The sequence below is a fragment of the Nomascus leucogenys genome, chromosome 17, assembly GCF_006542625.1.
Source record: "Nomascus leucogenys isolate Asia chromosome 17, Asia_NLE_v1, whole genome shotgun sequence".
NCBI classification, from domain to species: Eukaryota; Metazoa; Chordata; class Mammalia; order Primates; family Hylobatidae; genus Nomascus; species Nomascus leucogenys.
Window position 1 is genome coordinate 81536296 of NC_044397.1, and position 72089 is coordinate 81608384.

Below are 72089 nucleotides of genomic sequence, written 5' to 3' on the forward strand. Positions count from 1 at the left end.
CAGCCTGGCTAACATGGTGAAACACTGCATCTACTAAAATACAAAAATATTAGCCAGACATGGTGGCACATGCCTGTAATCCCAGCTACTTAGGAGACTGAGGAGGGAGGGTTGCTTGAACCCAGGAGATGGATGTTGCAGTGAGTCTAAATCGCACCACGGCACTCCAGCCTGGATGAAAGGGTGAGACCCCATCTCGAAAAAAAAAAAAAAAAAAGCATCAATGGTGACAAGTATTATAAAGAAAAAGGGCCGGGCGCGGTGGCTCATGCAGCACTTTGGGAGGCTGAGGCGGGCGGATCACGAGGTCAGGAGATTGAGACCATCCTGGCCAACATGGTGAAACCCCGTCTCTACCAAAAATACAAGAATTAGCTGGGTGTGGTGGTGCGTGCCTGTAATCCCAGCTACTCGGGAGGCTGAGGCAATGAGAATCACTTGAACCCAGGAGACGGAGGTTGCAGTGAGCTGAGATCACACCACTGCACTCCAGCCTGGCGACAGAGCAAGACTCGGTCTCAAAAAAAAAAAAAGGAAAGAAAAAGAAAAAGAATGCAGATTAAGGAGAGTAGAGAGTGAAGGTGATGGGATGTTCTAGAGATCAGGTAAGTATCTCTCAAAAGGTAGGTAACTTGAGCAGAATCCTGAAGGAAGTGAGGGAGTGAGTCACACAGACACCAAGAAAGAGAGCTCCAGGCAGACACATTAGCAAGTGCAAAGGACATGAGGCAGAAATGTATTTTGCCTGTTCTAAGCAATGAAATTAGTGTGGTTGAAATGGTGTGAATAAAGATGAGAAAAATGGTAGGAGATGTGGTCAGAGAGGAAGCAGGGCCCAGAACACATAGGGCCTGATAGATCCAATGGAAAGGTGACATGAGCCACATAGGTAATTTTAAATTTTCTAGTAGCCGTATTTAAAAAGTGAAAAGAAGCAAGTGAAATTAATTTTAATAACACATTTTAATTTGACCTTATATAACCAAAATATTATCATCTCCACATGTAATCAATATAACAAAATATTAATGAGATATTTTACTTTTTTCTTTCTTACTAAGTCTTTAAAGTCCAGCATGTATCTTATATTCACAGCACATCTCAATACAGACTAGCCACGTTTAAAGTACTCAATAGCTACGTATGGTAGCTACCATATTGGACTATGCAGGCATAGAAAATTGTAAAGCATTGAAAATTGTAAAGGAAAAATACACAAAAATAAAGAGAACAGCATAATGAACTCAGTGTTGCTCTCACCAGATTTCAGTAATTAGCGATACATAGCCAATCTTTTTCTCTTTCTTTCTCTCTTTCTTTTTTTTTTTTTTTTTTCTGAGACAGAGTCTTGTTCTGTTGCCTTGGCTAGAGTGCAGTGGCACGATCTCAGCTCACTGCAACCTCCATCTCCCGGGTTCAAGAGATTCTCCTGCCCCAGTCTCCTGAGTAGCTGGGATTACAGGCACATGCCACCACACCTGGCTGTTTTTTGTATTTTTAGTAGAGACAGGGTTTCGCCATGTTGGCCAGGCTGATCTCGAAAACGTAACCCCAAGTGATCTGCCTGCCCCTCAGCCTCCCAAAGTGCTAGGATTACAGGCATGAACCACTGCACCCAGCCAATACATGGCCAATCTTAATTCACCTGTACCTCCACCCACTCTCCCCAAACCCTGAATATTTTGAAGGAGAAGCATGGATGGAAAACCGAAGACCTGTTACAAGGCTATCACAATAATCCAGGCAAACCAGGCAACTTAGCCTGGGGCAATGTCAGTGGAGATGGTGAGAAATGGAAGGTTGATTGGATCCTTGGCATATTTCAAAGGTAGAAGCCGAAAAGATATACTGATGAATATATGCGATGTGAGAGAGAAGAATCAGGAATAACTTCAAGATATTATGCCTGAACAAAATAATGCAGTTGCCTTTTACTGAAACAGGGGACGCTGCCAAAGGAACAGTTGGGTGGTAATCAAGAGTTCATTTTTGGACATGTTAAATTTAAACTACCTATTAGACACCCAAGTGGAGATGATAAATAAAGAGCTGGCTATCTAGATCTGCAATTCAGGAAAGAAGTCCAGGCAGGAGACATAAATTGAAAGTCAGAAAGTCAGAAAATCATTGGTATTTAAAACCATGAAACAAGATGAGTTTAGTAGGAGGTGAATGCAAATAGGTAGAACAGAGGTCCTCGGATGCTTCCCAGTTTAGAGCAGGAAAAGGAGGAACCAGGAAAAGAGACTGAGTAGAAGCACCCGGTAAGATAAAAAAGAAAAGGAAACACAAGAAAAAGTAATGCCACAGAAGACAAGGTGTCTCAAGGAGGTGTTTCAAGACTGTCCTCACAGGAGTTTCAGGTTTAATTCATCAAAACTACCTAATCTTGTAACCACCAAAATAAAAAGATAAAAATTAATCCTAGAGGGATAGCAACACTCCCAGGATACCTGGTAGAAAGCAAATGCAAAATGACTATCAGGATACAAACTTCAGCCCAGGCCTGGCAGGATTCCCACTACAAAAGACATTGAACATGAGATCACAATCCAAAATTACAAAGAAATAAGAAACTGTCATGAATTAATATCCATAGTTACAACAAACAGCAGGTTTAAACCACCAAGAACTTTAAATAATGAAACCACTTTTGCAAAAATTACAACAATGAGAAAATTATGACAGTAAAAGAGATCTGATCTATCCAACTCCATCTTGCTTCTAACCTCCTAAACTGCCCTGGTTCATTCTTGGGTGTAGGCCAAGCTAACTTTGGAAGAAATTTAGTTTATATTTTAAACGATAATAGCCCTTCCCAAAAACTAAACTGCCTTTGTAAAACTAACGAAAGGCCAAGAGGTTAGGAAGATGAGAGGGGCCTGAATTCTGCTAAGATGTAAGCATAGTTAAATGATTACCAGCCATTATTCCAGAGGTCACAAGATGTGCAACTTCCCCAGTTCACTATTGTAGAACCTAAGATTGGCCTTCTGAGATCTCCTTTCAGGCTTTTGCATTTCTGATGACTGGATGGCCCCACCAAGACCCATGACTCTTGGCTCAACTGGTCCTGTGGCCCTCACCGAGAAGCAGACTCAGTATACTAGGACCGTTTTCCACACCTCTATGATTGTATCCCCAGCCAATCAGCATCACTCATTCCCTTGACTGCCAAACTATCCGTGGAAAACCCTTGCCTCCAAATTTTCAGGGAAACTGATTTGAGTAATAACTCTGTGTCCTGTGTGGTGGCTGGCCATGTGGAAAACTCTTTCTTTATTGCAATATGATGGTCTCAGTGAATTAATTTTGCCTGTGCAGTGGGCAGGAAGAATCCATCAGGCAATTATAATAATAGAATTTTATAGATAGAGACTATGAAACAGAGATAGGAATAGCACTGGGTATAAAACAGGAAGTAGGCAATGAAACCATAGGTAACAGAAAACCTAAAATGAGGGAGAGAAAACAGTCAAAACCCTGGTCAGGGTGACATGTCTGTGACTCTCCAGGCAACCCCAAATAAGGGATAAAAGGGGGTGGTAATGAGGATGGAGGGGGTCCCTGAAATCCCCTCCTTTTCCAGAGTAACTAGTGATTATTCCACCACCTAATTTTTAAAAACCCATAAAATTAGAAACCCAAACTCCATTGTGCACAACTCATTCTCACAGGCATGCCCACACTTCTCTCTTAAGTGTGTACTTTTACTTGGCAATAAAAGCTTATTGCCTTTTGCTTCATTCCAACTCATCCCTGAATTCTTTCTCGAGATAGTGTCAAGAACCTGGAAACTGGCTGGGGCTGGGGTCTCACTAGCTTCTGGAAACCCACCTAAGCCCTCCAGCAACAAAATAAGTACATTGTCAACAAAAATAGTCAAACTCGAAAATATTTGAAGAGATTTATTCTGAGCCAAATAAGAGTGACCAATGGCCCAAGGCACAGCCCTCAGGAGATCCTGAAAACACGTGCCCAAGATGGTTGGGGAAGAGCTTGGTTTTATACATTTTAGAGAGACAAGAGACATTAATCAAATACATGTAAGATGTACATTGGTTCAGTCTGGAAATGTGGGACAACTGGAAGCAGGGGATGCTTCCAGGTAATAGGTAGATTCAAAGATTTTCTGATTGGCCATTGGTTGAAAAAGTTATTGTCTAAAGACTTAGGAATATCTGGGTTAAGATAAGGGTGTGGAGACCAAGATTTTATCATGCAGGTGAAGCCTCCAGGTAGCAGGCCTCAGAGAGAATAGATTGTTAATGTTTCTTATCAGACTTAATGAGTCTGTTCTATCATTAATTCTAAAAGGGAGAAGAATATAATGAGGCATGTCCGACCACCCCCTTCCCATCATGGCCTGAAACAGTTTTTCAGGTTACCTTTGGAGCTCTTTGTGAGAGGAGGGGTCCTTTCAGGTGGTCATGAGGCTTAGAATTTTATTTTTGGTTTAGAACATTTATTATTATTTTTGAAAAAATCCAAAGAATGAGGGAAAAAAGTACATTAAAAAAAAAAACAGGCATATTCAAAAAAAGAACTTCCACTTCCAGCTGTGAGGGAGAAATAGAAACTGGATTCACCCTCTGTGGTAGGCTGAATAATGACCCCCCAAAATATCCAAGTCCAAATCCCTAGAACCTGTAAATGTTACCTTATATGGCAAAAGAGGCTTTGAAGATTAAACTAAGGATTTTGCAATGAGGAGATTATCTAATGGACACTAAATGTAGTCACAAGTGTCCTTGTAAGAGGGAGGCAGAGAGAGATTTGACAACAGAAACAGAGGCAATGTGATGACTGAAGCCAGACGCCACATTGCTGGCTTTGGAAATGGGAAAAGGGGCCTAAAGCCAAGGAATGCAAGGAATGAAGCTCTAGAAGCTGAAAAGTCAGGAAAATATTCTCCCCTAGAGCTTCCAGGGGAGCTCAGCCCTGCCAACACCTTGATTTCAGTCCGTGTAAGTGATTTCAGATTTCTGACTTCCGGAACTCTAAGAAAATAAATGTATTGTTTTTGAGAAAGAAAGGAAATTTTTTATGTGAGAAATTGAGCCTCTTCTAAATTACCAGGCCAGAGAGGCATGGGAAATGTGACAGCAGTCACATCATGTCACCCTTCCCCCCTTTGAGCTAAGTAATCATCTCTAGAAGCTGCTTGCTATGTGGACTCTAGACCAGTGGTCCCCAACCTTTTTGGCACCACGGACCAGTTTCATGGAAGACAAATTTTCCACGGACTGGGGAGGTGGGGTAGGATGGTTTGGGGATGAAACTGTTCCACCTCAGATCATCAGGCATTAGTTAGATTCTCATAAGGAGCATGCAACCTAGATCCCTCACATGTCCAATAGTGTCTGCACTCCTATGAGAATCTAATGCTGCTGCTGATCTGACAGGAGGCAGAGCTCAGGCGATAATGCTGGCTCGCCGCTGCTCACCTCCTGCTGTGCTCCCAGTTTCTAATAGGCCACAGACCGGTGCAGGTTCATGGCCTGAGAGTTGGGGAGCCCCGCTCTAGACTGTCACCATGGACACCACAGCCCACACCCTGGAGTTCAACAATGTATAGCCAATTACTAATCAGTGTTATTTTCTGGAAAGCAATGAGAATTCCTGACAAATAGCTTTGTAGCAGCCCACTCCTCTCCGTTTTTGCCTTTAAAAACCTGCTTGTAACAAAGGTCTAATGGAGTTCAACATATCCAAGATTACTTGGGTCTGTCTTCCAGGCAACTGTCCTCATTCTGGCTCAAGTCAACTCTTTAAAATTATATTTTGTGCCTCAGTTTCTTCCTTTAGGCCAACATTTTAATCCACCGAATTTGTGGTGATTTTGTTAATACACCCTTCCTCCACTTTAAACAAACAAAAATCCAGGAAAAAAAAAAACAGTTTTAGATGTTGAACAACAGGAACCACAGAACAGTGATCCCTGAGAGAAGGAAAACAAATGAAGTAAGCCCTATAATTGCCGCCAGCATCCTGCACGAGAGTTTCCAGGCCACACACAGCACAGGGAAAGGGAACCCAACCAGGGCCATTCTCTCCAAATTGAAAAGGAAAGGTTGAGAATTCAGCAAAGCCAGTGCAGCTAGAATTTGCAAGGCAAGGAAGTCTTCCACTGAGTACTGATCAGAATGCTTTATGACAGTGATTTAGTCATAGTGATTAGAATTGCTAAAATTTTTCAAACTGACCATATCAAATGTCGATGAAGAAGCAGAACTAGAACCCTTCCTACACTGCTGTTGGGAATACAAAATTGTACAGCCACTCTGGAAAACAGTTTCATGGTTTCTTATAAAGTTAAACACGCACTTATCATATGACCCAAAAATGCCAACACTCCTGGGTATTTACTCAAGAGAAATAAAAATATATATAAACACGTAAAGGCCCACACATAAATGTTTATATTAATTTTACTCATAATCACAAGAAACTATAATAAAATAGCCCAAATGTCCATCAACTGGTGAATGGATAAACAAATTATGGTACATTTATACAATGGAATACTGTAACCACCCAAAGTGTTCATTTTGCCCACTGCCCAGATAGAGCCAATTTATCAAGACAGGAGAAGTGCAAAAGATTAAAAGTTTGATGCACCTACATCCAGCTAAATGGGATACTGGAGCTTTATAATTACTCAAATCAGCCTCCTTGAAAATTTGGAGGCTAGGGTTTTTCAAAGATAGTTTGGGGAGAGGGGAGTGGCTAGGAAATACATGCTGCTGATTGGTTGGGGGTGCAATCATAGTGGTGTGGGAAAGGTCCTCTTCTGAGAAGCACTGAATCTGCTTCTGGTCGGGTCCCAGGACCAGTTGGCGGGGTGTGGGTGAGGCCATCAGTAGTCAGAAATGCAAAAGCCTGGAAATACATCTCAAAAGGCTAATCTTAGGTTCTACAATAATGATGTTATCTGCAGGAGGAATTGGGGAAGTTGCAAATCTTGTAACCCCTGGAATAATGGCTGGTAACTGTTAATGTCTACACTTTAGCAGAATTCAGACTCCTCTCATCCTTCTAATCTGGCGGTCTTTCATTAGCTTTACAAAGGCAGTATAGTTTTGGGGAATGGCTATTATCATTTAAATTACAAACTAAATTTCTCCCAAAATTAACTTGGCCCATGCCTAGGAAGATTAAGGATAATTTGAGAGTTAAAGGCAAGATGGGGGTTGGTTAGATCAGATCTCCTTCACTGTCAAAACTTTCTCACTATTCTAAGTTTTGCAAAGGCAGTTTCAATACTGCTCGGCAATACAATGAATGAACTATTGACTCATGCTACAACATCCTATAAACTTTTTTCTTTTCTTTTTTTTTTTTTTTAGATGGAGTTTTGCTCTTGTTGCCCAGGCTGGAGTGCAATGGCATGATCTCGGCTCACTGCAACCTCCACCTCCTGGGATCAAGTGATTCTCCTGCCTCAGCCTCCCAAGTAGCTGGGATTACAGGAATACACCACCACACCCAGCTAATTTTGTATTTTTATTAGAGACAGGGTTTCTCCATGTTGGTCAGGCTGGTCTCAAACTCCTGACCTCAAGAGATCTACCCGCCGCGGCCTCCCAAAGTGCTGGGATTACAGGTGTGAGCCACCACGCCCAGCAACATCCTCCAATCTTAAAAACATTATGCTAAGTAAAAAAGACAGACACAGGCTGGGCACAGTGGCTCACGCCTGTAATCCCAGCACTTTGGGAGGCTGAGGCAGGCAGATCACAAGGTCAGGAGATCGAGATCATCTTGGCTAACACAGTGAAACCCCATCTCTACTAAAAATAAAAATAAAAATTAGCCAGGCACAGTGGCGGGCGCCTGTAGTCCCAGCTACTCGGGATGCTGGCGCAGGAGAATGGCATGAACCCGGGAGGCAGAGCTTGTGGTGAGCCAGGATCACGCCACTGCACTCCAGCCTGGGCAACAGAGCAAGACTCTGTCTCAAAAAAAAAAAAAAACACACACACACATAATGTACAATTTCACTTATAGGACATTCTGGAAAGGGCAAAACTTCAGAAAAAGAAATTGGATAAATGAATGCATCAGGGTTTGGGGAAAGGGACAAAATACAAAGGAACAAAGATAACATTCTGGAATGGTGGGAATATTCTATATATCTTGATTATGGTAGTGGTTACATGTATGTATATATTGGTCAACACTTTAAAAAAAGTTAATTAACCTGAAGTGTACAAATTTATACCTCAGTAAAACCGGCTTCAAAACTTTTAAGCAAAAGGCAGGAGGGAAATAGTTAGCATTAACACATTCTCAGATTCTATTGTTCTAGGAGAAGGTTAAGGTTTTTATTAACTTTAAAGTCAAGTAAGCATAAAACATTTAAAGAAAAGTAGTATATTATTAGAAATATAATGTATCATTTCCAAAACCATAGAGGGGAAAGGAGATGTTGGATATAAAAATGCTGTAGGAATAAATGCTTGGTGCCGCAAAGTGAAACCAGCACTCAGGCAAAAGTTGTCTCAGCAAGGCAATTTACTTCTGCAGAAGGGTGCCACTCACGTCAATCAAGATTGCTAGAGCACACCAAACAAAGGAAAGCAGCAGGTTTTTATTCCTGATGCATAGTCCCTACTTCTGGGTCACTCCCCCATGGGCTGGGGCCGGACCGCACAAACTGAGCTGACCCGATTGGCTACTTGCAAATATTTTTCTAAATATGGAAGAGAAGGGGGACATGAGGTACAGTGGTGAAGTGTGTGAGACTTGCAGTTTCACGGGAACAGTGGGCGCAGGTAACCAAGGGAACAGATGTGATTTATTGATTAGAGCTGAGGGGAAGGGGGTAGGCTGCTTACAGTAACTAGGGGTGAGGAGGAACAAGAAAGTTGAGTTGGAAAACAAAGGACAAGTAAGTTAGCAAGCTAAATCTTTGAAGAGAAACTCAGAGAAATTCATTGTATCTTACAATACCTCCCTTTTAATTTTCTTACGATTCTTTCTCTTTAAATTTTTTTTTAACATGTCTTGGCTTTGCCTTCGATTTGATCTTATAAAAGGAAAAGCTTACTTGAATAAGGTGGAGAAGAACTAAGGGAGGCTTTAGTAAGTACTGTTTGTACAATCCTTTGTATTAGCCTACTGATGCATGGTATGACACAACATCCAACAAGAATGAGTACACCTATTACAATTGCAAGAGAAATAAGAATTGAGGCTATGATTTTTTTTTCCATTTACCAAACTACTTTCTTAGCCATCCTGAAATAGGGTCATTGACTACAGAATTTTTAGCTAATTTATTGGATAAAGCAGTAAGTCCTTGTAAGGCCTTTGTTATGCTCCCCTTGAGGGCAGTGTTGTTTGGGATGAAGGTACAATATTGGGTTTTAATCATAACACAAAACCCATCTTTTTTGGCTAATAGCATGTCTAGAGCTATTCTGTTTTCCCAAGCCATTTGGCTAGTAGGCCCTAATTGGTTGGCTATTCCTTTGATAGCATCCCTGGTCTAATTAATAAACTGCTGCTGATTATAATAGATGTAATTTATCCAAGCTACATTTTTATTAATAGCTACCTGTGGAAATATGGATTCAAATCCTGCAGCTATTTGGTCACAGGCTTTGAACCTGTCAGGCACTCCCCATGGGACTCCAGTGGCATCTATGTAAACTTGAGAGTCAAAAGACCCATAAGGGGCTTCTCTTATTTTTCAGTGTTGTGGTTTTTCTTTCACTGGTTGATGAAATGCCAGGGTGAAAGGGATAGTCAATTGGAAAAGAGCACAAGTGCTGCTCAGTTACTTGGCAGAGTGTCCAGTAAGGATCTACTGTAATACCACCATACATCCACTCAAGGATGACTAAGGGCAGACTGATGGGTAAGCTATTGGAAGGGCTTGAGCTCACTACATCCTGTTAAGGAACGCCAAGTTCTCCCCCTGTCGTGTGAGACATGAGGTGAAATTGACGTTGAGAGACGGAAGCTGGTTGGCCCTTGGGGGCTGACCCACAGGGTGTTGAACTTCCTGATATAACAGAAAGAGAGCTTGACACAACTTGTTGCCCCAGGCTGTGGAATTCTGGAAAAGAGCTACCATACAGTCCATACCTGGTCGACTGAAGGACCATCCTAGTGGAAAGGGGACAATCTGGGCCTCTGGTCTGCCATGTGCACAAGCATAACAATTGCTTTTGTTCTTTATATCCTGTTTTAGTTGCTAGAGTTTGTCTTAGATCCTTCACTTCTACAATATTTATCTTGGCATTGTTGTTGGGCAGGGTAGGTTTAGAAGGAGAAGGAGAAGGGGGTCAATAAAGCGTATTTTAAAGAAGCCTATAGGGTAGGGTCATACCCATTGGCCTCTGCTCCTAAGCCATAAAAGTGTTCTAAAGGGGGTGCAGGGTTGGCGAAGGTAGGGGCATTAATAGATAGTCACGGAGTTACAATGGTAAAGTTCACAATTAGAGGGTGTGGTTCATTTGGTAAGGCGGAGGTAAGATTTTAGGTCCGTACAGCCCTCTGGGGAGGTCCCGCCATGTTCACTGGTAGTCAGGATGACATCTGCCCATTGAGAACATATCTCCCAACTTGGGGTGACTTCATACCCCTGCCACGAGCAAGGCGTAGGGTCAGTGGCTTCTCTGAAGGGCAGAGGTATTTTTCTAAAGTAGAGACATACCTTTGCCATTGTTTGTCCTCTTTACAAGGTATAACAAGGCAAGCATCGAAGATAATGATTTGGGGTGAGTCTGACTTAGTTACATTGATAACAAGGTCAGCAATAGAATGAGGAAAGAAGAAAGGGCAATAGAAGAGATAAAAGAGAGTTAAACTTTTCTTAACCTTAGTTTGAGGGGGTTTTCCCTTGGATAATGGCCCGTGACTTCGGGGATGGCAGTGCTTTCTTGACTTGGGTGGGATGGGTCCATCTTTTCTTGCTGTTTGGACTGCAGTTTTAGTGGTTAGAAGCACTAGGCCGGCTCCTTAGGCTGGTGTTGATGTAGTGGGAACTCTAGGGGTGGTGCCTGTACTGGAAAATTTTGAGTTTTGAGGGAAGAGAAAGTGGAAGATAAACCAAGTAGGTAGGAATGTTGGCAGTGGATTGTTTTGAAAGGTAGTTTGGATTTTTACTAGGGTAATAGGAAGACAGAAGACATTTGATCTATGGCAACCAAGTTTCTAGATTTGTTTGGCTAAGGGTATAAATTCCTATACACGAATAAACTTTGACTGTGCTATACATAGCTTGGGGTCTTTAATGGGTAACATTTTTTTGAGTTCCCTTTAGCACCTACAGGAGAAACGGCAGCCTATTTGGCTTATCTGATTTGCTAGGTTATTTTAAGAGACAGGTTTTCTGGTGCTTGGAGACATGGACAATAGACACTTGGGTGATTAACTCCTCATGAACAAGGCTTTGACTTTTACTATTAATTTAGTCTGAAATTTTCTAAATGTATGAGTCACTGTAAAGGTGTGTTTAGAATTAGTATAGGTGGTTCTTTCCTGGTCCTGCAGGTACTTTAAAGCTTGATTAAGTGCATACAGCTTATAAATTTGAATAGACTTTTATTAAACACTTAGACTTTTTCTAGTAACTTCTTTATTAATTACTGAACATCTGTTGAATTCTTTTTCCCTTAATCATTCCTGAAGAGGGTTTCTCCCAAGTTTGGCCGGACGTTTATAATTCGTTAAATCTAAACATGTGTGCTTCCTTTTTAGCTTTGGATCTCTTGTTAAGAAACTTGCTAGGTTAGGTGAATTATCAGTAGTTAATGTTAAACCATCCTTTTTAACAGAATAGCCTTATACACGTGTAATACTTTTCTGGTGGTACATTTTAATATAAGTGACCTTAAGGAATTAAAGTTCTTTTCTGGTGGATATTTTCACTTTAACATTGGCCTGACCACAATAAATGCTAGTGGATATATCAGCTGAAAGATTATCTACTACTTACTTAGGAAACTTAGCTGCAGGGATGCCTAGCTGCTTGGAGCCGCGGCTGAGGCATGGTATTACTTGGCCCCAGCAAAAGTAAGGCAGATGTTCCGTAATGTAGTCTACTCGGGGCATAGGTTGCAGCCTGGCCCGCGTGTCCCGCAGAGCCGCCGTCAATATGGTGCTGAGACCCTGGACCAGCCACGGGGCAGGAGCATGAGCTTTGCCTGCCGCGGGGGGGCATTATAGGCTGGACGACGCCGACAATACGTTGCGGCACCTCCTTGATGTTGCTAGCCTGGCAAAAACTACCTGGTGAATTAGGAACTTGGAGTCCTTTCAGAGAGGGGGACTTAGGCTGGGCCTGATGGGAAGGGTTGGGGGTATTAGGTGGGGGACTAGGGGTATTAGGTGGTGGATGATCTGGGGGATCCTGTGTGCTGTTCTTTTTGCCAGATCCCCTGAGCCCCTTCCTTCACTGTCTTTACAGTAGAGGCAGGTGCATAAAGGAAAAGGAAGGACAGGTCTTTGCTTCCAACAAAGAGCATAGTCCAGTTCTTGAGAAACTGGGCTTTTATTATTTACGTGTTGAATTAAAAGTTGACATAGTATCCCCTCAGTCGACCCAAACTTTGGCCAGAAGATTGAGGGACTGAGGATAGGTCTTTGAGTCCAAATAGAACGCAATATTTTATCATTTGTTGCCTTTTCTTATGGTCTTTCATTATCTTCCCAACATTTTAGCATGAGACCTAGGGGCTATCAGGTGGTATATTTTTGTTACTATTCTTTTTTCATGGGATCTAGGGGAATATCAGGTGGTGTATCTTTGTCACTATCCTTATCCTTTTTGCTTGTAATATTTCCCATACTGGGTCTTGGCTAGCCACAATCCCTCATATTAGGAATTTCTTGCCTAGTGGGGGCTTGCTGTGGCTCAACCCCTCATATGAGGGATTTCTTGCCTATTTGGGGGGGTTCCTTGTGGCTCAACCCCTCATATTAGGGGATCTCTTGCCTATCCTTCACTGGAAGCTTTACTAAGGCTCAATTCTAACATATTAGAGATGTCTTGCCTATCCTTTAGCCCCACCTGCTGGAGGCTCCTTGCATCCTTCTTTCACTTCATCCTCTCTGGCCAGGAACTTCCCTCAAGGGAATATTTCAGGTCCCTCTTAGCATTAATGGAGGGTCAGTATAAACCCCTGACGGGACTCCCGGAGGGCCTCCCTAAGCTGTATGAGGTGACCATGGAACCAGAGATTGGACTCACTCCACACAGTAGTGCTTGTTACCATTCACACACTTTCATCCTCCAGAATGCCCCGACACCCACCCCGACCACCAAGGAAGTACTTTGTTGCCCCTGCAACGTTTCCTACCTTGGTCTGTGCACAGAGTTTACCTGCTCACTGTGGAATTGCAAGCCGCTCCTCCCCACGTTGCTGAGAGTCCAGGCTTATTCATCACAATGGGTGGCTCTCGATCTCCCATCCCTGAGGCCACCGCAACAGGGCAGTGGAATGCATCTCCCCTGGGTAGGGTGACCGAAGACCCATTCCCAAAGGTGAATGGGGGTCCTGGACGAGCCCCCAGAATTGCTCTATATAAAAATGCTCTAGGAATAAATGCTCGGTGCCGCAAAGTGAAACCAGCACTCAGGCAAAAGTTGTCTCAGCAAGGCAATTTACTTCTGCAGAAGGGTGCTACTCACGTCAATCAAGATCACAAGAGCACACCAAACAAAGAAGAGCAGCAGGTTTTATTCCTGACACATAGTCCCTACTTCTGGGTCACTACCCCATGGGGCAGGATCGGACCACACAATCTGAGTGACCCAATTGGCTGCTTGCAAATATTTTTCTAAATATGGAAGAGAACGGGGACATGAGGTACAGTGGTGGAGTGTGTGAGACGTGAAGTTTGGGGGCAACAATGGGTACAGGTAACAAAGGGAACAGATGTGAGTTATTGATTAGAGCTGGTGGGAAAGGGGTAGGCTGCTTATAGAAACTAGGGGCAAGGAGGAACAAGAAAGCTGAGTTTGAAAACAAAGGACAAGGAATTTGGCAGGCTAAATCTCTGAAGAGAAACTCAGAAATTCATTGTATCTTACAGAGAAATACAGAAAACAGAATTTAATAGAAAGCAAGAAAGGGAAAAAATAAAAGCATAAACAAGGATTGTGATATTGTGATTTATAATAGGAAATACATATTTGGTTTTCACCCCATCCTGTTTCTTGACACACAGCTCCAAAAACCCTTGGAATCTCTGAAGTACTGTCTTTTTCTATGGTAAAATTAATGGATGGGGGGTTTGGTTGCCAGGCAAGGCAACTATGTGATTAGAGGGTTGGGACTTTCAGCCTCACCTTCCCCACCTCCAGGGAGATGAGAGGGGATGAGGGTTGAGTTGATTACCAATGGCCAATGACATAATTAATCATGCCTACTTAATGAGGCCCTCACAAAAACCCAAAAGGACAGGGTTTGGAGAGCTTCAAAATTGCTGAACAAGTGGAGGTTCCTGGAGTGTGGTGCACCTGGAGAGGGCATGGAAGCTCTCTACCCCTTCCCACATACCATTGCCCTGTGTATCTCTTCCATCTGGCTGTTCATTTGTATATTTTAAAATATCCTTTTAGGAAATGGGTAAGTGTAAGTGAAGTGTTACCCTCTGTTCTGGGGGCAACACTAGCAAATTAAACCCAAAAAGAGGGTCATGGGAACCCCCAGTTTATAGCCAGTTGGTCACTGAATGGCACCTGAAATGGCACTATATGGGATGAAGACTTTAACCTGTGGGACCTGACATTATCTCCTGGTAGATCATGTCAGAACTGAACTGAATTACAGACACCCAGCTGGTGTCTGCTGAAGAACTGCTCGGTGTGGGGAGAAATCACCCTCCCACATTTTGGTCACAGAATTGTTCTGTGTTGTATATGTGTAGTAGCAGAAAAAGCTGTTTGTTTTCCAACATCAAACAAGGATAGGCCAGGCTCAGTGACTCATGCCTGTAATCCTAGCACTTTGGGAGGCCAAGGTGGGTGGATCACCTGAGGTCAGGAGTTCAAGACCAGCCGGCCAACATGGCGACACCCTGTTTCTACTAAAAATACAAAAATTAGCCAGGCGTGGTGGCGGGCATCTATAATCCCAGCTACTTGGGAGGCTGAGGCAGGAGAATCACTTGAACTTGAGGGGTGGAGACTGCAGTAAGCCAAGATCGGGCCACTTCACTCCAGCCTGGGCAAAAGAGCAAAACACCATCTCAAAAAAAAAACAAGAATAAAGAGCACAAAATAAGACAAGTAAATGAAAACGTATCAGTAATCACAACAAAGGTAAATAGATTAAGCTCACCAATTAAAAGAAAAAGAATCTCAGACTGGAGAAATTAAAACATCTGAACATAGGCTATTGACACATCTAAATCACACAGGGGAAAAAAACTTCAAAGGAAAAGGATGGGAAAAAAAAACAAGCAAATATTAACCAAAAGAAATTACACTTGTATTTTGAGATAATGGTATTCTGAGATAATTATTTTAGTATCAGACAAAATATACTTTTAAGAAAAAAATCCTTATTATGGACAAAAAAAGTTACAACATGAGGATAAAAATCATTCATTAGAAAGATAAAACAACCTTGATATAATTTTTTTCCTTTTTATATTTTATAAAACTTATGAACATGTAAAAGGAAAAAAAAGTACAATGAACACCTAAAAATCAACAACTTAGGTAGGAGAATGCACCTTTTTCCAGATGTGTGAAGTATTTTGGAGTGAAATGTTATGTGTGAAACTTACTTTGAAACAGTTCAACCACAATTATAAAAAACAAAATATAGGTAAATCAGGAAGCTATTATGACAAACTGTTAACAATGGATGACTCACATTATCACTTCAACACATAAAAATAGCTCTATAATTTCATCTCATGCTCATTCTATAAATTTCCCCATTGTCACAAAAAATATAATTTATATCACCTATTTTTTCATAGCAATATCCAAGGATCATCTGTTGCATTCCATTGTTATATCTTTTATAAGGAAGAAAAATCACAGATCATTTTCTTCTCATTACATGTAGACTTTTAAACTTCCTATGACAAAATAATAGCAAATTAACTCTAGTAAAATATAAAAAGAATAATACAAACCTTTTGTACCAAGTTGGGTTTTTTCCAGGAATGTAAAATTGGCTTAACATCAATCAATGCAATTCACTGTATTAACAGAGTAAAGAAGAAAACAATGCAAACTGACAATAACATGGAATAGGAATCAAAAGCCCATTATAACCAGATGCCTCAGAGCACAACAAGTCTACAACACAAGCAAAAACAAAAACAAGACAAAAGCCAGATAATTATTTACAGAGAAATAGGTAGCAATTTGGTTTTGAATTTTGCCAAAGGATGAGTCATCTCTAGGCTAGACCTTACTTTTTTTTTTTTTCTTTTTTTTGAGATGGAGTTTCACTTTTGTTGCCCAGGCTGGAGTGCAATGGTGTGATCTCAGCTCACTGCAACTTCCACCTCCCAGGTTCAAGCGATTCTCCTGCCTCAGCCTCCTGAATAGCTGGGATTACAGGTACCCGCCACCACACCCGGCCAATTTTTTGTATTTTTAAGTAGAGACAGGGTTTCACCATGTTGGTCAGGCTGGTCTTGAACTCCTGACCTCAGGTGATCCTCCCACCTCGGCCTCCCAAAGTGCTAGGATTACAGGCATGAGCCACTGCACCCAGCCACTTTCTTTATATTACAATTAACAAACAAGTTTGGGGACACCAAAAGACAGTGACTGATCAAAAAGTCATTCTACTAGTACCTTTATTCTCTGCTTTAAAGACAATATTTTGCATTTCCCTGATGGAAGGAAGTATTATGACGCTTCTATTACCTTTTACCTACCCTGGGAATGAGGGAATATGGAGACATCCAATCACTGGAAATATAAAATGGCACAAACACTTTGGGGAAAGATCATTTGGAAAAAGGTGCATTTCTTAGGGCAATTATCCTATGATCCAGTAACTTCACCCCTAGATATTTATCCAAAAGACATGAAAGCTTAACAGCTTTATTCATGATAGCCAAACATTAGAAATAGCCCAGGTGTTCATCAATAGGAGAATGGATATACAAACTATGTCAGATTCATACGACGAAACACAACTCAGCAATAAATTACTGACACATGAAACAACGTGAATGAATACCAAAAACTGACGAGTGAAAGCTGCCAGACATGAGAATACATGTTTTATGATAGCATTTACATGAAATTCTAAAATAGGCAAAACAAATCTATAGTGGAAAATTTTGCCTTGTGTGAAGAGAGGTGAGAATTGACTAGGAAGAGTATGAGGGGCCTTTTCGGTGTAACGGTAATGGTCTATATCTATAGGAGTCTGAGTAGCAGGTCAACGCATTTGTCAAAACTCAGCTAGTGCATACTTAAAATTTGTGCATTTTACTTTTACATCGAAAGAAGAAAACCTTAAACAAATACCAAATTTGCTAATGATTTACATGCTAAATTACTTATGGGGAAGTGTACTGATGTCTGTAATTTGTTTTGAAAAGCATAAAAAAATAAAATGGATTAGTAGCTGTGGTGGAGTATAATTTAAAAACTAGCACTTCGGCAGGATAAGGCGGGCAGATCACATAAAGGTCAGGAGTTTGAGACCAGCCTGGCCAACATGGTGAAACCCCATCTCTACCAAAAACACAAAAATTAGCCAGGCATGGTGGCATGCACATGTAATCTCAGCTACTCAGGAGATTATATATATATTATACATAATCTGATGTGTGTTCACTGACATCTTTTTCAATTTGGCTGCATGCTTGAAATATTTCATAAAATGTTTGAAAAAATGAAAAAAATTTGAGCGCTATTGCCTCATTTGAAGCAAGTTAGTAAGGAAGCTTTCTCTAAGTTGATATATTAAGTAGCAAGTAAGCATAATTTGAAGAGGAACTTGTCACAGGGATTTTTTAAAACATTACAAATTTTCATTCCTTTTAAGCAACACATATAATTTGTCTTCAGGGTAGGGTGTTCACAATTCTTAGTGTGACTTTTAGAATGTTAGTTGAGGCTGGGCGTGGTGGCTCACGCCTGTAATCCCAGCACTTTGGGAGGCCGAGGCGGGCAGATCACCTGAGGTCAGGAGTTGGAGACCAGCCTGACCAACATGGAGAAACCCCGTCCCTACTAAAAATACAAAACTAGCTGGGCGTGGTGGCACATGCCTGTAATCCCAGCTACTTGGGAGGCTGACGCAGGAGAACCCCTTGAATCTGGGAGGTGGAGGTTGCAGTGAGCCGAGATTGCACCATTGCACTCCAGCCTGGGCAACAAGAGTGAAACTCTATCTCAAAAAATAAATAAATAAATAAATAAACAAACACATGTCAGTTGACAGTTAAAAATTTGACAATTCTATTTTTTTCTCATAAGAAATGAGAGAAATCATTAATTGCATAGTATGAGGGAAGGGGGAAGGAAAGTCTTCAAAAATATTTGACCAAGAGTCTCCCAGAACATGACCTGAGCTTATTAGTAAAACAGGTGTATTTTCGTTTCTTCTAATTACCTCCTCCGCTTGAAAAATAGACCTTCTACATCCATTATTTTGTTTTCTTAAATCAAGCAAAATGAGAACAGCACTGTGTAAATTATAATCTGTATAACTATACTGGGTCAATGGCTTATAAAACTTTAACTTATCTAAGGAATACATTTTATATCATGACCCAGTACACACACACACACACACACACACACACACACACACACACACAGTTGAACTGAAACTTCAGGAAACATTTACCCTTTTTACTTATAATTGAATTTTTCTGTTTTTCTTACTGGCCCCAACTTAAAGCTCATGATATTTCACATTCCATTGCTTTAAAATGCTAACCATAACCCACTAAATTGATAACATCTAATGGATTGTAACATACCATTTGAAACACAGTACTATGCAGTCCTTAAGATTTTTTAGAAATACTGGATTTGGACTGTATTGTGATACAGTCTAAGAACTGTAGGACCATGAAATATCTTTATATTGCTTTATATTTGCTATTCCAAAGATACCTTTTCTCATATAACAAATATATATTGAACACCTATTTGTGCAAGGCCTCATACTAGAAACTTGAGGTGAACAATCTGATACTTCTTCTATGTATTTTCTTCTTAAGAATTCAAAGGGTTTTAAACACATATGCTTATGTTACCAAAACTCCATGTAGTCACATAGGATAGACATTATCAATGATTTGGAGCTGGAGACACCAAATCAGAAAGTACACACATGGCCAGGTGTGGTGGTTCATACCTGTAATCCCAACACTTTGGGAAGCAGAGGTGAGAGGAGGGAGGATTGCTTGACCCCAGGAGTTCAAAACCAACCTGAGCAAAATAGCGAGACCCCATCTCTACAAAACATAAATCGGCTGGCACGATGGCTCACGCCTGTAATCCCAGCACTTTCGGAGGCCGAGGCGGGCGGATCACAAGGTCAGGAGATTGAGACCATCCTGGCTGATGCGGTGAAACCCCGTCTCTACTAAAAACACAAAAAATTAGCCAGGCGTGGTGGCGGGCGCCTGTAGTCCCAGCTACTCGGGAGGCTGAGGCAGGAGAATGGTGTGAACCCAGGTGGTGGGGCTTGCAGACCCAGGTGTCGCCCTCCAGCCTGGGCGACAGAGTGAGACTCCGTCTCAAAAAAAAAGGCCGGGCGCAGTGGCTCACGCCTGTGATCCCAGCACTTTGGGAGGCTGAGGTGGGTGGATCACGAGGTCAGGAGATTGAGACCATCCTGGCTAACATAGCGAAATCCTGTCTCTACTAAAAATACAAAAAATTAGCCAGGTGTGGTGGCATGTGCCTGTAATCCCAGCTACTCAGGAGGCTGAGGCAGGAGAATTGTTTGAACCTGGGAGGCAGAGCTTGCAGTGAGCCGAGATTGCGCCACTGCACTCTAGCCTGGGCAACAGAGCAAGACTCCGTCTCAAAAAAAAAAAAAAAACATAAAAAATTATTAAATATCTGGCCATGGTGATGCATGCCTGTAGTCCCAACTACTCTGGGGGCTGAGGTGGGAGGACTGCTTGAGCCCAGGAGGTCCAGGCTGCAGTGAGCCAATTGCGCCACTCTACTCTAGCCTGGGCAATTGAGAAAGAACCTATCTCACAAAAAACAAAGAAAAGAAAGCACATACATACTTGCCCACAGTCATACCATTAAATTGATGGAAGAACCAAATTTTCCCAACCTCCATTCTAAAAATCTAAGGTATTTTAAAACAACTTCAAAATAATATTTTCTATATTAAAATAATGCCCTTTTTGCATAGAAACGATCACAAAAATGTTTCCTCTCCCCAAGCCTTGATATCACATCAACTGTATCACCCTCTCCCCTCCATAGATTCCTCAGAAAGTTTATTTCTTTGCCTGAATAATTAGTAAAGAAAGGGTGGGAGGGTGGGTGGATGAATTAAGCACCAAAGAAGGTTAAGTTAAAAACAGTGATTTATTCAAATAGATTATGCTGCTAACCAACACTTAAAAGCAGTGTGAAGTGACACTTGCCCTACGAAGGACTCAATGGAGGTCCGAAACCCATCTGAAAAGATATGCGAAATGTACTGATACTGATAACATCTGAAGAACAATAATTTTTTTTCAAATCTTCATGTCCTAACTTCCTTACTTAAATGCACACTAATATTATTGATTCATTTAAGCCAAAAGCGACAAACTCAATCTGATTCAAGCAAAAGTCTGACCACCACTCAATCTCCTCCCCACTCTCAAACAAAATTATGAATTAGCCATTGTACATTTTATTCCCAGTCTTCTCCCTATGCTGCAAAATGCTTCTAGCCTGCTGCTCTTGATATAAAAAAAAGTCTGAGGATGAACACCTATTTTGGATTTTCTATGTCTTTATATATTGATACAAGTGGAGATATTTCTCCACTTTGTCTCCCCCATATGGGTATTAATCATATTTTGTTATGTTACCTCCAACATCTAAAATAACAGTAAGAGCATGAAGCAATAAAAAGAGTGTGAATGTGAGTCTAATTTCCCCTCCCCACACTCTATTGACTTCCCACTTCTCTTTAGACCTGTCTCACACCTCAGGCTAAATCTTTTCTCTGCAACCAACATGCTTAATAATTAAGTGTAAGATATACCAATGTGATATAGCCACACAATGGAATAACTATGAAAGTTATTTACTTGCTGACTTAGAAATTCATCCTACATTGTACAAAAAGAGTGTATTATTTTTAAAACATATGTATATATGCACAAAGCAAAAAAAGTATAGAATGGGTTTAGTAACTCATTGTTTTAACAAATATTAATTGGGTACCTATTATGAGCTAGACACAGTTGTAAATGCCCAGGTTACACAAATGAACAAAATGAAGTCCTTGCCTCCATGGAGTTTATATTCTAAGAAACATGAGAGAAAACAAAATAAGTTAATATACCATTTAAAGTCGAGTACATCAGAACTACAAAGAAAAGTAAAATGGCTAAGCGTGCTGAGGCCTAGTATTTTAGGAAGGTGGTCAAAGATGACTTCCCTTAAGAAGTAACATTTGAATGAACACCTGAATGCTGTTTGGGAGGGAAGCATGAAGTTATCTGGGGGTGAGAGTGGTGGCAGGTAGAGGAATATCACGTTTGAAGTTACCGAGGCAAAAGCATGCTTGGTATGTCTTAGGAAGGACAAGTCAGTATGACTGAACAGGAATTGGGAAGGAGGAGGGTGGTAAGAAATGAGGTCAGGAGGCATCCAGGGGCACATTAGGGCTTTGAAGGCCACAGTGGGAACTTTGGATTTTAAGTAGAAATGGGAAGTCAATAGAGAGTGTGGGGAGGGTAGATCAGATTCACATTTATCTACTAAAATATCAACAGTAGTTATCCCTGGGTAGAAACATTTCACTTTTTCCCATTGTGCTTCTCTATATTCTCATTGTTTCTCCTGGTTTGTTGTTGTTGTTACTGTTTGAGACAGGATCTTGCTCTGTCGCCCAGGCTGGAGTGCAGTAGTGCAATCATGGCTCACTGCAGCCTCCACTTCCCAGGCTCAAGCAGTCCTCCTGCCTCAGCCCCTGAGTAGCTGAGACTACATGAGCAATACCAGTCCCCTAAACAAAAAGTTCTTAAGAATCATTTCAGCGCTTTCAATTATGGGAGAAAAATGGTTTCAATTAACTATATTTTTTTTGGTCTGTTTCATTACATCACGCTCCCTTTTCAGGTAGATACTTCTATAAGAGAAAGGGGAAAAAATGGTAACTATATTAATAGCTACTCAGCTCAAAGTGTTTGGTTAAAAACAGAACATTGTTTGCAATGGCAACAAAAGCCAAAATTGACAAATGGGATCTAATTAAACTAAAGAGCTTCTGCACAGCAAAAGAAACTACCATCAGAGTGAACAGGCAACCTACAGAATGGGAGAAAATTTTTGCAATCTACTCATCTGACAAAGGGCTAATATCCAGAATCTACAATGAACTCAAACAAATTTACAAGAAAAAAACAAACAACCCCATCAAAAAGTGGGCAAAGGACATGAACAGACACTTCTCAAAAGAAGACATTTATGCAGCCAAAAAACACATGAAAAAATGCTCATCATCACTGGCCATCAGAGAAATGCAAATCAAAACCACAATGAGATACCATCTCACACCAGTTAGAATGGCCATCATTAAAAAGTCAGGAAACAACAGGTGCTGGAGAGGATGTGGAGAAATAGGAACACTTTTACACTGTTGGTGGGACTGTAAACTAGTTCAACCATTGTGGAAGTCAGTGTGGCGATTCCTCAGGGATCTAGAACTAGAAATACCATTTGACCCAGCCATCCCATTACTGGGTATATACCCAAAGGACTATAAATCATGCTGCTATAAAGACACATGCACACGTATGTTTATTGCGGCACTATTCACAATAGCAAAGACTTGGAACCAACCCAAATGTCCAACAACGATAGACGGGATTAAGAAAATGTGGCACATATACACCATGGAATACTATGCAGCCATAAAAAATGATGAGTTCATGTCCTTTGTAGGGACATGGATGAAACTGGAAAACATCATTCTCAGTAAACTATCGCAAGGACAAAAAACCAAACACCGCATGTTCTCACTCATAGGTGGGAATTGAACAATGAGAACTCTTGGACACAGGAAGGGGAACATCACACTCTGGGGACTGTTGTGGAGTGGGGGAAGGGGGGAGGGACAGCATTAGGAGATATACCTAATGCTAATGACGAGTTAATGGGTGCAGCAAAACAACACGGCACATGGATACATATGTAACAAACCTGCACATTGTGCACATGTACCCTAAAACCTAAAGTATAATAAAAAAAAAAACAAAAAAACCAGAACATTGTTTACATTTAAACCAAAACTGTGAGTGAGGTTCCTATGTAAGTTGCTAACACTTTAGGTTTCCAAGGCATAACTAAATGAGATGAGACAAATTTCTATAAATTCAAAAAAGTAATATGGTCATTAAAAAGCAGACTTGAGTCTCTACAGTCTATGTAACTCCAGGGTCAAAATCGTGTTTCTTGAAAACTGAGACCTAAGTTATCATTAACTACCTGAAATAATGTTTAAATTACTTTTTAATTCATATATTTGCTTAAAGTAAACCCAAAGACACCCTGATACAAGTGTGCAAGTTTTTAGTACCTTTAGTGATGCCCTCCATGCTAATGTCCAAATTAAGATTAACTGAAGATATAAATACTAAGACTTGACTTCTTAAAAATCAACAGTCTACTGTTGATTTTTAAATGTGGCTGCTACCCATTTCAGATTATCAGTTTACTGTTGATTTTTAACAAGTCAAGCCTTAGTTCTCCAATCTATCTCTGCACTCAGACTCTCCTACCCTAGGTATCAAATGAGAGGCACTATTGGGTAACCTTCAATTTTTCTCTTTTGAAAAAGTTATCTGGAATTGAAACAAAACCAAAATTTTATTAAGATTCCTTTTAACCATTTATCATTTATTAAATGCACAACCAACATTAAAGAAAAAAGCCTGTAATACTTTGTAGGTAGAAATAATATATTTTATTTCATCCCTGAAAAAAAAAACAAAAACAAAAATGTCCACATCTAATAGAAGAGACTAAACAATTATTCCGAACTTCTACCTGGCAATGGTATATAATTAATTTCTTCACATAAAGGCAGAGAGTACAGAGAAGAGAACAGAGATTTGGAAATCTGTCTTTCATGAAACAATATTTCACATATTTATTTTAATAAAATATTATAATTATTGCTACTACATGTGGTAGCATATTGTAATGATGAACAATACAATATCTAAACTAAATTCTATATAGTCTAAATCTAGAAGCTAGCTGCACTTAAGCAGTTATCATAGAGAATAAATACTATGAAATATAGGGCACCATGTGGCAATTAGATTTGCTACAAGAGAAATTTAAATAAAAGTATAATTTGTTTTATACTAGAATTACCCAAGATTAGGGTTCCCTGTGCTATATACAGCCTTTTTCCTGAAAAGATAGTCAATCTTCATAGTTTATATTTTAAATGTTCTTAATCATTTTAAGTGGCCATTATATAAAATGAGTATCTAATGTATCTGTTATACAAATTCAAAATTTCATAAAGGATACTCTTATATAATATAATGTTAACATTTTCCAAGCAATTTAATGCAGCACAAAAGTACCTTTACTATATACATCTGGTTAAGTCAAGAGTTCCAGTCTCCCAAGTCCCTTCCTCTTGGACCAATATAATAAAAGCAAAATTAACCCAAATATGGAAATAATGTACTTTCCTGATAGCAAAGACACTCAAAGGGTTAAACTTTTAAATGAACATTCATGTATGTGAAAAATCATGAATACTTTAGTTATTATTACTCTCATCATAAAAATATCTTTTATTCTTCAGAATATGAGAAAAATTTAAGTATGAGATTAGTTTACAACCATTTTAATGCTGTTATTAAATTGCCCCAATGTTTACGATAGGTAATGGACAGTGGCTGCTACCCATTTCAAGATTATACTCTTATAAGTGTAATTTTTAAAAATATACAATAATTAACCTTCAGTTATTCTGAAGGATAGTGCAAATCAATACATTCTTTGGGTCATGATTTCAAAACATTATTTTCAACATTATATTTCCTTTCTCTGCTCATAATTGGAATAACAAAATATAGTACTAGAAATAAGCACATTTTTTCAAATAGCCTTAGTCTAACAGTTACATCTATTGAGAACAAATGACAGAATGATTAAACATTCTTCACTTGTCCAAAAAACATGTTATATACTTAAATAAATATGTTATAGAAATGAATCCATGTTTCTCAGTGTTTTCATTTCAGCTTGATCTCAAACACAAAAGATTTATACGAAACTCACCTACCTGCTTACCACATCAACCAAATTACTGAATTCCCGTTAAGGACATAGTACAGCATTGAACAGACTTGCCTGAAAGCAAACAAATAACTTTAAAATTTTTATGTACAGAATTAGAGTTCCATGAATCCAGCATACTCCTTGAAAATGTGTAGAGCTTTCATTGTAAAGTATTGCTCTGTCCTAAGCCAGCGATTATAAAGCTTTTCTGCCATAGGATATAATCCACAGTGGATGGAGCAGCACAAGGTGATTTTCAACTGCTATCTGATACTGCCTGAGACATTCGTTCTTTTATTTGTGGTTACTGGCACCAAATTCCCACTAGTACCATTGGTGGTGTTGGTTGCTGAGCCATTCACAACAATATAGTCAACTTTGTTCTCCAGCTTCACCAATCGTTGCAAAATGTCATCCAGAAGGACAGCAATTGTTCTTTTCAGATCCGCTAGGGGAATAAATCAGAATAAAATAAACATTAATAGAGCTCTTTTGTGTTTTTACAGTTTGAAGGAAAAAGGTGAACAACTACTGGGTCATCTGAGGGAAAATGTACTAGAGAGAATGCACTCATACTACAAATAGGAAAAGCCTAATTTTTTTTTTTTTTTTTTTTTTTTTTTTTTTTTTTTGAGATGGAGTTTCCCTCTGTCACCCAGGCTGGAGTGCAGTGGCATGATCTCGGCTGTGTTCCAGCGATTCTCCTGCCTCAGCCTCCTGCGTAGCTGGGATTACAGGCGCCCACCACCACGCCCAGCTAATTTTTGTATTTTTAGTGGAGACAGGATTTTACCATGTTGGCCGGGCTGCTCTTGAACTCCTGACCTCAGGTGATCCGCACTGCTCGGCCTCCCAAAGTGCTAGGATTACAGGTGTGAGCCACTGCTCCTGGCTCTAATTTTTAAATCAACAGCATCCTTTACAAAGTTTCCAAAAGGAATTTCAGAGTTGTAAATGTGGGGGAAACTCACTTTTCTAGTGCAATACAATGGATTTTAAAGTCTGGTTCAAAATGTTAGTCCCGCTGTGAGTAACTCATTTACCTTGAGTTTCTTAAGCATTTTGTAAAAACTACCACAGACCTGTAATCCCAACATTTTGGGAGGCCGAGGCAGGCGGATCACGAGGTCAGGAGATTGAGACCATCCTGGCTAACACGGTGAAACCCTGTCTCTACTAAAAATATAAAAAATTAGCTGGGCGTGGTGGCATGCGCCTGTGGTCCCAGCCACTTGGGAGGCTGAGGCAGGAGAATCCCTTGAACCCGGGAGGCAGAGCTTGCAGTGAGTGGAGATCGCGCCACTGCACTCCAGCCTGGGCGACAGAGCGAGACTCCGTCTCAAAAAAAAAACAAAAAACACAGAAAAACAAAAAAACACAGACTAAGCCGGTAAACTAAAAAGCTAGCTAAGTAAGAGAGTCCATGAAATACAGAAATCGAGAACCTCCACAGGGGCGGAGTTGTGGGGGAGCCTAGGGTCCAGCGCAAATGCCAGTGACCTGTTCAGTGCAGTAGGACACTAGCAGTAGTTCTGACTTAAATTTCCTGCAGAAAAATGGTGGGGAAGACTATATCTTCTAACCTCTTTGTAATATTATGGAGTTTTAGTAAACTTTACTTGACAAGAATAAAATTATGAGGCTTTTCTTCTGCCTTAGAATTCTCTTTCTCAGGTTTCCCAGAATCATCTAGCATATATTAGGTACTCAGTTAGTGACAACGAATACTGTTATTTTTGTTGATCCTGGACCAAAAAATTAGCCCAAGCCCTAATCCGGGATCACCAGGAGATAAATTATCTAGCAACTGATAAACGCGCTGATGGTTCTATCAGAAAAGCACAAGCAACAAAAGAGAAAATAGATAAACTGGACTTCATCGACATTTAAAACTTTTGTGCGTAAAAGGACATTAATCAAGAAAATGAAAAGACAACCTACAGAATGGGAGAAAACATTTGCAAACCATATGTGTGATAAAGATCTACTATCCAGAATATAAAAAGATCTCTTACAATTCATGAATAAAAAGATAAATCAATTTTTAAAATGGGCAAAGGACTTGAATAGATACTCTCTAAAGAAGATATGCAAATGGCCAGTAAGTACATGAAAAGATGTTCAATATCACTGGCCACTACGGAAATACAAACCAAAACTCAACGAGATACCCTTTCACACTTACTAGGACAGCTATCATCAAAGACATGGAAAATAAGTGTTGGCAAGGATGCAGAGAAACTGAAACCCTCATACATTAGTGGCAGGAATATAAAATGGTGCAGCTGCTGTGGAAAAGAGTTTGTCAGCTCCTCAAAAACTTAAACATAAAATTGCCATATGACCCAGGAATTCCACTCCTAGGTACATACCAAAAAAAAAAAAAGGATTCAGAGCTCAGAGGGATACTTACACCAATGTTCATTTCAGGTTTATTCACAACAGTCAAAAGATAGAAACAACTCAAGTGTCCATCAACAGATAAACAAAATGTGGTATATATGTAAATACAATGGAATATTATTCAGCCAGAAAAAGGAATGACATTCTGATACATGCTACAACACAGATGAACCTTGAAAACTTTATGCTAAGTGAAATAAGCCAGACATCAATCAAATAAAATATTGTACAATTCCACTTATATAGAATATGTAGAATAGGCATATCTATACAGACAGAAAGTAGACTACAGATTATCAAGGATCAGGGGAAGGAAGGAATAAAGATTTACTGCTCAAATTTTATAGATTTCTTGTTTGGAGTGGTACAAGTTTTGGAAAGATACACTAGTGATGGCTGCACAACACTGTGAATATAATGAATACTGATGAACTGCAAATTTAAAAAAAATTTTTTTTTTTGAGACAGAGTTTCACTCTTGTTGCCCAGGCTGGATTGCAAATGGTGCGATCGTGGCTCATTGCAACCTCCACCTCCCAGGTACAAGTGATTCTCCTGCCTCAGCCTCCCGAGTAGCTGGGATTACAGGCATGCGCCACCATGCCTGGCTAATTTTGTATTTTCAGTAGACGTGGGCTTTCTCCATGTTGGTCAGGCTGGTCTTGAACTCCCGACCTCAGGTGATCCACCCGCCTTGGCCTCCCAAAGTGCTGGGATGTGAGCCACTGTGCCTGGCCCCCAAATTTTATTTTATTTTATTTTTTTGAGACAGAGTCTCACTCTATCACCCAGGCTGGAGTGCACTGGAGCAATTTCGGATCACTGCAACCTCCACCTCCCAGGTTCAAGCGATTCTCCTGCCTCAGCCTCCCGAGTAGCTGGGATTACAGGCGTGCACCACCACACCCAGCTACTTTTTGTATTTTTAGTAGAGACGGGGTTTCACCATGTTGACCAGGCTGGTCTCTGGTCTCGAACTCCTGACTTCAGGTGATCCGCCCACCTTGGCCTCCCAGAGTGCTGGGATTACAGGCGTGAGCCACCGCAGCCAGCCTTAAAAATTATTTTAATGCTGTAATCCCAGCACTTTGGGAGGCTGAGGCAGGCAGATCACGAGGTCAGGAGATCGAGACCATCCTGGCTAACATGGTGAAACTCTGTCTCTACTAAAAATGCAAAAAATTAGCCGGGTGTGGTGGCGGGCACCTGCAGTCCCAGCTACTTGGGAGGCTGAGGCAGGAGAATGGCATGAACCCAGGAGGCGGAGCTTGCAGTGAGCCGAGATCGCGCCACTGCACTCCAGCCTGGGCGACAGGGTAAGACTCTGTCTCAAAAAAAAAAAACTTATTTTAATGGCAAATGTTATTATCGATATTTTACAATTGTTTAGAAGTGGGAATAAAAGGTATCAGAAAGGAGTAGTACTACTGTAGTGGTTGTGATAGAGGGTGATCAAAAAATACTTATCGAAATAATAGAAATGTAATATAAAGTGAAGGGGAAACTATTTGGAGCAAGTCTTATGGTAAAATGAGATTTTCCAAGCAGTGCATCTCTGGCATCATTCATCACGAACACCTCAACATTCTAGTTTAAAGGGAATATACAAGAAAAACATTTACCAAAATCCTTCAGCAAGAAGTACCCAGGAATGAAATATCATGACATTTACTTCTTTCAGATCGTACCAAAAAGAAATAAACATAGATATTTGTATATATAAAGAGGACTGGGCGCCGTGGCTCATGCCTGTAATCCCAGCACTTTGGGCGGCCGAGGTGGGGTGGATCACTTGAGGTCAGGCATTCGAGATCAGCCTGGCCACCATGGCCAACATGGTGAAACCCTGTCTCTACTAAAAATACAAAAAAATTAGCCCAGGCGTGGTGGCACATTTCTGTAGTCCCAGCTACTCGGGAGGCTGAAGCAGAAGAACTGCTTGAACCTGGGAGGTGGAGGTTGCAGTGAGCTGAGATCGTGCCACTGCACTCCAGCCTGGGCGACAGAGCGAGACTCCATCTCAAAAAAAAAGAAAAAGCAGACATAAAAAAAACGTTAGCCAATTGTGAGTTTAGATGAAAGATATACGACGTTTACCACACAATTTTTAAATTTTTTCTGTAGAGTTGAAAATTTTCAAAATAAAACATTGGGAGAGGGGACAGTTATTTATTAATACCTTTCAATCAAGAGTTGCAACAGTATTTGGTAAACAGTAGATAATCATATTTTTTAAAACCCTTCAGCAGTAAGACTAAATCATAAATACTGGATCTCCTTTTCCATGGCAATCACCTCCTTTATAATATTAAAAGAAGTAGCAACCTAAAATGGGCAGGGGACAGTCTTAACACATTAACAAAATGAAGCTAAAAGCCTAGGAGGTTTGACATTAAACTGAGGTGTGAGAATTATAAAGGTGCAGTCTAATCACTTATTTCAGTCAGGGTTAGAAATTGGCAGTTAAAGAAAAAGTTAGGATAAATGAGAAACAACTATATGATAACTTTACAATGTTCTAAATTATTATTAAATATAGAGCTTTTAAAAATCAACTGTTTAATATTACAAAAAAAGAGACTAAGATTATATCTACCTTCCTCCATGATATAAAATCACTTCGTTGACTATCAGAACAAAACTCTTATTTCTTGAAGTTCTTTCAAATACACCAAATATCTTCCTTTCTCTATATTCACAATACAATTTTATGTTTACATGCCATGAGACGACATCTTTAAGGGAATTCTATGCTTGTATTAATATTATATGTGCATCCATAACACTTTCCCCCATAAAGCTCTGTCACTGAAGGTGCTAGCAGTAAGAACCCCTCCCTATCTTAGACCTTGAATCCCTAAAAGCAACTTGGAAATAGAGATCCTATCCTATCTATCCTTTTACTCTCAGCTCACCCAGCTTGGTGCTTCATCACACAGTAGACACTTGACAAATCTTTGAAATGAACATTTGCTGAAGGTCTAATTCACATGTTTGGTAGGTGGCATCATCACTGAGACAGAAATGAAGGATCCAATTTAGAAAATAAACCACTTTAAGGTTGCTCTGTTTCTACTTTAACTTCCTTATTCTGGGAGAAGATCAAACAGTTTAAGAAGCGGAAAAAAATCACATAAAAACATAGACCTAGCCTGATTATTTCATAGCACACAAAAATCAAAAGAAGGGTATATGATGCTATTAAGCGCGCTAAAGATATTGGGTATAAAAAGATTCTAACTATGCTAAACATAATCAGTGATTATAAGGCACAGCAGGAAGCCACTACCATCCCTTTAACTATGGAACAGAGGGAAAACGCAGTGATTTACCAGAGGCCAAGTCCAAGGTCACCTCGTGGAAAAACAGAACCAAGGCAGGCTGTCTGGCAGAAGGTAACACTACAAAACAATCATAGGTACCGCTAGAGACCCCACCTGAAGCAGAGAGGGAAGGGAAAAAAATACCTTCCCTTCCTCCCACTTTCCAAATTCCTCCCATACCTCCCACTGGCTGAACCCAGGCAGAAGCCAGCTGATTTGGGAACTTGGAAAATGCCACCTACTGGAATTGCTCACTCTCCCTTGAGAAATAGAACAGAGAAAGGGTAAGGAATAAATCTGAGGGCAACCAGCCACAGGACTGGCACAAACATATAAGCACACACGCTCTTGCAGACCCCCTACTTATGTCACATGTCTCTTATGTTTTGTTTTTTTGTTTGTTTGTTTTTTGAGACACGGTCTTGCTCCACTTGCTCTATCGCCCAGGCTGGAGTGCAATAGCACAATCACGCCTCACTGGAGCCTCAACCTCCTGGATTCAAGTGATTTCCTCCCACCTCAGAGCCCCCTCCCCAACCCCTGCCAAATAGCTGGGACTACAGGCACACACCACCATGCTGGGCTAATTTTTGTAGGCATAGGGTTTCACCATGTTGCCTGGACTACTCTCGAACTCCTGGGCTCAAGCAATCCATCCACCTCAGCCTCCCAAAGTGCTGGGATTACAGGCGTGAGCCATCAGGCCTGGCCGTATTTTATCTTTTTATACCTAAACATTGTTTCCTGGTTTGTACTCTTAATGTCAGCTGCCTCAAATCTATTTTGTAGAGAGGCAGGTCTAAATAGATAAACCTGTATGTACACATAGAAGGAATAAAACTGTTGTAAAACGTAAAATGACACAGAAGTGTTTAATATACATTGTACAAGTCAAACACTTTTCCTTAATATTTTTCAAATTCAAATCAATACTTTACCACCACTAAATATCAGCTTAATGGTGCAAGCAAGAAAATTTAGAAATCACTTCTTTTCTTTTTTCTTTCTTTTTTTTGGATACAGGGTCTCACTCTGTCTCTGCCCAGGCTGGAGTGCTGTGGTGCAATCTCGGCTCATTGCAGCCTCGACCTCTGGGCTCAGGAGGTCCTCTCCCACCTCAGCCTACCAAGTAGCTGGGATTACAGGTGCCCACCACCACACTCAGCTAATTTTCTGTAGAGACAAGGTTTCGCCATGTTGCCAGGCTGGTATCGAACTCCTGATCTCAAGTGATCCACCCTCCTTGGCTTCCCAAAGTGCTAGGATTACAGGCATGAGTCACCACACCCAGCCAGAAGTCGCTTCTTGGTTATCAAAGTGAGTTACCCAGTGTAAAGTTTTACTATGAAGCTACTAGCAGTAAAGAAAGAATGCTTCCAAAGAAATACAAACTAAATATCATAGCAAAGAGAACACTGTTAGGTAAAAGTGCTTCCAAAGACCTCATCAATTCTATGATTAAGTGTACATTCATTGTTTAATCTTTTGTATTTTTAATATAGCTACCTTCTCCCACTGGGTGCTTAACGAATTATGTCACTCAACAATTACTTTATTACTTCTCTTCTTAAGATTGCAAGGCAGGGCCAGGCACAGTGGCTCAAGCCTGTAATCCCAGCACTTTGGGAGGCCGAGGCAGGTGGATCACCTGAGGTTGGGAGTTCGAGATCAGCCCGACCAACATGGAGAAAACCCTTCCCCACTAAAAATACAAAATTAGCTGAGTGTGGTGACCCATGCCTGTAATCCCAGCTACTCAGGAGGCTGAGTCAGGAAAATCGCTTGAACCCAGGAGGTGGAGGTTGTGGTGAGCCGAGATCACGCCATTGCACTCCGGCCTGGGCAACAAGAGCGAAACTCTGTCTCAAAAAAAAAAAAGATTGCAAGGCAGTTTAGATCACATGAGTGAACTAAGATAAGTTCTCATCAAACATTAAATACAAATACCTCAGTTCCTAAAATAAGCCTAATTTTTCCTAAGAAATGCTAGATAATGGCTTTGCCTAAATGATACAAATCACCATAAATAGACTACGTTTTAAATAGCTACATCAAAATCATATCTAATAGGAATTCTGAGATTGACTTTCCTTTAACATATCTGGAATACAAGGACCACGCATTTTACAGGTTTGGCTTTGGGTTTTTTCCTTAATTGTTAAATTAACTTTTTGTTTTGAGATGACTGTAGATTTACAAAGAGTTGTAAGAAATAATAAATACAAAAATTCCAACACCCTTTGCCCAGTTTCCCTACAATGGTAACATCTTGCAAAACTGTATACAATATCACAACAAGAATGCTGACATTGATAAGAGTTAAGATGCAGAATATTTCTATCACCACTAGGATCCCTATGTTGCCCTTTTACAGTAAAACCCACTTCCCTCCCATTAATCTGTTTATTTGGTATATGGTATTCCAATGATTGATCTTCAAATACTGAACAGCTTTGCATCTTTGGAATAAATGCCACTTTGTGGCCAGGCGTGGTGGCTCATACCGGTAATCCCAGCACTTTGGAAGGCCAAGGCAGGCGGATCACTTGAGGTCGGGAGTTCCAAGACCAGCCTGGCCAACATGGTGAAACCCTGTCTTTACTAAAAATACAAAAATTAGCCAGGCATGGTGGCAGGCACCTGTAATCCAAGCTACTTGGAAGGCTGAGGTGGGAGAATCGCTTGAACCTGGGAGGCAGAGGTTTCAGTGAGCTGAGATCACACCACTGCAGTCTAGCCTGGGAAACAGAGTGAAACTCCATCTCAAAAAAAAAAAAAAAAAAAAAAAAAACCACTTGGTGTTTAATTTTTTTTTATATGCTGCTGAATTGTTTGCTAATATTTTCTTAAGAATGCTCACATCTATATTCGGGGGAATTTTGATCTGCAGTTTTTATTTTTTATACTGTATTTGCTGCCTAGTTGGGTGTAAGGATAAAACTAGCTTTATAAAATGAACTAGGAATTGCTCCTTCTCCTTCTATTTGCTGGAAAAGATTGCATTAAAGTATGCTAATTCTTCTTTAAACTGCAGAGAGAATTCTCCAGCAAAACCATCTGGGCCTACAGATTTTTTTTGCGGGGGGGACTTTTAAATTATAAATTAAATTTCTTTTTTTTTTTTTTTTTTGAGACGAGGTCTCCCCCTGTCACCCAGGCTGGAGTGCAGTGGCTCCATCTCTGCTCACTGCAACCTCTGCCTCTAGGGTTCAAGCAATTCTCCTGCCTCAGCCTCCTGAGTAGCTGGGCTTACAGGTGCACGCCACCATGCCCAGCTAATTTTTTTGTTTTTAGTAGAGACAGGGTTTCAGCATGTTGGTAAGGCTGGTCTTGAACTCCTGACCTCGTGATCCACCTCAGCCTCCCAAAGTGCTGGGATTACAGGCATGAGCCACCGCACCTGACCAAATTTCCTTAACAGTTATAGAGCTATTCAAATTATCTATTTCATACTGGGTGGATTGCGGCAATTTGTTTTTTGAGAAACTGATCCATTTCATCCAAGTTATCAAATGTATGTGTCTTAGAGCTGTTCAGTGTTCCTTTATTATCCTTTTGATATCTGCAGGGTCTGCCATGATATTCATTTTTTCATTCCTGATGTTGGTAATTTATGTCTTTTTTCTTTTTCAGTCTTATGATAAGTTTGTCCCTTTTTTTTGACCCTATTAAAGGACAAGCTCTTTGTTTCATTGATTTTCTCTACTGTTTTTCTGTTTTCAATTTCATTGATTTCTGCTTTTATCTTCACCCTTTCCTTTTTTCTGCTTGCTTTGGATTTAGTTTGCTTTTCTTTTTCTAGGTTCTCTAATAGCTTAGATTATGGATTTGAGACTTTTCCTCTTTTCTGATTTATGCACTTAGTGCATAAATCTAAATTTCCCTCTCAGCACTGCTTTAGCTGTGTCCCACAATTTTTTACGTTGCATTTTCATTTGTATTCATTTCCCTTGAGATTTCCTCTTTGATTCATATTTAGAAGTATGTTGTCCAGTTTCCAACTATTAGAGATTTTCCTATCATCTTTCCATTATTGATTTCTACACTGTGGTAAGAGAATATACTCAGAATGATTTCAATTCTTTTAAGTTTGTAAGGCTTCTTTTATGGCCCAGAACAAGGTCTACTTTGGTAAATATTCTATGGACTTTTTTTTTTTTTTTTTTTTTTTTGAGATAGGGTCTTGCTCTGTCACCTAGGCTAGAGTGCAGCAGCATGCTCATGGCTCATTGCAGCCTCAACCTCCTGGGCTCAAGGGATCCTCCCACCTCAGTCTCCCTAGTTAAGAGCTTCCGTTCTCAAGCAATCTGCCCACCTTGGCCTCCCAAAGTGCTGGGGTTACAGGTGTGAGCCACCACACCCAGCCTTCATGGACGATTAACTGATTGAAACAGTCTCACTTTGTCACCCAGGCTAGAATGCAGTGGCACAATCTCAGCTCACTGCAACCTCTGCCTCCCCGTTCAAGCAATTCTCATACCTCAGCCTCCTGAGTAGCTGGAATTACAGGCATGTGCAACCACAACGAGCTAATTTTTGTATTTTTAGGAGACATGGGGTTTCACCTTTTTGGCCAGGCTGGTCTTGAACTCCTGACCTCAAATGATCTGCCTGCCCGGCCTCCCAAAGTGCTGGGATTACAGGCGAGAGCCACCATGCCCTGCCTCCATGGACTCTTGAAAAATGTGTATTCCACCATTGTTGGAATGTCGTATATGTATATGTAAATTGGATAAATAGAGCATTCTACATATGTCAATATGTAAACTTTTTATGTACAAATTTTAAAACTTGTCTTTCATAGGTAAGGCTGGTCACTTTCCTTTTTTTTTTATCTTTTCCAAATTTTAATTATTATGTTATCTTGGCATGAAGTTCTTAGCACGGGTTTATCCTGCTTGGGGTTTGCTCAGCTTCTTAAATCTGAGGACTCTGTCTTTTGCCAAATATGGAAATTTTACAGCATTTTTTCAATTGCTTTTCCAGCTCTGCTCTCATTCTCTTCTCCTGAAATTCTGATGACACAAATGTTAGATTTTTAGTTATGGTCCCATAGGTTCTGGAAGCTCTATTCTTTTTATTTATTTTTGTCTGTTTTTCTCCCTGTTATTTGGATTGGGTAATTACATTGTTCTATCTTCCAGTTTACCGATTCTTTCCTCTGTCCCCTCCATTCTGTTGTTGAGTCCATTTGCTGAACTTGTTAATTTAATTGTATTTTTCACTTCTAACATTTCCATTTGGTTTTTGTTTATATGTTCTGTTTTTCTCCTGAGACTTCCTATATTTTTTTTGAAGGTGTCTTTTTCATTTGCTTCATATTCATTAAATGCTCATTGGAGAAATTTTATCATAGCAGCTTTAAAATCTTTTTCAGATAATTCTAATATATCACTGTCTTAGCCTATTCGGGCTGCCATCACAAAACACCATAGATTAGGTAATTAAGAGAAATTGATTTCTCGCAGTTCTGGAGGCTGGAAAGTATACACTATCAAGGGGCCGGCAGATTTGGTATCTGCTGAGAGCCTGTTCCTCACAGATGGTGTCTTCTAGGTGTCCTGACATGGCAGAGGGGTGGAAGAGACAAGGCAGCTCTCTGAAGCCTGTTTATAAAGGGTATTAATCCCATTCATAAGGGTAGAGTCCTCATGACATAAACACCTCCCAAAGACACCACCTTCTAATACCACCAAATCAGGTTTCAACACATGAATTTTGGAGGGACACATACATTCAAACCATAGCAGTCACTGTCATTTTTCATTCAGTCTGAGATCTTCCAGGTTCTTGGTATAAGTGATTTGTGTTTGAAATTTGTACATTTTCATATTATGAGACTCTGGATCTTATTTAAACCTCCTGTTTTAGGTGGTTTTCTCTAACACCACTCTGGCAGGGGAGGGGTGCCACCTTGTTACTGCCAGGCAGAGGCAGAAGTCCAGGTGCCCCATTCAGCTTCCACGATACTCAAGGGTGGTGGGCTCCTCACTCCTGCTGAGTGGAGATGAGAGTTCCAGGTCCCCATGTACTCTCCACTGACAGTGTGGTGGGGATGGCCTCATACTCACTGGGGGACAATGAGTGTCCTGACTCTCCACAGGCTTCCCCTGACATCACACCAGAGGTAAGGGAGATGAACAGTTCATTACTGCCATATGGAGGTAAAGTCCTGATTCTCCATGTGGTCTCTACTGGTCCCATGAGTACAGTGGGGACAGTTCTCACTCCTGGCTGGCAGGGGAGACATTTCCGGCTCCTACTGCCTTCTCTAGCACCTCCATGGCAGGAATGTTGTATGCCTCACTGTAGCCTCGCAAGGATAAAAGTCTAGGCTTATCACTTGGCCTTTGATCAGGTAGCTGGCAGTGCAGCAACAGTTTTTTTCTGTGATGTTTGGCTAGAGGAGAGCTGTTATTGTCTACAAGTTTTCTAACTTGCTAGGCTGTCTTTTCTTGGCTAGAGAGAACAGGCTTTTGTTGGGGCTTTGTCTGTCTTTGCCTGTTGGCAGTATCTAGGTTGCTGACTTCTTCAGCTCCAACTCTGAAATACACACAGGGAACATACCACTGTGTCATTCCTGGTCTCCTGAGGTCCCTAAACTGTATGACTTTTTCTCCTCCAGAGTCTTATATAAAATGTCCAAGGCTTTTAGTTGTATTTGGATGGAAAGAACAGGGGAGAGATGCATAACATAGATGAGGACGGATCTCCATTTTCCCAGAAGTCCCTGGTGTGAGAAATTTTTAAAACTGGTTTTCTTCAAACTATAAAAGATAATCTCCAATAGCCTGCTTCTGAAAATGCTTATAACATTGTTTTCCATTCATTACTTATACAATAATTTATATATTTTAAAAATGAATTAAAGAAATTTTAATCTTGGTCATTTTACTAAGGAAAATTTTTGCTGGGTTTGTGTGAAAGAGCAATAATTTTTAAACTATTATTTTCTGAAGAACATTTAAATATTAACATTAAATTATTCTCCTGGCTGGGAGTGGTAGCTCACACCTGCAATCCCAGAACTTTGGGAGTCCGAAGTAGGACTGCTTGAGCCCAGGAGTTTGAGATCAGCCTGGGCAACAAAGCAAGACCCCATATCTTAAAAAAAAAATTGGCTGTGTGTTTTGGTGCACACCTGTAGTCCTAGCTTCTAGGGAGGCTGAAGCAGGAGGATTACTTGAGCCCAGGAGGTCGAGGCTGCAGTGAGCCATGATCACGCCACTGCACTCCAGCCTGGGTGACAGAGCAAGACCCTATCAAAAATTATTCTCCTAAAATATTTGTGCAGTCTTTTCTTTTTTTTTTTTTTTTTTTGTGAGACAGAGTCTCACTCTGTCACCCAGGCTGGAGTGCAGTGGTGCGATCTCAGCTCACTGTAACCTCCACCTCCTGGGTTCAAGTGATTCTTGTGCTTCAGCCTCCCAAGTAGCGGGGACACAGGTGCCTGCTGCCTACCTCAAGTGATCCACCCACCTGGGCCTCCTAAAGTGCTGGGATTACAGGTGAGCCACCGCAACTGGCCTTTTTTTTTTTTTTTAGAGCCAGGGTCTCGCTATGTTGCCCAAGTTGGTCTCAAACTCCTGGCCTCAAGTGATCCTCCTGCCTCAGTCCCCCAGAGTGGTGGGATTACAGGCGTGAGCCACCGCACCTGGCTGGCATCTATTTTTTATTTAAAGTGTTCAGCCACACTGATAAAGAGGAAAGCCAAAACCCTTAAAGAAAGCAGGGTCAGTCAGAAAGCCTGATGTGGTTAAGGACTGGTGTTGCTGGAGATTCAGAACCAGGTGTAGGAAACCATGCACCAACTGCAAGGTGTTCCAGAGCAGTCAGTGTGAAGCTGGAGCAAGTATTCCCAATTCATTGTTCTAGGCAAATCACAGAATCCAACAGAGAGAATATTACATAGGAAGAAAACAAAATTCCATCACAGAGGACTAAGAATGTGGAGGAAAAGATATAAGGCGGAAGGAAATGATTATAGATTAAAGAGAAAGCACACATTAACTGTTCAAAATGTACAGGTCATTATAAAGTTGAATTAATCTGTCCACAGCCTTCAAAACAGTAACAATTTATTATAGACTAGCATTTTTAAAAAATATTAGCTAACACAGAAACAGAAAACCAAATACTGCATGTTCTCACTTCTAAGTGGGAGCTAAATGATAAGAACTTATGAACACAAAGAAGTAAACAACAGACACCAGGTCTACTTGAGTGGGGAGGGTGGGAGGAGGGAGAGGAGCAGAAAAGATAACTATTGGGTACCAAGCTCAGTACCTGGATGATGTAATAATATGTACAATGAACCCCCATGACATGGGTTTATCTATATAACAAATCTTCACATGTACCCCCAAACCTAAAATAAATATATTTTTAATTTCTATTAAAAAATATATTAGCTTATGTTTATTTTAGCAGCTGGAAAAAATAGGATAAACAGCTCAAAAGAGGTCCATTCAATAAATATTTGTGATTGACTAGCTTATTTGTATAGTAATGAAAGGCTATGGATAAATGGTTTCTATAGATGGCTAAAGGTTTAAGTTACTGTAGAATTCTAATCTTATTATAATTTGTACTCCTATTTCAAATTAATGGAGCCAAGGAAGAAATTCAAATAATGAAACTACAATAACTGGCTAACTCATCTGGAGAAAAGAAGCTGCATCTTACTGCCTATACCAGAAGTCCCAACTGTATTACAACTATAAATGTAAAACAAACAAAAAACAACTAAAAGCATAATACATTAGAATATAAGTTATGGAGAAAAAAATTTTCAGCACAAAACTAAATCATAAAAAATATATTTTACTACATAAAATTTAAAAACAGCATACCCAGTTATTAGGCAACTGAAAATCAAAAGAAAAACCTCTGTAACACATGACAGCATTAGCATCTTTACAAAGAATCAGTCAAGGCAGGTCAAGGTGGCTCACGCCTGTAATCCCAGAACTTTGGGAGGCCAAGGTGGGTGGATTACAAGGTCAGGAGGTCGAGACCATCCTGGCTAACACGGTGAAACCCCGTCTCTACTAAAAAAACAAAAAAAATTAGCTGGGCATGGTGGCGGGTGCCTGTAATCCCAGCTACTCAGGAGGCTGAGGCAGGAGAATGGCACGAACCTGGGAGGCGGAGCTTGCAGTGAGCCGTGATAGCGCCATTGCACTCCAGCCTGGGCGACAGAGCGAGACTCCGCCTCAAAAAAAAAAAAAAAAAATCAGTCAAATAAGAAATAAACAAATTTCCCACCAGAAAAATTGTCAAGTGACTCAAATAATTCACATTCTCAAATGTCAAAGAAATACAAACAGCCAACGAACATTTTAAAAAATCTTTTAACCTCCCCTGAAAGCAAATAAATCCAAACGTAAACAACTAAATGCCATTTAAAATTAAATAGAATTGGTCAAAGTCTGTATATAAATGGTCACCTTCCCACTGATGGGAAAGTGGTATAGTAAGAATGTAAATTGGTAGAACCATTCTGGAGGGCAATCTGACAAATGTCTATTAAATTTAACATGTGCACATCCTTGACCCCAAAATTCCACAATTAGGTAATCTATTCTTAAAAATTCACACAAATATGAAATACATATACACACACATATATTTCATACACACAAATACACCACAGCACTAAATAAAACACACGAAAAAAGGTCAGCACCAAATTATTCATCATTAGAGAAGTAAACGAAAGACATTTATAAAATGAGATAATAGGCCAGGCATAGTAGCTCACATCTGTAATCCCAGCACTTTGGGAAGCCAAGGTGGGAGGATCGCTTGATTCCAGAAGTCTGAGAATATGCTGGGCAACACAGTGAGACCCTGACTCAACAACAACAACAGAAAATTAGCCCGGCACGGTGGCGCACACCTGCAGTCTCAGCTACTTGGGTGGCTAAGGTGGGAGGATCACCTGAGCCCAGGAATTTGAGGTTATACTGAGCTATGATCACACCACAACACTCCTGTCTGGGCAAGTGCGTGAGATCCTATCTCAAAAAATAAAATAAAATGAAATAATACTGTCATTAAAAAGGATAAAATAGACCTATGTGTATAAAATGGAAGTATATTTACAGTAACAGTGAAAATAAATAAGTTGCAAAACCAACATGTACAGTACAATGCTATTTTTGTTCAAAATAAAGCAATGTGTTGGAATATGCATGCATATATACCACAGGTTGGAAAACTACAGCTGAATGGCCACCTACCTTTGAAAATAAAGTTTTATTAGGAAATAGGCACGCTCATTTATTATAACAGACACCCTATACAACCCACAAAACTGAAAATAGTTATGACATAGCCCTTTAAGAAAATATATAGCCAAATGCTGATATATACCAAATTAACTGAAATTACCTCTGCTCTACTTCCGCTTATTTATATTATCTATTTCTATAATATCTGGCTGGCCAGGGTGGCTCATGCCTGTAATCCCAGCACTTTGAGAGGCCAAGGTGGAAGGACAACATGAGGCCAGGAGTTTGAGACCAGACTAACCATCATTATTTCAGGAAAATCATCATGAAGGAAAGAAAGAAAAATATGTGTCCAGGGCATTCCCAGGTAAAGATGGTAAAGTGAACACAGGCATTTAGCCTAAGCTTACTCTAGGTACCCACAAAAACAGTAAACTGTTTTTCTCTTTTTGTTTTTAAGCACAAATCCACAAGGCTAAAGATAACAAACAAGAAAGGAGACCATAGTAACAAAACTCCAGGGATGAATGATAACTGACTTAGCAGACCTGAGAAAGCTAAATCTTTAATGAGAAGTAAGAAAAGCCAAGAAGCAATCCTGTTTTCTCCACAGAATCCTACCCTGAAAGGTCCCAGAAATTTTACACCATGTACTATTGAAAAGAGAGGTAAAGAAAGGACTAAAAACCTGGACTAGATGCAAAGTTCTGGGATATATGTGCAGGATGTGCAAGGGATTTTTATTCCTAAAAAGATGCAACAAAAATTTTTTACTGTAAATTGACAATTTATAATTGTATAAATTTATGGGTTATGAAGTGATGTCATAAATTGTGGATACAATATGGAATAATTAAATAAAGCTAGTTAACATATCCAATACTTCAAATATATTTCTGTGATGAGAACATCAATTTTGAAATGTATAATACCCCCATTATTAAGTATATGCACCACACTGTACAACAGAACTCAATAAAGTATAAAACATATTCTTCCTGTCTGAGATTTTGTACCCTTTGACCATCATTAAATTTTTTTTTTTTTTTTTGAGACAGTCTCACTCTGTCACCCAGGCTGGAATGCAGTGGTACAACTTCGGCCCACTGCAACCTCTGCCTTCTGGGTTCAAGTGACTCTCCTGCCTCAGCCTCCACAGCAGCAGCGACTATACGCAAGCAACACCACACCTGGCCATCTTTCTTTGTATTCTTAGTAGAGATGGGGTTTCACCATGTTGTCGTGGCTGGTCTCAAACTCCTGACCTCAGGTGATCTGCCCACCTCGGCCCCTCAAAGTGCTGTAACACAGGCATGAGCCACCACGCCTGGTCTAAAATTTTTATGAGACAAAATATCAATTTCAAAACGCATCAAAAAGTGAGCAGGCCAGGCACAGTGGCTCATGCCTGCAATCCCAGCACCTTGGGAGGCTGAGGCATATTTTTCTGTACTAAAAATACAAAACTTTTTGTCTCTACTAAAAATACCAGAAAAAAAAAAAATCAGCTGGGCATAGTGGCGCGAGCCTGCAATCCCAGCCACTTGGGAGGCTGAGGCAGGAGAACCGCCTGAACGCGGGAGGCAGAGGCTGCAGTGAGCTGAGATTGTGCCACTGCACTCCAGCGTGGGCAACAAGAGCAAAACTTCATCTTAAAAAAAAAAGAGTGAGCATATTTAACCATCCTCAGCTCATAGTAGAGCAAATAGGTCAACAGAATAATAATTCATGCTATGGCATGTGTAATGAACTCGCAACAAGAGAACACTGATTGCAGAAAGGCAGAGGAACTGTGTCTTGTAAGATTTAGAACAGAGGGGCTCCATAATCCTCTGGCAACCATTCAATGTTGTATCTATGGTTAGAAATGTACATGACAGGAACTCCAGGAATCTTAAGGGTCAACTGTGGCCACACTGTAACATTTATGCTGAGTTACTCTCTGTATTAAGCAGTCATCTGTATAGGTTCCTTTGTGTGTACATGGTACAAATCATGGATCCTTGGTGATCCTTAGAGCCACTCAGTACTTCTGCCCCAATTTCTCAATTTCAGCCATTACACAATCAGTTATACAAGGGATACACCTGGCATACAGACAGTCCATCGTTGACTGCACTAAATCCAGTTTCACTTTTAAGGAAAAGTTGATAAAGTTGGTATCAGAGAAGAATCAAATAGACAAAATAAAAAATGATAAAGGGGAGATCACCACCGATCCCACAGAAATACAAACTACCACCAGAGAATACTCTAAACACCTCTACACAAATAAACTAGAAAATCTAGAAGAAATGGATAAATTCCTCGACACATACACCCTCCCAAGACTAAACCAGGAAGAAGTTGAATCTCTGAACAGATCAATAACAGGCTCTGAAATTGAGGCAGTAATTAATAGCTTACCAACCAAAAACAGTCCAGGACCAGATGGATTCACAGCCGAATTCTACCAGAGGTACAAGGAGGAGCTGGTACCATTCCTTCTAAAACTATTCCAATCAATAGAAAAAGAGGGAATCCTCCCTAATTCATTTTATGAGGCCAGCATCATCCTGATACCAAAGCCTGGCAGAGACACAACAACAAAAAAAAGAATTTTAGACCAATATCCCTGATGAACAACCACGTAAAAATCCTCAATAAAATACTGGCAAACCAAATCCAGCAGCACATCAAAAAGCTTATCCACCATGATCAAGTGGGCTTCATCCCTGGGATGCAAGGCTGGTTCAGCATACACAAAGCAATAAATGTAATCCAGCACATAAACAGAACCAAAGACAAAAACCACATGATTATCTCAATAGATGCAGAAAAGGCCTTTGACAAAGTTCAATAACCCTTCATGCTAAAAACTCTCAATAAATTAGGTACTGATGGGATGTATCTCGAAATAATAAGAGCTATCTATGACAAACCCACAGCCAATATCATACTGAATGGGCAAAAACTGGAAGCATTCCCTTTGAAAACTGGCACAAGACAAGGATGCCCTCTCTCACCACTCCTATTCAACATAGTGCTGGAAGTTCTGGCCAGGGCAATCAGGCAGGAGAAGGAAATAAAGGGTATTCAATTAGGAAAAGAGGAAGTTAAATTGTCCCTGTTAGCAGATGACATGATTGTATATCTAGAAAACCCCATTGTCTCAGCCCAAAATCTCCTTAAGCTGATGAGCAACTTCAGCAAAGTCTCAGGATACAAAATCAATGTACAAAAATCACAAGCATTCTTTACACCAATCACGGACAAACAGAGCCAAATCATGAGTGAACTCCCATTCACAATTGCTTCAAAGAGAATAAAATACCTAGGAATCCAACTTACAAGGGATGTGAAGGACCTCTTCAAGGAGAACTACAAACCACTGCTCAATGAAATAAAAGAGGATACAAACAAATGGAAGAACATTCCACGCTCATGGGTTGGAAGAACCAATATCGTGAAAATGGCCATACTGCCCAAGGTAATTTATAGATTCAATGCCATCCCCATCAAGCTACCAACAACTTTCTTCACAGAATTGGAAAAAAATACTTTAAAGTTCATATGGAACCAAAAAAGAGCCCGCATCGCCAAGTCAATCCTAAGCCAAAAGAACAAAGCTGGAGGCATCATGCTACCTGACTTCAAACTATACTACAAGGCTACAGTAACCAAAACATCATGGTACTGGTACCAAAACAGACATACATACCAATGGAACAGAACAGACCCCTCAGAAATAATATCACACATCTACAACTATCTGATCTTTGACCAACCTGACAAAAACAAGAAATGGGGAAAGGATTCCCTATTTAATAAATGGTGCTGGGAAAACTGGCTAGCCATATGGAGAAAGCTGAAACTGGATCCCTTCCTTACACCTTATACAAAAATTAATTCAAGATGGATTAAAGACTTAAATGTTAGACCTAAAACCATAAAAACCCTAGAAGAAAGCCTAGGCAATACCATTCAGGACATAGGCATGGGCAAGGACTTCATGTCTAAAACACCAAAAGCAATGGCAACAAAAGCCAAAATTGACAAATGGGATCTAATTAAACTAAAGAGCTTCTGCACAGCAAAAGAAACTACCATCAGAGTGAACAGGCAACCTACAGAATGGGAGAAAATTTTTGCAATCTACTCATCTGACAAAGGGCTAATATCCAGAATCCACAAAGAACTCAAACAAATTTACAAGAAAAAAACAACCCCATCAACAACTGGGCAAAGGACATGAACAGACACTTCTCAAAACAAGACATTTATGCAGCCAACAGACACATGAAAAAACGCTCATCATCACTGGTCATCAGAGAAATGCAAACGAAAACCACAATGAGATACCATCTCACACCAGTTAGAATGGGCATCATTAAAAAGTCAGGAAACAACAGGTGCTGGAGAGGATGTGGAGAAATAGGAACACTTTTACACTGTTGGTGGGACTGTAAACTAGTTCAACCATTGTGGAAGTCAGTGTGGCGATTCCTCAGGGATCTAGAACTAGAAATACCATTTGATCCAACCATCCCATTACTGGGTATATACCCAAAGGATTATAAATCATGCTGCTATAAAGACACATGCACACGTATGTTTATTGCGGCACTATTCACAATAGCAAAGACTTGGAACCAACCCAAATGTCCAGCCATGATAGACTGGATTAAGAAAACGTGGCACACATACACCATGGAATACTATGCAGCCATAAAAATGGATGAGTTCATGTCCTTTGTAGGGACATGGATGAAGCTGGAAACCATCATTCTCAGCAAACCATCACAAGGACAGAAAACCAAACACCACATGTTCTCACTCATAGGTGAGAACTGAACAATGAGAACACTTGGACACAGGAAGGGGAATATCACACACCAGGGACTGTTGTGGGGTGGGGGGAGGGGGGAGGGATAGCATTAGGAGATATACGTAATGTAAATGACAAGTTAATGGGTGCAGCACACCAACATGGCACATGTATAGATATGTAACAAACCTGCACATTGTGCACGTGTACCCTAGAACTTAAAAGTATAATAAAAATATATATATTTTTTAAAGAAAAGAAAAAATAAATAAAGTTGGTATCAACAAGGATGTAGTAAGGTGGTACCAGTTGTGCACTACATTGGAACAATAAGCAGGAAGGGTGTTGGGGAACTTCTCTTTCCTCTAACTCGCTGAGATCCTTTTTTTCTTTCTTTTTAGGTTTTAATCTATCCTTTTCTTTAAGCCTCTGATCTCTGAGTTTAAGCATGCGCTTCATGGTTGCATACTTCCTTGTTTTCTTTTGCTTCCCCATGGTCACGCCACACTCCTGTTTCTTCAGATGTGCAGGTTTGTTACATAGGTAAACATGCGCCATAGTGATTTGCTGCACCTATCAATCCATCACCTAGGTAGGTATTAAGCCCAGCATGCATTAGCTATTTTCTATGAAGCAATTTCATCCTTAAATTCTGTGCACCACTCCAAAACCTTCCCCACTGCAGAAGATCTGAGATGTATTTTCTTAAGAGGATAGAGCAGTTGAGGGCCTGAGTTTACACTGGAAACTGGAAGAGTAAATGAAAGTAGTGAGTGCTGAGATCACTCTTCCTTGCCCAGCCTTTTTCTCTCACTCAGATCCCAGAACACTTACAGGCCTATACTCTTCAGCAACAGACAGGAAGTGCTTCTCTAGGGTATCTGACCAGCTAAACAGGAGAGACCTAAATATACTGATATTAGAGATCATCTCAAAGGAATAAAATACATTGATACTCTGTAATAAAAAAATTTAGGCCAAGCGCGGTTGCTCACCCCTGTAATCCCAACACTCTGGGAGGTGGAGACAGGTGGATCACATGAGGTCGGGAGTTCAAGGCCAACCTGGCCTTGAACATGGTGAAACCTCATCTCTACTAAAAAACATAAAAATCAGCTGGGCGTGGTGGTGCGTGCCTGTAGTCCCAGGTTCTCGGGAAGCTGAGGCAGGAGAGTCACTTGAACCCAGGAGGTGGATGTTGCAGTGAGCCGAGATTGCACCACTGCACTCCAGCCTGAGCAACAGAGCAAGACTCTATCTCGAATTAAAAAAAAAATAATAATAATAATAATTTAGCTGATCTTTGTCTCCAGTTCTTGGGAGGTAGCCGCTAAGTGCCTGGAATTTCCTGAGTGACAAACGTCTTTATTAGTCATGGTAGGCCCCGGGACCACATCTGTTAGTTTACCTTAAGGAGGCAACTCAGAGTGGGGCCCTAGATATTTTGTGCTAATGGGAAGACCCAGAATGGGGGGTTGGGGAGCTGGCCATGTCAGAAAGGACACGTGATTAGAGAGTTGGGGATTTTCAGCTGACTTCCAGGGAGGGGAGGAGGGGTGGAGATTAAGTTCAACCACGTGGGCAATGATTCAATCATGCCTACATAATGAGACCCCAATACAACTGTACATTGAAGTTCAGGTAAGCTTCCCTAGTTGGCAATATTCTGCATATTATCACACACTGATGTGTGCTGGATATGCCAGGAGGGTAATGTGTCCTGGTTCTATGAAGAGAGGATAACAGAAACTGCATCTCGTACCCTCCCAGACCTTGTCCTATGGGTATCTCCCTTTGGCTGGCTCTAGCATCTATCCTTCTTCTATATTAAAACTGTAATAGTAAGTATACTTGGCTCTCTGTATCTGTAGGGAATTGGTTCTAGGACCCACCATGGATACCAAAATCCATGGATTTTCATGTCCCTTAGTTAGATCTCTGTATCTGTGGGTTCTGCATCCACAAATTCAATCAATTACAGATTGAAAATAAAGTATTTATATCAAAAGTGATGCATAGTACTTTTCAGTGAGTTTTATGGGTCAATCTAGTGAATTGTCAAACATGAGGAGGTAATAACTCACAAATTTGTAGCCACTTGATCAGAAGTGAAAGTGGCCTGGGAATACCCTAACTAGTGGCTGGTGTCTGAAGTGAGGGCAGTCTTGTGGAGCACTGTGCCCTTACTGCAGGCCTAACTGCAGGTAGTTGGTATGAGAAGTCATTGTAAATATTAAGGATATACCCAAAGAAATGTCCCAGCCAGATCATCCTATAGTGAATACCACACAAAAGCTCAGCATTTGCCATCAACCTTTTAGTGCCTCATTTCTCAAATACAGATGAAGAATAAGGATCACCAGATATATTTGGAAGAAACATAAAAACACTTCAGAAAAGCTACCATTGATAACCTCAGAAATGTAACAAAAGACAGCTTTTCTTTTCTTTTCTTTTCTTTTTTTTTGGAGACGGCATCTCACTCTGCTCCCCAGATTAGAGTGCAGTGGTGTAATCTTTGGTCACTGCAACCTCCATCTCCTGGATTCAAGTGATTCTCCTGCCTCAGCCTCCCGAGTAGCTAGGATTACAAGTGTGTGCCACCACGTCCAGCTAATTTTCGTATTTTTAGTAGAGATGGGGTTTCACCATGTTGGCCAGGCTGGTCTCGAATTCCTAACCTCAAGTGATCCACCTGCCCAGCCTCCCAAAGTGCTAGGATTACAGGGGTGAGCCACCGCGCCCAGCCCAAAAGATAGCTCTTAGAAATTAAAAATATTAGATGAGATTAAAAACTCCATACAGATCTGGAAATTAAGCTAAGGAAATCGTCTCAAAAAATGAAGTAAAAAGACAGAAATGGAAAATAAATAAGGGAAAACTGGAGGACAACAGTCCAGAGAGCCCAAATGCTAATTAACAGAATGTCAGAAAGAGTGAATGAAAAACATAGAAATCAAATTAAGAAATTAAGAAAATATCCCAGAATTGAATGACATAAATTGCAGGATGTCCCACTGAGGGCCCAACACATGTATGAAAGAGACCCATACCCAGTCACATCATTGAGAAATTTTAGAATGGTGTGGAACAAAGACCTTACAAGCTTCCAAAAATTAAGTAACATAAAAAGGATAAAGAAGAGCATCAGCTTCTCAAAAAGAACACTGGAACCTAGGGGGATGAGGAGTAAAACAGAACAGAGCAGAGCCTTTAAAATCTCAAGGAAAATTATTTCCATCTCGAGGAAAATTATTTCTATACCCAGCCAAACTTACAATGAAGCATGAGGGTTGAGGGGAAAAAGATCTTTTCAAGATATACAAGAACTCAAAACTTTTACCTATCTGCATCTTTCTCAGGAACCTACCAGAAGATCTGTTCCCTTAAAATCAGGGGATAACCAGTAAAGAGGAAGCTTAAAAATTCTAGAAAATAGGAGATCCAATATAATAGAGGAGTAAAAGAAATCTACAAGATGATGACAAATTGTGATCTTAAAACAATTCACTGCAACAATCCTAGAGAGCAAACAGTCCAGGCCAGAGCTGATTGGAAGGCATCAGGAAAGATTTCTTCAATATAAAGAAAGTACAAAAATACCTAATGTGTCTGAATACGCTAGGACAATATTTAAACAATGGTAGGGGGATGCGTAGAAAACCAGGCAAAGAGGCAAAAATCGATACTTATTAAACTCTAGGGGAAAAAGTTTATAGGAAAGTAACCATAATGTAATAGATGAATACATTGTTTTATTGCACTTCACTTTACAGATATTGTGTTTTTACAATTGAATGTTTGCAGCAACTCTGCGTGGAGCAAGTCTATTGATGCCATCTTTCTAACAATATCTGCTCACTTTGTGTCTTTGTCACATTTTGGTAATTCTCATCATATTTCAGACTTTTTCATTATTCTTGTATCTGCCATGGTGAGCTGATCAGCAATTGCTGATGTTACCATTGGAACTGTTTTGGGACACCTTGAATTGTATCTACATAAGACAGCAGACTTAATTCATAAATGTTACATGTGTTCTGACTGCTGCATCGACTGGCCTTTCCTCTGTCTCTCTCCCTCTCTTCAGGCCTCCCTATTCCCTTAGACATAACAATATTGAAATTAGGCCATTAATAACCCTACAATGGCTTCTAAGTGTTCAAGTGTAAGGAAGAGTCCCTTTTCTCTCCCTTTAAACTAAAAGCCAGAAATGATTAAATTTAGTGAGGAAGGCATGTTGAAAGCTGAGATAGGCTGAAAGCTAGGCCTTGTGCCAAACAGCCAAGTTGTGACTGCAAAGGAAAAGTTCTTGAAGAGAATTAAAAGTGCTACTCCAGGGAACACATTAATAATAAGAAAGAAAAACAGCTTTACTGCTGAAATGAAGAAAGTTTGAGTGGTCTGGATAAAACATCAAACCAGCCACAACATTCTCTTAAGCCAAAGCCTAATCCAGAGCAAGACCCTAACTCTCTTCAATTCTATGAAGGCTAAGAGAGGTTAGGAACCTGCAGAAGGAGAGTTGGAAGCTAGCAGAGGTTGCTTTTGAGGTTTAAGGAAAAAAGCCATTTCCATAAGATTCAAGTGCAAGGTGAAGCAGCAAGTGCTAATGGAGAACCTGCAGTAAGTTATCTAGAAGACCTAGCTAAGATCATTGATGAAGGTGGCTGCACTAAGTAACAAATTTTCAGTGTAGACAAAACAGTCTTCTCTAGGAAGAAGATGCCATCTAGGATTTTCATAGCTAGTGAGGAGAAGTCAATGCCTGACTTCAAAGCTTCAAACGACAGGCTGACTTTCTTCTTAGGGGGTAATGCAGCTGGTGACTTAAAGTTGAAACCAATGCTCATTTATCATGCTGAAAATCCTAGCGCCCTTATGAATTATGCTAAATCTATTCTGCCTGTGCTCTATAAATGGAATAAGAAAGCCTGGGTGACAACATATGTTTATAGAATGAGTTACTGAACATTTTGAGCCCACTAAGACCTACTGTTGAGACCCGCTATTCAGAAAAAATGATTCCTTTCAAAATATTACTGCTCCTTGACAATGTGCCCAGTCACCCAACAGCTCTGAAGAAGATGTACAAGGAGATTAATGTTTTCATGGCTGCTACCACGACATCCATTCTCCTGCCCATCGATAAAGGAGTCATTTGGCCTTTTAAGTCTTATTATTTAAGAAATACATTCCATAAGGCCAGAGCTGATAGGTATAGACAAAGTAAACTGAAAGCCTTCTGCAAAGGATTCACTATTCTAGATGCCATTAATAATATTCATGATTCATGAAAGCAGGTAAAAATGTCAACATTTACAAGAATAAATGAATGAATTAGAAGGTGATTCCAACCCTCATGGATGACTTTGAGGGGTTCAAGACTTCAGTGGAGGAAGTAACTGCAGAATTAGAAGTGGAGCCTGAATATGAGACTGAATTGCTGCAAACTCATGATAAGACTTGAACAGATGAAGAGCTGCTCTTATGGAAGAGCAAAGAAAGTAGTTTTTTGAGATGGAATCTACTGGTGAAGATGCTGTGGACACTGTTGAAATGACAACAAAGGATTTAGAATATTATGTAAACTTTATTGACAAAGCAGCAGTAGGATTTGTGTGGATTGACTCCAATTTTGAAAGAAGTTCTACCGTAGGTAAAATCCTATCAAATAATCCATACTACAAAAAAAATCTTTCATGAAAAGAAGAGTCCATCAATGTGGCAAACTTCATTATTGTCTCATTTTATGAAATTGGCACAGCCACCCCAACCTTCAGCAACCACCACCCTGATGAGTCAGCAACCTTTGACATCAAGGCAAGATCCTCCACCAGCAAAACGATTATGACTTGCTGAAGGCCCAGATGATTTTTGGCATATTTTAGCAATAAAGTATTTTCAATTAAGGTATGTACATTGTTTTTTAAGACATAATGCTACTGCACGCTTAAGAGATTACAGTATAGTGTAAACTTAACTTTTATAGGCACTGGGAAACCAAAAGATCTGTGTGACTTGCTTGTTGTGACATTCACTTTATTGTGTGGTTTGGAACAGAATCCACAGTATCTCTGAGGTATGCATTTACATGGCTTAGTAATGAATACCATCAACATGGTCATAATAGTATAAATACTGAATATTATTCCAAACAAAATTATGAAGGGAAAATGAAAGGATAAGAAGGATATGGATGTGACAACAGCCTGGGGGGGTGGATGGAATGCATTTTTAGGTGAGAAAGAAAGCTAAACTCTCACCTTGCATAATGAGAAGTTAACAGATAACACCTATAACTGAAAAATCGGAAAGTGGCTCACAGAGCATATTATTTAGATACAGAAATAATCACCAAAAAAATGAGATGAAAGAATTTAAAATGGGTGGCTCTAAAGAACAGGAAATTTGAGGACTTTTGGGAGTGGAAAAAACTGCCCTTTTTCATTACAGGAATCATAACACACTTTGATTATTTAAATACATGCATGTATCACTTTTTTTTTTGAAACAGGGTCTCACTCTGTTACCCAGGCTTAAGTGCAGTGGCATGTGATCACACCTTGCTGCAGCCTCAACCTCCCAGGCTTAAGCAGTTGTCCCACCTGAACCTCCCAAGTAGCTGGAACTACAAGTGCGTGCCACCACGTCCTGATAACTTTTGTATTTTCTGTAGAGAAATGGTTTCACCATGTTGCCCAGGCTGGTCTCAAACTCCTGGACTCAAGCAATCCGCCTATCTCAGCCTCCCAAAATGCTGGGGTTACAGATGTGAGCCACTGTGCCCAGCCATTACTTTTAATTAAACAAACAAAACTGAAATAGAGGAAATGTCCACACATTCATGTATATACATTGTTCCAGACAGAACCATACTATCTGTTCTCTCTCCTGTTTAACTCTTAAAGAAAGAACATGTCATGATAAGAAACTTAAAACACAGCAGGACCCAGTAATGTGAAAGGGAGAACAGCAATAAACAATACTGGAGATATACAGGCAAATCTTGCTTCTTAGGAAACAATAAATGCTATACAATTGATGGCTTATATTGGGATAATCAGGAAAATTTAAATATAAACTAGGTGTGATAATGGTATTGTATTATGTCCAAGAAGGTCATTTTTTAAGACTTTTTTTTTAAGAGATGAGGTCTCACTCTCTTGCCTAGGCTGGAGTACAGTGGTGCAAACATGGCTCACTGTATCCTTGACCTCCTGGGCTCAAGCCATCTTCCCACCTCAGCCTCCCGACTAGCTAAGACTACAGGTGTATATCACCGTGCCTGGCTAATTTTTTTTTCTTTTTTCTTTGTGTGTGTGTGTTTTGTTTTTTTTTTTTTGAGATGGAGTCTCACTCTGTTGCCCAAGCTAGAATTCAGTGGCACGATCTCGGCTCACTGCAACCTTCGCCTGCCGGGTTCAAGCGATTCTCCTGCCTCATCCTGCCTCAGTCTCCTGAGTAGCTGGGATTACAGGCCCAGCTGATTTTTTTGTTTGTATTTTTAGTAGTGGTCTCACTATGTTGCCTAGGCTACTAGGCTAGTCTCAAACTCCTGGGCTCCAGCAATCATCCCACCTTGGCTCCCCAAAGTACTGAGATTACAGGTGGAACCATCAACACCAGCCCAAGATACATTTTTGTTTTTTTGTTTTTTTTTTGAGACAGAGTCTTGCTCTGCCACCCAGGATAGAGTGCAGTGGCGCAATCTCAGCTCACTGCAACCTCCGCCTCCCAGGTTCAAATGATTCTCCTGCCTCAGCCTCCCGAGTAGCAGGGACTACAAGCACGTGCCACCACGCCTGGCTAATTTGTTTTTGTATTTTCAGTAGAGACGGGGTTTCACCATGTTAGCCAGGATGGTCTCGATTTCCTGACCTCGTGATCCGTCTGCCTTGGCCTCCCAAAGTGCTGGGATTACAGGCATGAGCCATCATGCCCAGCCTCCAAGATACATTTTTTTCAGCGATATATATCTAGCAGTGAAATGTCATAATTTCTATAATTTAAATATTCTTCAACAATTAGATAAAACAAATGTTGCCAAATGTTAATAACTGTTAAGTCTGGATGATGAATATGTACGTATTTATCATAGTGTCTCTATTTTTCAGTACATTTGAAATTTTCATAATAAAAAGTCAAGAAAAAATTACTTTGCAAAGACCTATGCATGAAGTAATAAGTTCAATTTCCACAACCATCTTTAAACGGGGATTAGAGGAGACTAGAAATATTCTACGGTTATCTTACCATATCCTGCCATAGAAGCACCATTCTCGACATCCACTGTGTTCTTATTTTCCTCTGCTAGAGCTTTAACATATCTTTTGCTTAAGTCTAGTATTTGCTCACGTAACTTGACACTGCTTTGATGTCTTGGTTGTTGAAAAGTATAGTGCAGTAACATCAATCCCCAAATGAGTCCAAATACAAGCAACAGTAAACTCAATTTCTGGGACATATTTTTTCTTGAGATTGTAAAAAACATTTCTGAAGAAGCAAACAGACTTGACTGAAAAGTGGTAACTTGAGGCAAGCCACAAATCAAGACTTGAAAGAAAAAAGAAAAAAATCTCCTCAATATTGTATATTCTTCATCTTCGGCAAGGTTGTATCTACTCTATTAACTCTGTAAAATGAAGAAGAGAAACAGTATTAGTCTTAATCTGTATCAGTAACAGAACAGACGACTATAAAGAAAATATTCTATAATTTTGATTTGGAACTATATCATATATTTGACAACTTTCTCCACCACTAAGTAAGCTTTCTAGTCTTTTATCAGTCTCACTTACGTATCTTTTCAAAGTTTAAACTAGAAACAAATGTCAATTCATTGAAAATACCTGAAAAAAATGCAACCATGGTCACAAAACTCTTCAAATGGTTTCTCATTTGTAACTAAAACCATGGACATTATAATGAGATATATAGGAGATCTCAGTCTATTCAAATACATGTCACCAACCTAAATGCCTAAAATCTATTCTTCCTCAAAAAAAAGAAAAAACATCAAAACGAAAGTTAGGAAGAAGGAAAGAAAAAGGATCAGAAAATCAAAATGCCTGTCTAAAAAGAATTCCCACAATATAAACAGAGTGTGCCAACATTTCAAAATGTCACCAGAAATTATTACTAATGGGCATAAGGTAACCTTAGGAAGCATCCAATCCAAGATGCAATCTAAGATAAAAAAGTAAGTTATAATTTCTAAGTTGATATCATACAAAAATATGCCAGACATAAAGAATGATGATCATTTAATGGCAAGTACTAAAACACTTAGAGACCAGCGGCAGTGGCTTACACCTGTAAGCCCAACACTTTGGGAGGCAAAGGTGGGAGTATCCCTAGAGCCCAGGAGTTTGAGACCAGTCTGATCAACATAGAAGACCTCATCTCTATACAAAAATTCTAAAAATTAGCCAGGCATGGTGGCATGCACCTGTAGTCCCAGCTACCCAGGAAGCTGGGGCGGCAGGACTGCTTGAGCCTGAGAGGTCAAGGGTACAATGAACCATGATCATTCCACTGTACTCCAGCCTGGGTGACAGAGCAAGACCTTGTTTCAAAAACAAATAAATAAACAAACAGGTTGGAACATTTTCCTATATTTCCAAATTTACAATTCCAAATTTTAAATGAGAAAGGTATGCATTTATGTAATTTAAGAAAAAATTAAAAGGTTATACTTCAAGTTTTTAAAACACAGAAAGGTGCTAATCACAGAATCTAGAAAAACCAGGAGAGTAAAAAAGGTGTGAATCACCAAAGTGTCCAGTAAAAAAACTCTTTGACTACATCAAATGGAGCAAAATTCTTTAGATAGAAATGTATCTCGAGTCAGAACAGTGCATTTCACAAAGATATTTCACAGCTTACTGAAAATAATCCTTAAGAACTTTTTTAAAAATTTATTTACTTATTTATTTTTTAAGACAGGGTCTCTGTTTGTCACTCACGCTGGAGTACAGTGGTGCAATCTCAGCTCACTGCAGCCTCCACCTCCCAGGCTCAAGCTATCCTCTGGCCTCAGCCTCCCAAGTAGCTGGGACCACAGGCACACGCCACCACACCTGGCTAATTTTTTTTTGTAGAGAAGGGCTTTTGCCATGTTGCCAGGCTACTCTCAAACTCCTGAGCTCAAGCTATCCACCTGCCTCAGCCTCCCAAAGTGCTGGGATTAGAGGCGTAAGCCACAGTACTGGCGGGAACTTAGCTTATAGTTTAACTTAGTTTTTCGTTTACCTTTCTCAAAACAAACCCCCTTCCTATCTGGGGACTAGACTACCTTCGCAGGACTAATAAATTAGCTACAAAATTAGAAATTGGCCAGGCATGGTGGCTCACACCTGTAATCCCAGAACTTTGGGAGGCCGAGGTGGGTGGATCACCTGAGGTCAGGAGTTCGAGACCAGCCTGACCAAAATGGTGAAAGCCCATCTCTACTAAAAATACAAAATTAGCCAGACGTGGTGGTGCATGCCTGTAATCCCAGCTACTTGGGAGGCTGAGGCAGGAGAATCACTTGAACCCAGGAGGCAGAAGTTGCAGTGAGCTGAGATTGCATCACTGCACTCCAGCCTGGGCAACAAGAGTGAAACTCCATCTCAAAAAAAAAAACAAAAAAAACAAATTAGAAATTAAGGTTTAGAAGTCACACAGCTGGAGGCTGCAAAATTCTGAACCTCCCCAAATTGTTCCTGGAGGTAATACCACTATTGTCAAACTGAAGATCAATGCTTGAGATATTCTGCAGACCCTGAACTAGGTGGATCAGCTGACACCACCCAGATCAATGAACTGGCTCATCTGGTCTTGTGGCTCCCACCTAGGAAGTGACTCGGTGCAAGAGGACAGCTTTGAAGAGTCATAATTCTATGATTTTGCCTCCAATCTGGCCAATCAGCACTCCCCACTTCCTGACCCCCTACCTACCAAATTATCCTTAAAAACCCCAATCCCTGAGTTTTCAGTGAGATGGGTTTGAGTAATAATAAAATTCTGGTTTCCCATACAGCTGGCTCTGCATGAATTAAACTCTTTCTCTATTGCAATTCCCATCTTGATAAATCGCTTCTGTCTAGGCATCGGGCAAGGAGAACCCATTAGAACCGCCATTAGGCAGTTATAACAGGATGGGCAGTCAGATACACTTCATTATACTTCCCTCCCTTGATAACTGCCATTACCATCATGCCATTAAGGCATTATTCTCCAAGGGCTAACCTAGGGGTGTCCCTGGGCCACACTGGAAGAAGAATTGTTCTGACCACACATAAAATATACTAACGACAGCTGATGAGCTAAAAAAATTAAAAATTAAAAATCACACAAAAAAATCATGGTGTTATAAGAAAGTTTATGAATTTGTGTTGGGCCGCATTCAAAGTCGTCCCATGCGGCCCATGGGTTGCAGGTTGAACAAGCTTGGGCTAAACAGAAATCAGGCCTTTCAAGACTCCACCACTGATCTCAACCAACTGCCTGACTGTTGCCTCTCCATTCTGCAGTTTCAACAAAACAACCTACAAGCATTTCTTCCTGATAAGAGATCACCAACCACAGAGTAGTTCTGGCCAGTCTACAGAGGATGCACAGTAAGGATTTTTGTGTCCTCCGCTTTACCTTTTGACATCGGAGGGCTGAAAAGTCCACCCTGGAATCATGCTAATGCCACAGTTTTTTTATATGCAGGACCTAGGAATGGGTATGAAGCTCAATTGTGCATGCACGTGTTTCTCCTTTCATAAATATTCATGACACCTTAACTTATTAAATATGTATATTCAGTCACCCTGCTCAGCATAAATTCCTGTTCCCTTGTCCCTCTCTCCAAGTGTCTGTTTCTGGCTTCTGGCCGGAGGCTATGCTTCCCAGCCTGTCAGAATGACCACCCTGCAGGCTACAACCTTTTATAAGAAATAAAGCTCTCCTTTCCAAATTTATGAACCTTGTCATTCTTCAGCTGACACCATGATGACCTTGAAGGGGAAGGGGTGAAGGGGATTGAAAATAGGTGACCTCTGCTGGAACCTGAGTCATTACCCCCAGGGTAGGCTAGGCCCTACACTTTTAAGGCAAAAGTAGAAGTGAAGAGGAAACAATTTCCACTGGTATTACTTTATTCTCCAGGGTCAATATGAATACACTCACTGTTCTATTTTCAGAGAACTATGTCTGTGATTTCACATGAGAAAAATAAAAAAAGATAAGAATTTTTGACTTCTTTAGCAACTGAAGGTAATTTACTTATGTACTTTTAATTTAGTGATTAGAAAGGAAAATGATTATTAGCCTCCATCCTTAGGAAAGAAAAAAAAGGAAAGATTCAATGTCTCTTCTTTCTGTGCAATGTTCAAAGCTGCAAATAACAGAGGAACTTTGAACCTCCCCAATTTTTCTTTATGTTTCAAGTACCGATCCAGCCCAGAAGGCCACTTAGATAAGGACAGAGTCACTAACCAGAAACCTGATAGGCCAACACTGAGGCCAAGGGCTTATGGCTTTACCATCTGGCATAGTTCTTATTGGAGTACTTCTTCCATCAAAACAGTCTACAACCTAAAAACTTTTAAATCTTAATTTCTAGGCCACTATATTAATTTTCTTTTAATCACTTAAAAAAAACAAAACTTGAAATTCACCAAATTAACAACTAGAGAGTTGTTTTTTGTTTTTTGCTTTTGAGACAGGGTCTCGCTCTGTTGCCCAGACTTGCAGTACAGGAGCACGAGCTCAGCTCACTGCAGGCTCGGCCTTCAGGGCTCAAGCAATCCTCCCATCTTAGCTTTCTGAATGGCCTGGAACTACAAGTGCACACCACCAGGCCTAGCTAATTTTTGTATTTTTTTTTAGAGGGGTCTCATTACGTTGCCCAGTCTGGTCTCGAACTCCTGGCCTCACGTGATCCTCCTGCCTCAGCCATTCCAAAGGGATGGCAGGTGTGAGCCACTGTGCCTGGCCTGGAGTTTTTAAGGCAAAAAATAAAATAATCATCATTGTTATTTTGGCCTAAGATAAACTCTTGAATATTTTTAAGATTCCCAGGAGAAAGTTCTCAATCAACTGCAGAAGTCACAAAAGTAATTAGTCTATATGGCACAAAACTAGAATAACTAAGGAGAGGGGACACACTTAAAATGAAGTATCAGTAAAGTACTAGACCTGAAGAAGGGCAACAGAGTGTGATCCAACTATCACCACCTCCAAGTGGATTCCTATAGCTGCTTGTCAAGTGGTTTGTCAACTCCTCTCCAACCCTACTTCAATCCATTCTTCTCAGAGCAGTCAAATATTCTTTCAAAAACAAAACTCATAATTTGAAGACATTTTGCCAATAAAAAAATGCTCAACCTCATTAATCATAGGGAAATGTAAATTAAAACCACTATGAGGCCAGGCGCGGTGGCTCACACCTGTAATCCCAGCACTTTGGGAGGCGGAGGCGGGCAGATCACGAGGTCAGGAGATCGAGACCATCCTGGCTAACATGATGAAACCCTGTCTCTACTAAAAATACAAAACATTAGCCGGGTGTGGTGGCGGGCACCTGTAGTCCCAGCTACTTGGGAGGCTGAGGCAGGAGAATGGCGTGAACCCGGGAGACGGAGCTTGCAGTGAGCAGAGATCATGCCACTGCACTCCAGCCCGGGCCACAGAGCAAGACTCGGTCTCAAAAACATAAATAAATAAATAAATAAAACCACTATGAAATACCACTTCACACCCATTAGGATAGTTATCACCAAAAAAAAAAGAAAACAAGTGTTGGCAAGGATGTGAACAAACTGAAACTCTTCTGCTCTGCTGGTGGGCACATAAAATGGTGTGGCTACTAGGGAAGACAGTATGGCATTTCCTCAAAAACTTAAACATAGGATTATAATACAATCTGTAATTGAACTTCTGGATATATACACAAAAGAAATGAAAGCAGGAACCCAAAGGGATATGTGTATGCCAGTGTTCATTGAAGCATTGTTCATAACCGCCAAAAGGTGGAAACAACCCAAGTGTCCATCAATAGATAAACAGATACATAAAATGTGGTATCTACATACAATGGAATATTATTCAGCCCTAAGTAAGTAAGATGTTCTGATACATGCTACCACATGGAAGAAGAGAATGGAAAGTTATGATTTAATGGGTACAGAGTTTCAGATGGGGATGATGAAGAAGTTCTGGAGATGGATGGTAGTGATGGTTGCACGATGATGTGAATGTACTTAATGTCACTGAACTGTACACTTAAATGTTAAAATGATAAATTTTAGATTATGTATTTTTTACCACACACACACACAAGCATATCACATTCTCCTGCTTAAAAACCTTTCAACAGTTTCACACTGCACTTAGAATCTAACATGCAAACTCAGTACCAACCTTTACAACATGCAATCCACAAGCCCTACATAATCTGACTTCTACCCATTTCTCTTTGTCCTAATCTCATACCACTTTCCTCTTGCTCACTGTGCTATACCCATGCTAGGGAAAACACATTAAATTCTTTCTGACCTCAGGGTCTACACAATTGCCATTCCCTAGCTTGGAGTACTTTCCCTACAACCTGTTCCTTTTCATCCTTTAGTACTGAGTTCAAATGTCATCGCTTCAAAATGTTTTCAAAATGTTGCACTCCCATTCCTGTCCCACTCTAGCCACAAGGTACTCTCTATCATTTTCTTTTTTTTTTTTTTTTTTTTTTGAGACGGAGTCTCGCTCTGTCGCCCAGGCTGGAGTGCAGTGGCTCGATCTCAGCTCACTGCAAGCTCCACCTCCCGGGTTCACACCATTCTCCCGCCTCAGCGTCCCAAGTAGCTGGGACTACAGGTGCCCGCCACCACACCCAGCTAATTTTTTGTATTTTTTTAGTAGAGACGGGGTTTCACCATGTTAGCCAGGATGGTCTCGATCTCCTGACCTTGTGATCTGCCAGCCTCAGCCTCCCAAAGTGCTGGGATTATAGGCGTGAGCCACCGCACCCAGCCCTCTCTATCATTTTCTATATGAAATTATAGTATACCTTTAAAACCTTGTAAAAGTTATTTTATCTCCCTAAGGCCTGATATCCTTGCTTATATAATGGGGACAACAATACCTATTTAATACTGGTAAAGAATAACTGACATACTACTCAATAAATATTAATCTTTATTATTAGTGTCAGGCATTTATGCAACAATGCTACTAATTCTTGGTAATCTGAATAACATTAGGTAATATACGAAATGTCTTAACAGACTCAAATAAAACTCCTGATTAGCTCTCATGGGCCTCCACAACCCAGTCTCCAAAGACCAAGTTTATTTCTCATTAGTCACAAAAATATCTCCTCCAATCCAGCCAGTCTTCTCTCTGCTTCATACAATAGTAATAATTATATCTTACATTTATATGATAATTTTATTTACCCAGCATGTGTCTTACCTGTTTCCTGACATCCTCTCATTCAGTTAATAACAGTCAGCTCTCAGAGAGGCTACAGGCTTGAAAAGGTTTCTACTCAGAATTTGTGGACAACATGAAAATGTCATTGGTATTAAGTCACTGGAGCATTACCTAGTCCTAAAAGATGACATAATAGCATGTTGCTGATAAGAACAGTTCATTTTCCAAATAGTCTGAAAGGAGACGAGGTAAAATACCTGTTTAAATCTTACCTCGGATAGAATGATTTCAAAACCTCCTTACCTTATTCTACCCCACACTGATCTTCTTCTAACTCCCACAGCATGTTACTTCATACCAATTAATTTTATATATCACACATCCAAGCATGTGTGTAAGCCATGTCTCCCTGATTAAGTCCCAGGTCCCTTATGGGCAAGAACAACAAGCCTTACACTGCTGCCACATCCCCCACAGAGCCTAGTGAACAATCAGCCATCAGTGAGAAATGCCTTATGTTTACTTTAAAACACACCCCTGAACCTAACCCCACCTTCTCCCACACAGCAATGTGACCTCCCTGCAATGAGTTTTGGGGTAGAGGAACAGAGGATAGAAATTTGGGGGTAAAGTATCTTCAATTATCCTTTTCCAGACTGGAAAAACCTGAGAAGAAACCTAATCCATTTCCCTCGCATTTCAGATAAAGAAACCGAAGCCCAGAGATGTTAAGTGTCTTGCCTAAAAATGAAACAATGAGTTAATGGCAGAAATCCTACTGATACAGAATACAGGTCCTGACTCACTGTCTAGGGTTTTCTCTACACCACACTACCTTCCTTACTTCCCCTAGAAAGACTATGTTTGTAAATACGGAATAAACTGTATTAAATGAAGCTTTGTTCTTTTTTGCTTTAAAAGACTGTAACCAGAAAATAGTAATGGCAGTTTAGGGCAATGATCCTGAAGATGCCTAATTTGAACTATTCACTAAATTATTAAGCTGGCTCTTAAAGTTTCAAATAAACTGTATTTACATAAATCAAAGTATTATAAAGTTGCTACAAGAAGGATTTCAGAAGTCTTATATGTTAGTTTTTACACAGGCAAAAAACTAGAAGATAAAAATATATGAAGTAAAACAAAGATAAATACAAAGTCTTCTAAAGGTAGAGACCTTCACCATGATCAGTAAACATAGTGATAACACACTTCCAGAAAAAAGAAGTGGAGGCAGAGGGTGGGGGGCAGTGCATAAAGGCCCAGGATCAAACACAACCTTTACTACATGCAGTTCCATTTAAGGCATGAAAGAACTTGGTTTACTCATTCATTTGTTCACTAATTCATTCACAATAGCAAAGCACCTACCATGTGCCAGGAACCAGAGATGTGAAAGGTAAAGCAAGATATGAAAGACAGGATTCCTGTTTTTCTGGATACCATTTTAATAGGAATGGGACATCAAACAAGCAAACAAACAAAGTTATCTCAGCTTGTGATAAACTGCTATGAAGAAAAAAAAAACGGTGATGTGTCTTGGAACATCTTCTACCTGAGGTGTGAGGTCAAGGAATAATGAGGGGGTAATATCTGATTTGAGAAAGAGGAGGAAGTACAAAGTCTGGTTCCAATTTCCTTCCAACAAAACCTTTAGTATTCTTCTTTTACCAGAATCTCGGGAGCAGGCAACAAATTCCTTATTCCTATTTTCCTCAATACAAACAAATGAGAATGAGAAGGCTCCCAAAGCACAGCATGAAACGGCCTGGTCTGGAGAAATCATACAAAGTGAACAGAAGGAAACCCACAAGCAAAGAAAGCTTAGTGTTCCCCTGTCTTATGAAAATGGCAGTTCCACTGTTTGGTAATATACAGGAATAGTAATGATCTGATACGGTGGTGTTTAGAAAGAAAAATATATTCTTATTGGTGTTCTCTAATCTGAAAGGGGCAGTGGCAAGATCAGGTATGAAATAAGGTCTAGGTAGCAATCTGTCAGTGCATTTACTTAAAACTTGTATTAAGCATTTTAAATACAATTTTTCAAACTCCAAAATATTCCCTGTTAAGAAACACAAAAGTAGGAAAACATGGATAAATTTGTTTTCTAAATTTTTATATTTATTACAGGCATTAACATGTGCACTCCACTTTACAAGATCTTTGGAGAAAAGTGCTATTCCAAGCTCTATCATGCTACTTGCCAAACAGCACACTATGTATATGTAAACCAAATATTTAAGCCATTTTTCAGTGGTTTCTCCCTAGCCAGAGACATAAAGATATGTGCTTGTCTTTAGTCCAACATTATTTCCAGAGAAAAGTAAAACAGGCTGGGCATGGTGGTTCACACTTGTAATCCCAGCACTTTACAAGGTTGAGGTGGGAGGACTTCTTGAAGCCAGAAGTACAAGACCATCCTGGGCAACACTGCAAGATGCAGTCACTACAAAAAAAAAATTAAAAATTAGCCAGGCATGGTGATGCGCACCTGTAGTCCCTGCTACTCTGGAGGCTACTACACAAGCAGAAGGACTACTACACAAGCCCAGGAGTGCCAGGTTTCAATGAGCTATGGGTGACAGAGTGAAACTCTATCTCAAAATTTAATTAATTAATTAAATCAAACAAAGAATCAGCAAATATTTAAACTAGAACACCTTCATTATAAAGATAAGAAAAATGAAGCACAAAGAGAACTAATAACTACTCGAAGTCAAACATACAGAGAAACGTTAGGCATCCAAACTTTCAGCGCAGGACTCCACTGTTTTTCAAAAGCAGGGAACAAAATCAACAGTTTGCAATGAGCACTTTTTCAAAACACAAGACAAAATAGAAACCATCAGAGTAGACTGTACACACTACCAATTTTGTTAAATTTCCAGTTTATTTTTACATATACAGACACATGCATGCATACACAGTTGTTGCTGTTTGAGATAAGGTCTGGCTCTGTTGCCCAGGCTAGAATGCAATGGCCATAGCTCACTGAGCCTTGATCTCCCAGACTGAAGAGGTCCCCCACCCTTGCCCCTGCCTCAGCCTCCTAAGCAGCTGGGACTACAGGTGTGTGCCACTACACTTGACAAATTTTATTTTTAGCAGCGACAAGGTCTCACTATGTTGCCCAGGCTGGTCTCAAACTCCTGAGCTCAGGCAATCTTCCTGCCTCAGCTTCCCAAAGTGCTGGGATTACAGGCATGAGCCACTGAGCCCAGCCAATGCACACACAGTTATACATGTATGGAGTCTTTTTTTTTTTTTTTTTTAATTATTGATACGAGATCTAACTATGTTGCCCAGGCCAGTCTCAAACTCCTGGGCCCACGTGATTCTCCCACCTCAACCTCCCTAGTAGCTAGGACTGACTGCAGGCACACACAACCATACCCAGCCATCTATGGAGTCTTGCTATAAAAAGATCTCTTACTATGGATTGTAACGAAAAAGTTTAAAAAATACTGCATTTCACACTCCCTGTCATCTGTCATGAAGTACTTCCTTGTATTTTATGCAAACATAACAACAGCAACATTAAAAACACAAATAGATGGCTATCCTACCTTAAAATCTCTCATTCAAATCTCATTTTTGCATCTATTCAGTGCTCTACATTTTGTGCCATTATAACTATAGCTAAAGTAACTATCAACAGCAATAGCAGCAACTAGCAGGCAGAGAAGCTTTCACTCAGCCAAAGGTACTAGAACTACTGCCTATTAGTCTCCAAAGGAATTTCAGCTAGAGAGGCATAGATTTACTACAAAAAGACACAGTATGTTCACCACAGCTCAGAGGTTCAAATAGTTCTCTCCAAAAACAAACCAAAAAAAAATCCTCCACAGACTTGACCCCAGAATGTAATTTCAGGGAAAAGGGGGGCATTCCTAAAATATTTTCTCTATGTAATACTGCCTGAGGCTAATATGGTGGGGGGCAGGGGGCGGGATTAACACAGAACACAGCCCATTCGCTCCATAATAAGGTCTAAGATTTAAAATGCACTGCCTTGACAGAAGCTACACTAAAATTCCAGCTAAGATATGGAAATGAGTGTCAAGATATCAGATCATTTTTAGATGGCACATTTGGGAGATGGAAGAGAAGACAATAGCACTGAATATTACAAAAACAGATAAAAGAAAAATGGTAAAGTGAGGCAGGGATAAAAACAGAAAATGTTAAGGCAAAAAGAAAACTAACCATTATGTTACAGTAAAAGTTTAATCTAAAATATGGCCTGGCGTGGTGGCTCATGCCTGTGATCCCAGCACCTTGGGAGACTGAAGAGGGCAGATCACTTGAGGTCGGGCGTTCGAGACCAGCCTGGTCAACATGGTGAAACTCCATCTCTACTAAAAATACAAAAATTAGCCAGGCATGGTGGTGCATGCCTGTAAACCCAGTTACTTGGGTGGCTGAGGTACAAGAATCGCTTGAACCTGGGAAGTAGAGATTGCAGTGTGCAGAGATCGCACCACTGCACTCCAAGCTGAGTGAAAGAGCAAGGCTGTCTCAAACTAAACTAACTAAACTAAAATATGCAATAAAATAAACTATGCAGGCTGGGCTCCATGGCTCACACCTATAATCCCACCATTTGGGAAGCTGACATAGGCAGATCACTTGAGGTCAGAAGTTCAAGACCAGCCTGGCCAACATGTTGAGAACCTGTCTCTACTAAAACTACAAAAATTAGCCGGGCATAAGGTACAAGAATTGCTTGAACCCAACAGGTAGAGGTTGCAGTGAGCCAGCACCACTGCACTCCAGCCTGGGCGACAGAGCGAGACTCTGTCTCAAAAAAAAAAAAAAAAAAATCTATATATATACATATACATAGACACACACTATGCAGCACTAGATACTTTAATCACAGAGCTTGACCTGTCACAGCCGTGGCCAATCATGTTTTGTGCCACATGACCCCACCTCCCCTTCCAAAGCCAACTAGGCTAGCATCTCTGGCCTCAAACAAAGAGGCCCCAGGGAAAACCAGGCAGTTGGCAGAAGGAGCTGAAGGAGAAGTCATGAAAATAAATAATGAAGTTGGGTGAGGGGACTGACAAGCTAAAGTTATGAAGAATCAGGACAATAGGTATAGAGGCTATGAGCAAAAGATACAGAGTAGGGAGAAAGAGAACAAACCATGTCAAAAATGCAGAGAAACTGCAGCTCACGAGAGTGATAACTGGCCGGTAGAGATTCTGATTTCTGGCAGCTTTCTTGTTTCTCTTAAATGTATTCCTTCCTTCAAGGTAGTTTGAAAGAATCATATGACCTGAAGTAGGAAAAAACACTAAGAACACAAATGACTAAAAGGATTTACACGAATTTTGTTTCCACATTTAAAAAACCTCTAAAAACCTTTATCATTGAGAGTCTGAGTTAGAAGAGTCCTTGGAATCAGACCAATTCACTATTTTAGAGATGAGGAAATTGAGGACCACAAAGTAATCTAAGGTTACACAGACAGTGACAGAGCAAGGACAAAACTAAGGACTCCTATTTCCGTAGCCATTACTCTCTGTCCTACACTGCACTAAATAACACCAACATAGAAACATTTTCCTCAAAATAAATATTTTTGCAACACATTTTAGAGTGAGTCAGAAATTTTATGTGCATATGCCTTTTTCCACAGTTTAAATAAGTTTTCCACTTATTTATTCTCTGGCTCTCTGTTATACTTATAAAATACATCATTAGATTTCTCCTTTTCTTCCTCACATATATTTTAAAAATTAATCTGTCACTAAAGAAATAACACCAGCAATTCATCAGGCCCACTGGTTTTTCCCCCCTACAACTGCGTATTTTAAAACAGCATTTACTCAGGATTGTTATTGCACATATTGTGTAATAATGTTTGAACTCAAAGTAGCACAGGGCAGACATTTTAAGTGAAAAATAAACTTTAATTAAGGATCATAGAGATTTCCTTGAAGAAAAACTCATAACCAACGTCAGTAAAATTCAGGAGAAAATGGTGCAAGAACAACTGAAACTGAAAAGGGACTAATGTGAAATTTATCAAGTCATTCCTGATGAAATTTATTGCGTTCATTCAGGGTGTCTTGTGAACAAAAACTACAACTCGTAAACACAAATCCCAAACTGGGGAAATTATTAATCAGTGAGAAGATGCAGACAGAAGTAGAAAAAAGTTGACCCAGGTTAAACATGGTGAAGCCCAGAGGCAGGACTGTAGAATAACTGGATGCCTACTCTGACGAAACAAACACTTAAGCGCCTCTAAGGATCCCCAAAGGACACACCTGAGGGGGAGGGGAGAAGTGAATAAATACTTGTATCTCTGAAGCTGATCCACAGAAAAGCAGAGTCATCAATTTCCTAAGAACATTCTCAGCCATCTTAAAACGGCAGAAATTAGGAAGACGGCATATTTTAATGAATCCTTGGTTAGGTTTAAGATAAAGTGAAGAACACACAACCCAGGATGATTAAACAAACAAACGCACAAAACTCAAGTCCAGAGGCCACTTCGGTCACTTCAGTCATAGCTAATGACAGTATCACAAAGGATCTTTTCATCAAATGAAGAAGTAACGACGTTATAAGTCTATATTCCTAATTCTAACCACTTACAGGTGTGTGTTTTGATGGATGAGAAAACTCAAGCTTAGAGCCTTTAAGTAACCAAGATCACCAAGGCAGGCAGTGAGAGAAACCCAGGCAGGATTCGAACCCTGGCTGGCTGAGCCATTCTCATTACTGTCACAGTCAACAATCAACACGGCAGTTTAAGTTCATCCTTCCAGTCACCCAGGAGATGAGTTTTGAAGAGGGCGTTTAAAAGGGGCATCTGACTTTCTCTCTCTCCCAAAGTAGAAGAGAACTGAGCTGTCAAAAACAGAAAAAGAAGTGAGTGCGGTGCCGCCCGGGATCTCCATCCCGCAGCTCCGGACCGAGCCCGCCCCGCTCGACTCGCGCAGCCCCAGCCACGCTCGGTTCTCCGCCCGAGCCGAGACGCCGCGGCTGTCAGACGCGGAGGGGCACAGACGCGGCCCAAAGGAAAGGACAAAGAGCCTTCCCGGCCGCGGCCGCAGGCTGCCGGCCCGTTCCTAAGCCGGGTTTCCGCAGCAGCGGCCCTAGCGGGGCGGGGACCGGGGACGGAGGCGCGGCGGGGGAGGAGCGGCCGCCGAGGCTGAGGGGCTGCGCGAGAGGTGCGGGCCCGGCTGGCGGACTCGCCCCCTACTCATTACCTTGCCGTGGGCTTCCCGTCACGGTCGCCGCCGCCACGGGGCTTCTGAGCCGGGGCGACGCAGCGAGAGCTGATAAGCGGGCGTCAGCTGCGTCCCGCACTGGCGAAGCAGCCTCCAGATGGGGCTGGAGAAAGGCCGGTGGGTGGGAGTCGGGACGAGGTTCCCAGCCTGTGGAGATTTTACTCCGCTCGTCCCTCGCACTCGGCTTCCGCTCCGCCTCCCGGCCGGCCCTTCCCGCACTCTGGGGCCAGCCGCCCGCGGCGCGCGGCATTGTGGAGGATGTAGTCCCAGAATGAGGAAGCGGCGGCACGTGCTTCCAGCCGCCCTGCACCTACCATGGGTCAGAATGACGCCGTTGCGCGGCAACCAGAGAGGGCGGCGGGCACTTCTGTGTTGGAAGCTGAGCCCGCCAGAGGCATACCCTCGGCCTTAACTCGCTGCAGGCGCTGGAAGAAGGGCTCTGGCGTCTTGTTCCCGACCCTCCAGGGGGGAACCAACCTCCTAATACTATTGACCTGAGGCTGGGAAAGCTTAGTGATGATTAAGCGTTCTACAGATGAGACTACCGATTATTGCAGCCGAAGGTCCTTAGCCAGTGGAGTGAGGCAAGAAAAATAAAAGGATTGAAGATTAAATAGGAAGAAACAAAATTATTTTTTCATATATAATTATGTACGTGGAGGCCGGGCGCCGTTTGCTCATGCCTGTAATCCCAGCACTTTGAGAGGCCAAGACGGGAGGATCACCTGAGGTCGGGAATTCGAGACCAGCCTGGCCAACATGATGAAACCCCGTCTCTACTACAGATACGAATTTAGCAGGGCGAGGTGGCGGACGCCTGTAATTCCAGCGTCTCCGGGGGCTAAGGCGGGATAATTGCTTGAACCCAGGAGTCGGAGGTTGCAGTGAGCTGATATCGCGCCACTGCACTCCAGCCTGGGCAACAAGAGCAGAACTCTGTCTCAAAAAAAAAAAAAAAAATTATGTTTGTGGCACTTCAAAACAATCTGCAGATAAACTGTTAACAATAAAAGAGTTTAACAAAGTTAATAGATACAAAAATCATATTTTAAAAAATCGATTTATTTATATATGCTAGTAAAAAAGATAAGTTTTTTTAAGATACCATTTACAACAGCTCCAAACAAATATCGAGTACCTAGGAATAAATTGATCAAAGAAATGCAAAACCTGCCTGAAGAAAACGTTGAAAGACACTGAAGAAGACCTAAAGATATAACATGTTCATAAATTGGAAGAGTCAACACTGAAAAATGCCAAGTCTCTCCAAACCTAATTACAGAGCCAGTGCAATTCCCAACAAAATCTCAATAAATTTCTGTGTATGTGTGAGAAACTTGACAAGCTAATTTAAAATGTTTATGGAAGAGCAAAGACAAGCATTCATGAGGAAGAGGAGGAAGAAAAAAAAAGAAGAGGAGAAGGAGTGGGAGGAGGAAAACTTGTGCTACCAGATAACAAGCTTTATTATAGACTAGGCACGGTGGCCCATGCCTATGATCCCAGCACTTCAGGAGGCTGAGGCAAGTGGATTGCTTGAGCCTGGAGTTCAAGACCAGTCTGGGCAACATGGCAAAACCCCATCTGTACCCCCCAAAAAAAAAAATACCAAAGTCAGCCAGTTGTGATGGCATGCACCTATAGTCCCAGCTACTCAAGAGGCTGGGGCAGGAGGATCACTTTGAGCCGAGGAGGTGGAGGCTGCAATGAGCCATAATTGTGCCACTGCACTCCAGCCTGGGCAACAGCAAGCCTCTTCCTCAAAAACAAAACAAAACAAAACAAAAACAAGCTTTATTTTAAAGCTGTCAATCTAAATAATAGGACCTCTAAAAGAAAAAGACATTCATTTAAGAATAGGGCATTGCAATGGGAATACACATGCCACAGTAAACTCTGTGTGTATTCAGGGAGGGAAAGGAAGACAAAGAAAAAATGAGGAGGATTAAATAATTGCTTTGAAATTATTATACTTGGCTACAAGGATCAATAATAAGGGTGACTCCAGTTCTAGGTTGAACAGGCAGTTGCTGGGCAGATGTCCGCATAGAAGTACTTGTTGTGTAAGGTTGCAACGGTCTTTGTGTAAGGTTGTGGTTTTTGCAGTCTTTTGCAATAGTTTAGTTATCAGGCATACACGTGTGAAAGCCTTCCCTTCTTATCCTTCCCCAGCTCTGTCAGAGTGTTTTGTTTTTTAACACAAGTGACTCCATTTTGATTCTGACAATTTTCTTTTTCTTTTTTTTTTTTTTTTTTTTTTTTGAGACGGAGTCTCGCTCTGTCACCCAGGCTGGAGTGCAGTGGCGCGATCTCGGCTCACTGCAAGCTCCGCCTCCTGGGTTCACGCCATTCTCCTGCCTCAGCCTCTCCGAGTAGCTGGGACTACAGGCGCCCGCCACCACACCCGGCTAATTTTTTGTATTTTTAGTAGAGACGGGGTTTCACCGTGGTCTTGATCTCCTGACCTCATGATCCGCCCGCCTGGGCCTCCCAAAGTGCTGCGATTACAAGCGTGAGCCTCCGCGCCCAGCCTGATTCTGACAATTTTCACATTTCCCTTTTTTGATCAAGATCTTTCTCAGAATGCAGCACTGATCAGTCATTTTGTAGTTATATTCTGATGTCCCTGGAGGCCAGGTTGAACCTGTCCTGGTTGCTGGTTTCTTCCCACATTGTGAGGAGTTATTGGTGATGAGGAGTCAGTGTCAAAAACCATTTAGCCACATTTGGGCAATAAGGGAGGTTTGAAGAAAATGGCTCTCAGGCTAAGTCTACCTGGAGTTTATTATTAAGGTCTATAGTCTTTGGCTGTCATCTCAAAGTGCTGGCCCAGCATTATTTTGTTAAGACCTATACTTCTGCAAAAATTTAACAAGTAACAGATACAAAGTTTAAAAAAGGAAAAATATAAAGTAAAATGATAATCTCAGTTTGCTTAGTAGTTTTGAGCCATGAACCTAGGCTTAACCAGCTGAATAAATGAAATGACCATAGAGGATTAAGTGAGACCTGTTGTAACAGTTTCATAAACCCATCAGTTTTTTAAGTGTGCATGAGAATGGGCCATCAAATGTAGCTGGTTGGAGTCCCAGAAAACTTGGCATGCCTTAATGTTTGAAAATCCCAGGCAGAGTACAGTGGCTCACATTTGTAATCTTGACACTTTGGGAGGCTAAGGCAGGAGGATCTCTTGAGGCCAGGAGTTTGAGACAGCCT

General features: G+C 40.6%; 1 protein-coding gene and 1 pseudogene across 1 annotated transcript; both read right to left on the reverse strand.

Moving 5' to 3' along the window:
- Nucleotides 1-24088: 24088 nt before the first annotated feature.
- CCDC126 (coiled-coil domain containing 126) lies at nucleotides 24089-54850 on the reverse strand. Its single transcript, XM_030796722.1, has 2 exons — nucleotides 54472-54850; nucleotides 24089-25895 (listed from the first exon to the last, which is right to left on the reverse strand). The coding sequence occupies exons 1-2, from the start codon at nucleotides 54707-54709 to the stop codon at nucleotides 25711-25713; spliced, it is 423 nt and encodes a 140-aa protein (XP_030652582.1). The 5' UTR covers nucleotides 54710-54850; the 3' UTR covers nucleotides 24089-25710.
- On the reverse strand, nucleotides 43215-46729 carry LOC105737744 (annotated as a pseudogene).
- Nucleotides 54851-72089: the final 17239 nt, after the last annotated feature.

Excerpts from the sequence above, each read along its gene's own strand:
- CCDC126 (XM_030796722.1), bottom strand. The coding sequence starts at position 54,709 with ATGTTTTTTACAATCTCAAGAAAAAATATGTCCCAGAAATTGAGTTTA. Across the intron at positions 25,896-54,471 it reads TGCTTCTATGGCAGGATATG|CGGATCTGAAAAGAACAATT; the intron begins GTAAGATAACCG and ends TTATTCCCCTAG.